This window comes from Saimiri boliviensis, chromosome 2, assembly GCF_048565385.1.
Source record: "Saimiri boliviensis isolate mSaiBol1 chromosome 2, mSaiBol1.pri, whole genome shotgun sequence".
NCBI lineage: Eukaryota > Metazoa > Chordata > Mammalia > Primates > Cebidae > Saimiri > Saimiri boliviensis.
In genome coordinates this window covers 113529910-113601254 of record NC_133450.1, presented here as the reverse complement: position 1 = coordinate 113601254, position 71345 = coordinate 113529910, and the positions used below count along the sequence as shown (strand labels likewise).

Sequence of the window (71345 nt, the reverse complement as noted above, 5' to 3'; positions counted from 1 at the left end):
TGGCCAAAGTTTCTAGATGACTTGCTAGGTGAAAATCTTGGAAAGATGGCTTAACACCCACATTGTCATGTGTCATATTATTATGTGCAAATTTATGTAAAATGTGAAAGGGTAAACATGAACAATGACCCCTCACTTCTTTATATTCCCCATAGTGCCTGGCAGTGCCTTACCACAGCAGGCGCTTGCTAGATGTGTATTGATTTTTGGTGGTTTTAAGTGGATCCAGTTTGTTATGATTGTGCCTTACCTGAGTCTTCTGTTCTAAAATATTTAAGTTTTACATATATTATAGGCATCAGTCCTCTTCATAGATACTTCTTTCTTTGATGTGAAATGAATGCATTCTATTAAAATGTCCTTAGGCCAGGCATCGTGGATCACGCCTGTAATCCCAGCACTTTGGGATGCTGAAGTGGGTGGACCACCTGAGATCAGGAGTTTGAGACCAGCTTTGCTAACATGGTGAAACCTCATCTCTGAAAAAAAAAAAAAAGTCCTCTAAATTGAGGTATCCCCATGTCTTTAGTTCTGAATCTGCTGTACAGCTCTGAATCTGGTTATTGACTAAGGAATTAAATTTGTTTTTTATGTAAATTAGAACATGATAAAGAAAAGTATCTTTTTAAAATCTGAATATGGACATTTGTTTAAAAAGGCAGTCAGAGCTGGGTATGGTGGGTCTTGCCTGTAATCCCACACTTTGGGGGGCTGAGGCAGGCAGATTGCTTTGGGCTCAGGAGTTCGAGACCATCCTTGGCAATATGGTAAAACCCCATCTATACAAAAAACACAAAAAAGTTAGCCAGGCGTGCTGGCATATGCCTGTAGTCCCAGCTACTCCAACTACTTGGGAAGCTGAGGCAGGAGGATCACCTGAACCTGGGAAGATCAAGGCTGCATTGAGACGTGATTGTTCCACTGCACTGCAGCCTGGATGACAGAGTAACACCCTGTCTCAAAAAAAGTCACCTTGGGGCCAGGCACAGTGGCTTATACCTGTAATGAGGCCAAGGCAGACGGATCACCTGAGGTCAGGAGTTTGAAACCAGCCTGGCCAACATGGCGAAACCCTGTCTCTACTAAAAATAAAAAAACTAACCGGGCATGGTGGTAGGCACCTGTAATCCCAGCTACTCGGGAGGCTAAGGCAGAAGAATCACTTGAACCAGGGAGGCAGAGGTTGCAGTAAGCCGAGATTGCACCATTGCACTCTAGCCTGGGTGACAGAGCGAGACACCGTAAAAAAAAAAAGTCCCCTTGGATCATATTATCGTATCATATGCTTATTTATCATATGTAATAATGTAGGGCAGGAGTAGGGATCAACATTATGCAATAAATACTTCGTTTTATGTAGTCTTAAACAAATATAATATGTTGGCCAGGAGTGGTGGCTCATGTCTGTAATCCCACCACTTTGGGAGGCTGAGGCAGGCAGATAACCTGAGGTCAGGAATTCAAAACCACCCTGGCCAACATGGCAAAACCCCGTTTATACTAAAAAAAAAATACTAGCCAGGTGTGGTGGCGGGCGCCTGTAGTCCCAGCTACTCGGGAGGCTGAGGCAGGAGAATTGGTTGAACCCGGGAGGTGGAGGTTGCAGTGAGCCGAGATCATGGCACTGCACTCCAGCCTGGGTGATAGAGTGAGACTCTATCTCAAATATATATATATATATATATATATATATATATATATATATATATATATATATAATCTGTTGTTTTAACAAACTCCTCCCTTAAAACGGGAGACCTTTCTATCTATGACTAAACTCCAGCAGCCACAGAAAGAAAGAAAAAAGAAAGCTGGACATATTTAACGCACTAAAAAGAAAAACTTCCCTGCATGGAAAGAATACTATAAGCAAAGTCAAAAGACAATGTAATATTTGTGGAAATATTTGCAACTTGTATCACAAAAACTTAATTTCTCTGTTACATGGGAATTCTTAGAAATAAACAAAAACTGGAAACTAGTAACCCAGTAAAAAATGAGTAAAGTGTTTAAGAGTCTGTACACAGGGGGAAAAAAATACAATGAGCTTTAAATATATGAAAAGATGTACGGCCTCATTCATAAGATATATATAAATTAAAACTACACTGAAAAGCTTCATGAAAAGTTCAGCAAACATCCAAACCTTTGATAATATAGTCTGTAGGTGCGGGCCTAGGAGGGCGATGTGAGACAGCCTCTGCAGAGGGCAATTTGACAGTATCTCTCAAAACTGAAAATATACTTCTTTCCACCCAGCAAACTCTGTTTTAGAAATTTACCATAGATGCCGGGCACGGTGGCTCAAGCCTGTAATCCCAGCACTTTGGGAGGCCGAGGTGGGTGGATCACGAGGTCAAGAGATCGAGACCATCCTGGTCAACATGGTGAAACCCTGTCTCTACTAAAAATACAAAAAATTAGCTGGGCATGGTGGCGCATGGCTGTAATCCCAGCTACTCAGGAGACTGAGGCAGAAGAATTGCCTGAACCCAGGAGGCGGAGGTTGTGGTGAGCCGAGATCGCGCCATTGCACTCCAGCCTGGGTAACAAGAGTGAAACTGTCTCAAAAAAAAAAAAGAAAGAAATTTACCATAGAGATAAATTTATGTGCAAAATGACATGTTATAATAGGTTATTCACTGCTTTATTGTTTGTAATGGCAAAACATTGGAAACAACCTAAATGCCCACAGATAAAAGGACTGGATGATAAAAGGACTGGATAATTATGGTACATTCATACAGTAAGATACTATCATATTATGAGAAAATTATTTTTTAGTGAGACAGCTCTCTAAGCTGACATGAAGATTTTCATCTGGGCGAAGTGGCTAACCCCCTATAATCTCAGCACTTTGGGAGGCTGAGGTGAGAGGACTGCTTGAAGCCAGAAGTTTGAGACCAGCCTGGGCAACAAAATGAGCCCCATCTCTACAAATAAAATAGCTGGGCCTGGTGGCGCATTCGTGTAGTCCCAGCTACTCGAGAGGCTGAGGTGAGGATCCCTGGAGTCCAGGAGTTTAAGGTTACAGTGAGCTATGTCACCGCACTCCAGCCTGGGCAATAGGTGAGACCTTGTCTCTAAATAAATACATTTTTAAAATAAATGAGCCAGGCATGGTGGCTTATACCTGTAATCCACGCACTTTGGGAGGCCGAGGTGGGTGGATCACCTGAGGTTGGGAGTTTGAGATGAGACTGACCAACATGGAGAAACTCTGTCTCTAGTAAAATACAAAAAATTAGCTGGGCATGGTGGCACATGCCTATAATCCCAGCTATTCAGGAGGGTGAGGCAGGACAATTGCTTGAACCTGAGGAGGCGGCGGTTGCGGTGAGCCGAGATCCCCCCCATTGCATTCTAGCCTGGGCAACAAGAGCGAAACTCTGTCTCATAAAAAATAAATAAATAAATAAATAAATAAATCGATCTTCAAAATATATTAAGGGGAAAAAGCAAGATATAGAGCAGTGTGAAGAGTGTGCTATATTTTGTGTTAAAAGGAGGTAGATTGTTCCTATGTGTGTGTTGGTACATAAAGCAACTCGGATCAGATTAATAAAGTAGAAGGAAAACAGATGGGAAGGGTGGCTAAGAGATGCCATAGGAGGGAGACTTTTGTGAACATGTTTTAAATATCTCCTGACTGTTGAATCTTGTTAACAGATTGCCTATGCAAAAAGTTAAATGTAAAAAATTCACATGATTTCAGTGAATTTTTTTTTTTTGAGACGGAGTCTTGCTCTGTCACCATGCTAGAGTGCAGTGGCACGATCTCGGCTCACTGCAGCCTCTGCCTCCTGGATTCAAGCGATTCTCCTGCCTCAACCTCCCAAGTAGCTGGAATTATAGGCATGAGCCACCATACCCAGATAATTTTTGTATTTTTAGTAGAGATGGGGTTTCACCATGTTAGTCAGAATGGTCTTGATCTCCTGACCTCGTGATCCACCTGCCTCAGCCTCCCAAAGTGCTGGGATTACAGGCTTGAGCCACTGCACCTGGCCTTCAGTGAACTTTTAATTCTCCTTTGGTAGGATGATGGTGGTGTTAGGAAAATAAGAATCTTCATGACTAGTGACATAATTACATGATACCAGACCATCGTGTATAGCTAATTGCTTCTTGTGCCTAAGTCTTATCTCTCAGTGAAATCAATCACCAGCCCTCCTCACCTCTTTTGGAACCTTTGTGGTGTTTAACATGGGAAACCAGTGAACGTCTGAGGACAACTGGTTGGTTGATTAGGGTTCCCAAAACTTTCATCCCATTTCATCATGAGCACTTCTCATACATTTACAACTTTTCTTTTCAAGTAAATCAAAATATTAACACACAAGGACAAGTCATGCAGAAAGGCACATAGTTGCCAGGTAAATTGGGCCTTCTCAGAATGTATCTTCTGGGGGAAAAAAAAAGACAGTTTCCATCTTTTTTTTTCTTTTTTTTATCTTTTTTCTTTTTTTTCTTTGTATTGTTCCCCCACAATGTAGGCAGTTTACATCTTGTTGACGAAAATGTGTTTGTTTTCTAGTTAATTACCTATTGTTTGTTAGATGGTATTTCTTGGCTCCAATGGCTGTCTGTATAAAATGCCAGCATTTAAAAATCTATTTCCTCCACTCCTGTTTTAATGTCAACAACTCTGTTGTTAGAATCTGCAAGTTGGTGTCTCTGGAACCAAAGGATAATTCAGCTGAGATTTTTGATTTTACGATTCGATGTGATCTCACTTCTTCATGTGAGCAGCTTCCAACAAAATCACTTCCTGGAGAAAAGAGAAAAAGATGCAGCAATCCAGCACGCTGTGCAGACCGCGGGGGGCTGTGTCGGGAGCCCGTGTCTGGAACACTCCCGCCAAGGCCAGAGGGGCTCACCGCCTCCCCTTCAAGTAGTGGAAACGCGCCCTCTGCCAGCCTCTGGTGGTGGGAGTGGCTCCCCCTGCGGGTTCTGCAGAGACGCCTCCTGAGCTTTCCATTTGTGCCTTGCGTTTCCCTGGTGCCTCGGGTTGAAGGCAGCTTAGCTTAGCGTTGTGCCCTTCTGCTCACTGCTTCCTACTGGGGGAGTTTGGGTGAGCAACGGCAAGCCAGGAGGCCCGAGAAGCTGGCAAGGAGTGATGTTGTCGGCCAACCCCTAGGCAGGACCCCAGAGCTCAGCCAGGACAGCCCTGCCCCTGCCTACACCCGCAGCTCCTCCCCCAGCACACAGAGAGGACAGTTCAAGGCCAGCTCTCCCAGGTTAGCATCTCGTCCCTCCCACCTCTCAATCTTTTCCCAGCGCCAGCTTTCCTGCTTTCCCATCTAGAGAAACTCGAGAACACATATGCTTGGGCGAATTATTCTGGGGCAATTAACGTGGCTGGGTCTCAGTTTTGTTTTAGAAAACTATTTGGTAGTGTCTTATAAAGGTAGGCTGGGGGTGATGGCTCACACCTGTAATCCCAGCACTTTGGGAGGCTGAGGCAGGAGAATCGCTTGAGTCCAGGAGTTGGAGACCAGTCTGGGCAACAAAGAAAAAAAGGATTAGCAGAGTGAGGTGGCACACACCTGTAATCCCGGCTACTCCAGAGGCTGAGGTGGGAGGATCGTTTGAATCTGGGAAGTTGAGACTGCAGTAAGCTGTGATTGCACCACTACACCCAGCCTGGGTGACAGAGTGAGACCCTGTCTCAAAAATACAATAGTAAAATATAAAAAAAGAAGTAAAATAGTTAAACAATATGCTTTACTGTATGCTTGGCAATTCAACTCTTAAATATTTACCTAAGATAAATTAAAATCTATGTCCACCAAATCACTTGCCCACAAATGTTCATAGCAGGTTTATTTATAATAGCCAAAGACTATAAACAACCAGATATCCATAAACAAGTAAAGTCATAATACATCGTGATGTAGTCATATGATGGAATCAGCAGTAACTCAGCAATAAGAGGCACAAACTATTGATACGTACTATAGCATGAATGAATCTCAAAAACGTTGGATTAAATCAACCACTCTATAAATCCATATAACGGTCTGAAAACATTAAGCTGGCCGGGCACGGTGGCTCACACTTGTAATTCCAGCACTATGGGAGGCCGAGGCAGGCAGATCACAAGGTCCAGAGATCGAGACCATCCTGGCCAACATGGTGAAACCCCATCTTTACTAAAAATACAAAAATTAGCTGGGCGTGGTGGCTCGTACTTGTAATCCTAGGTACTTGGGAGGTTGAGGCAGGAGAATCACTTGAACGTGGGAGGCGGAGGTTGCAGTGAGCTGAGGTCGCACCACTGCATTCCAGCCTGACTACAGGGTGAGACGTCATCTCAAGAAAGAAAGACACTAAGCTACTCTGTCATATTAGAAATCGTAACAGTGGCTTCTTTGTATAGTACAGACTGAGAAGGGCACAGGGAACTTTCTGGAGTGATGGAAATGTTCTATATCTTGACTGAGGTGACGGGTATATGAGTATATACATTTGTCAAAACTCAGAATTATACTTTAAATTTTTTGTATGTAAATTAAGCCTCAAAAATAAAGCCAAGACTGTGCCTTAAATAAAGGTACTTTAAATTTGAGGCTTAATTTACATACAGTGAAATGTATGTTAAAGTACCTTTACTTATTTTAAAGTACTTTTATTTATTTGAGGCAGAGTCTTGCTCTGTTGCCCAGGCAGGAGTGCAGTGGTGCAGTCATGGCTTACTGCAGCCTCTACTTCCTAGATTCAAGCAGTCCTCCTGCGTCAGCCTCCTGATTAGCTTGGACTACAGGTATGTGCCACCACACCCAGCTAATTTTTTCATTTTTTTTGTGGAGATGAGGTCTTGCTTAAAATGCCTTTATAAGCCAGGCATAAAATGATAGACTTTGCATGTTCTCATTTGTGGGAGCCAAAAATTAAAACAATTGAACAACTCATGGACCTAGAGAGTAGAGCCATGGTATGAGAGGCTAGGAAGGGGAGTGGGGAGGGTAGTAGAGTTAATGGGTGTAACAATACACTTAAAATGAGTAAGGTCTAGCATTTGATAGTTCAACGGGGTGACTGTAGTCAGCAATAATTTATTGTACATTTAAAAATAACTAAAAGAGACCCGGCCCAGTGGCTCATGCCTGTAATCCCAGCATTGTTGGAGGCTGAGGGGGGCAGATCACCTGAGGTCAGGAGTTCGAGACCAGCCTGGCCAACATGGTGAGACTCCATCTCTACTAAAAATACAAAAATTAGCCAGGTGTGGGGGCACATGCCTGTAATTCCAGCTACTTGGGAAGCTGAGGCAGGAGAATTGCTTGAACCTGGGAGATGAAGGTTGCGTGAGCCAAAATCATGCCACCGCACTTCAGCCTGGGCAACAGCGAGGCTCCACTTAAAAAAAAAAATAGCTAAAAGAGAATTGGAATGTTTGTAACACAATGAAATGATGAACACTTAAGGTAGTAGATAACTCACCCTGATGTGATTATTATGGATTATATGCCTGTATCAAAATATCTCATGTACCCCTAAATAGATATACCTATTATGAAGACATAAAAGTTAAAAAATAATTTTAAAATATCTTTCAAAAAATTAATAGTTTCTACTTCATAGGGTTGTTGTAGTTATTCGATTAGTTACTATGGAAAGTATTTAGAGCAGTACCTGGCATATAGATGTTACAATATAAATATTCACATAGAATTTATAGTGTGTGTGTATATATAGTATTTACATAGCATTTATATATAGTATTTATAATTAGTCTGAAATCTGTGACATTGTGGGGAAGATTTACCTTTTGAAGTACTATTTGTTCAGAATTTTCTGTAAAGGAAATTCACACTGTGGAAGGAGGAATCACTTTACCACTGTTTCAATCTCATAAGGGGTTGTGAGGCTCAAATGAGGCCATATACCTCAGCTACGCTGGTATTTGATTAATAGAAGAAAATACAAGTGTAGATAGTTGTCATCAGCTTAACTTGCCAACATAATTTCTGTATCTGAGAAATACTGCTTCAAGTCCAAACACCAAAGAAGCATAAAATGATGCGAGAAGATCACACATTCTCATGACCTGCACACCACGTATGCAACAATTCGATGAATGCTCATAGATGCACCAGAAGATATCACCCAGATATGGTTTTTTATTTATTTATTTATTTATTTATTTATTTTTATTTTTTGAGACGGAGTTTCGCTCTTGTTACCCAGGCTGGAGTGCAATGGCGCGATCTCGGCTCACCGCAACCTCCGCCTCCTGGGCTCAGGCAATTCTCCTGTCTCGGCCTCCTGAGTAGCTGGGATTACAGGCACGCGCCACCATGCCCAGCTAATTTTTTGTATTTTTTTTTAGTAGAGACGGGGTTTCACTATGTTGACCAGGATGGTCTCGATCTCTTGACCTCGTGATCCACCCGCCTCGGCCTCCCAAAGTGCTGGGATTACAGGCTTGAGCCACCGCGCCCGGCCAGATAGGTTTTTTAAACTGCTGCTCCGTAAGACTCCTTGGGGAGGGTAAAGAACTTGACTGCCTGGGTTTGAATGCTGCTTCTGTCACTTATTTTTTTTTTTTTTTTTTTTTTTTTTGAGATGGAGTTTCGCTCTTGTTGCCCAGGCTGGAGTGCAATGGCGCGATCTCGGCTCACCGCAACCTCCGCCTCCTGGGTTCAGGCAATTCTCCTGCCTCAGCCTCCTGAGTAGCTGGGATTACAGGCACACGACACCACGCCCAGCTAATTTTTTGTATTTTTAGTAGAGGCGGGGTTTCACCATGTTGACCAGGATGGTCTCGATCTCTTGACCTCGTGATCCACCTGTCTCGGCCTCCCAAAGTGCTGGGATTACAGGCTTGAGCCACCGCACCCGGCCGCTTCTGTCACTTATTACATGTGATACTGGGGAAGTTACTTAATCTCCCTAGGCTTCTGTTTCCTCATCTGTAAAATGGGAATGATATCTACCTCCTGGATTTCTGGACAAGTTGGATGAGAGAAGCTATGTGTTTCAGAAATAAAAACTGTTACTGGCTGGGCGCAGTAGCATGTGCTGGTAGTCCCAGCTACTCTGGAGGCTGAGGTGGGAGGATCGCTTGAGTCCAGAAGTTCTGGGCTGTAGTGCACTATATGCCAGGTACTGCTCTAAACACTTTTCCATAGTAACTAGTTGAATAACTACAACAACCCTATGAAGTAGAAACTTAATTTTTTGAAAGATTTTTTAAATTATTTTTTAATTTTTATGTCTGCATAATAGGCATATCTATTTAGGGGTATATGAGATATTTTGATCAGGTGTGCACACTAAGTTTGGCCTCAATATGGTGACCTCCCAGGAACGGGGGACCACCAGGTTGCCTCAGGAGGGGTGAACTGGCCCAGGTCAGAAACGGAGCAGGTCAAAACTCCCATGCTGATAAGTAGTGCAGTCGCGCCTGTGAATAGCCACTGCGCTCCAGCCTGGGCAACATAGCGAGACCCCTTCTCTAGTTACAAGGAAAAAAAAAAAAAATGTTGCTGACCTCTGCAGAGACCGTGGATGCTGGCAATGCAAGTCCTCATTGAGCAGGCTGTCAGATGTGGGTGAGAGTATGTGTTCCCACTAGCAGTCTTGGAAAGGCAGGACTCGAATGATCTTAGGGAAAGGGGAGACTTGGAGAGTCCAGAGGAAGATTATGGAAGGAGCACTTGGGCCTGGGCAAGATTCAGAGACTGCTCAGAGAAGTATGAGCAGTGTTTCCTTGAGAAATAGCCAAAAAGGAAAACAAGGGAAGAGGTATGTAGTGGAAAGAAATGCTTCACCCTGTTGCTGTAGGTATGTAAAATCTCCTCTTCCCTTGGCTTCACCCTGTTGCTGTAGGTATGTAAAATCTCCTCTTCCCTTGGTCTCCTGTATAAGCCTTCAATAAAATCCACTTGTATGAATGGATTATTTTGGAAGGGGTGAGATAATTGTTAAACCCTGCTTGCAGGTTACCATAGGAAGGAAAGGTAGGTTGCAAAACACTCACATCTGAGTTACTTCTGTAATGTGCCTGGCACAGTCCTAGGTTCAGAGTATGTGCATAATAAGTGACGGACGTTTTACGTCGTGTTACATGTGTGCACACATTCTGGTAAAACCTTGCCTCAGTCCATGCCACAGGCTCATGTCAGCTGCCCAGCAAGAGTGTTTCTATGACAACCATGTTGTCTCTGAGCCTTCAAGGTGGGAGTTTGTGGATGGGGATGTGGGTATAGTGGGTTCCAGTTCCGTGTCTCTAGTAGATCAGCAAATCCTCCCTGTTTTGGAGGTAAATTATTCCCTTCCACGCGACACTTAGCTTCAGGCTGGTCGTAGGCTCTGGGCAGTGAGCTACATCTCCGCTCTCCAGTACCGTAGTGGCTGCGCAGGTCCAGGGCCTCCTCGAGGGAATCTGGCCACGGTGGCTCCTAACCTGGCCGGTGACAGGCCCTTATGTGCTCCGCTTGACCCCGGCGTGGCTCCGAGAAGGGCTGGGGGCGTTCTTACTGTGCTCCCTCTGCTCATGGCTCTGACCTCAAGCTGCCAGCCGCTGCGTGAGAGCCGGAGTGCGCAGGGGCAGGCTCCCCGGCCAGACGCTCCCTCCCCAGGGCCCCGGCCTGGGTCAAGGACTCGAATCTGCCAGCCCGCAGCGCCGCCCCCTGGCGCGGAGCCCGCGGGAACGTGCGGGCCGCCCCAGCGCCGACCTTGGGCAGCCGGTTCCGCCGCGGCTGCCAGGGCGGAGACTGGCCGCCCACTTGGACCTGGCAGGGTGGAACGGAGGCCGCGGGCTGGGCAGCAGCGTGTTGTGGTCTATATGTGCCTCACCGCCACGGTCCGTGGGGCCTGCGCTCTGCCTGATCGGACGGAAGGGAAAGTTTTAGGTTGGAATTTTAAGACGACCCTCCTGACGCCTCTTGGATTGGGTACAGGCATGTGTAAAAACAGGGTCACAGACTCAGTGTACTCAGTGGTGATGCAACTGTGACTGAGCGCCAAGCCCTCCGACAGGCCTCCAAAACCACAGAAGAGCGCGACCCCTCCCCATGTCTGGCCCCCACCAGCCTCTGCCCTCCTCTCTGCTCCCCAAACCTCTACTTTGGAGATAAGTGTGAACTCTCCTGGCTCTGCCGTCCCCACCTGGTGAAAGTCTATCTCCAAGGACCTGGGGTTGCCCTACATGTTTTTGGGCCCTCTTTTTTCGGGCCTCTGGCTTTAGCCGTGGACCTTGGTGTTTGTCCTCTTCCTCCTCCGTCTCCCTATCACCCTGTTTTCCCTGTGACCCAATCTCCCCCCAACGCCCCCGTCTCTTCATCACCCCCACTCCTGATGCCTGAGCAACTTCATTAAAAATAACTACCATGGGGAGAAATGCCAGATAGGTGATGGGGAAGACGGCAGCAAATCACACTGCCACGAGTATATCTGTTCAACAATCTTGCATGTTCTTCACATGTACCCCAAAACCTAAAATGCAAAAAAAAAAAAAAGTAACTAACATCCACCATCAGCCCAGTATCACTCAGCTCCTTCAGCTGTAACCCTAGATTCAACTCTCACAGCCATCCTCGCCTTGGTTTCTTAGACTTGACAATTTTGTGATTATTTCTGGCTCTCTATTCCCCATCTTCACTAATCTCCATCCTTAACATGCCCCCACACTCTGCCCTCCAACTTTTTGTCTTCATGGTCCCTGACTCAGACCTTCCTTCCTGAGTGGGGCCCCCACCTCCCTTGAATCTGAGATCATTGGCCCAGCCCAGCACAGTATCTTCTCCTGATTTTGGCCTGATGGAGTTTGTGTGTCCTGTTGGTGTCCTCACGGTGAGACTCAGTTGCTGCCCTGCTCTAAGCCCCAGCCCCAGCCTGCATCCTCCCAGACCTGTCAGTGGAGTCCAGAGGCTTGGCCGGACCCTATTCTGTCCAGCAGGCCTGCTACAGTCCACAGAACAGATTCCAGTTCCTGCTGCTTCTGCTGAAGGAATTGGAATCCCATTTCTTTTTTTTTTTTTTTTTCTTTCTTTCTTTTTTTTTTTTTGAGACAGTCTTGCCTTGCTCAGGCTGGAGTGCAGTGATGCATTCTCAGCTCAATGCCACTTCTGCCTGCTCGGTTCAAGCAATTTTCATGCCTCAGCCTCCGAGTAGCTGGAATTACAGGTGGGCACTACCACATCTGGCTAATTTTGTTTTCTGTATTTTTAGTAGCGACAAGGTTTTACCATGTTGGCCAGGCTGGTCCCAAATTCCTGGCCTCAAGTGAACCACCTGCCTCAGCCCCCCAAAGCACTAGGATTATAGCACTTTGTGTGTGAACCACTGTGCCTGACTGGAACCCCATTTCTTTTTTTTTTTTTTTTTTTTTTTTGAGACGGAGTTTTGTTCTTGTCACCCAGGCTGGAGTGCAATGGCGCGATCTCGGCTCACCGCAACCTCCGCCTCCTAGGTTCAGGCAGTTCTCCTGCCTCAGCCTCTTGAGTAGCTGGGATTACAGGCACGCGCCACCATGCCCAGCTAATTTTTTGTATTTTTAGTAGAGACGGGGTTTCACCATGTTGACCAGGTTGGTCTCGATCTCTCGACCTTGTGATCCACCCGCCTCGGCCTCCCAAAGTGCTGGGATTACAGGCTTGAGCCACCGCGCCCGGCGGAACCCCATTTCTTAATCTCACCTGTCATTGAGAGTCCTGCATCCTCCTGGGTCAGAGGTTATACTAGCCTTCATGGTGAAGGAGGAGCAGCGAGTGCTTTGCCTCATCCTTCCTCCCAGCACACCCAGGGATGCTATTGGGTCAGCCAAACATTCTCAACCATGAATTGGTAAAGGAAACAAAGGCTGGTTTGATCTTCAGAGTCTTGGCTGCCCTGGTTTTCTAAAATTGATAGTGGCTACATCGTCACTCTCCGAGTACCTACTGAGTATAGTGAGGGACTCGCAGAAGGGGAAATCATTGTGCTATCCCCTGGCTTAACTAAATCCTATTCCTTCCATTAAGGTCCAAGTCCTGCACAGCTGAGGGCTTAATTAGAGCCTGCCTTTATCACTTGCCATGATCTTCTCTGTCATTGCTGTTTCTAGAAAGAGACAGTGGTGTCAACTCTGTCTCTCTGGTCAGCTCTGGAGCACCTGCCGCATCTTAAGCTGGACAGCCAATCACATGCCAAGGGAGGCTGGACTCCCCTTTCTAGGGGCTCTCAGGGTGTGTGCTATGGACATGAGCCCAAGAAGGTCTGTGCTCATGGGTCTCTCCTATCCCAAGAAGCTCTTTGGAGTTGTTCTTGGCCCATCGCTGAGGACACACTGTGTCCTCCCTCTGGATTCTGGCCAGAGAGCAGTAGTCCATCGGAGATTCATGCTAAAATACTGCCTCCCACATTTGAGGATTTCTTGCACCATGAAAGACTTTGTGGGAGGGGTCATCAGGGGAGGCTAACTTACTTTGCCAAGCAAGTTCATTCAAAATAATTATTACTGGCTGGGTGCAGTGACTCATGTCTATAATCCCAGCACTTTGGGAGGTCAAGGTGGGCAGATCACTTGAGGTCAGGAGTTCAAAACCAGCCTGTGAAACATGGAGAAACCCCCTCTCTACTAAATATACAAAAATTAGCTGAACTTGGGGGCACATGCCTGAAATCCTAGCTACTCAGGAGGCTAGCACACAAAAAAAATCATTTGATGGCCGGGCGCGGTGGCTCAAGCCTGTAATTCCAGCACTTTGGGAGGCTAAGGTGGGTGGATCACGAGGCCAAGAGATTGAGACCATCCTGGTCAACGTGGTGAAACCCCGTCTCTACTAAAAATATAAAAAATTAGCTGGGCATGGTGGCACGTGCCTGTGATCCCAGTTACTCAGGAGGCTGAGGTTGAATCCAGGAGGCGGAGGTTGTGGTGAGCCGAGATCACGCCATTGCACTCCAGCCTGGGTAACAAGAGTGAAATTTCGTCTCAAAAAAAAAAAAAAAGTCGTTTGAACTGGGGAGGCAAAGGTTGTAGTGAGCCAAGATCCTGGCAGTACACTCCAGCCTGGGTGACAGAGCAAGATTCCATCTCAAAAAAAAAATAAACAAAACACCATCTATTGTCCCATCAGTTCATAGATAAAAGACTTTCTTTTCTTTTTCTTTTTTTTTTTTTCTTTTCTTTTCTTTTTTTTTTGAGGTGGACTCTTGCTCAGCTGCCCAGGCTGGATTACAGTGGCGTGATCTTGGCTCACTGCAGCCACTGTCTCCTGGGTTCAAGCAATTCTCCATCTCAACCTCCCGAGTAGCTGGGATTATAGGCATGTGCCATCATGCCTAGCTAATTTTTGTATTTTAGTAGAGACAGGGTTTCACCATGTTCATCAGACTGGTCTTGAACTCCTGACTGCAGGTGGTCTGCCTGCCTCAGCCTCCCAAAGTGCTAAGGATTACAGGTATGAGCCACTGCACCCAGCCCTGAACAGACTTTCTAATTCCAAAAATATGGAAATGACATCATTTTCAAATTAATAACAATTTTTTAACTTTTTATTTTGGAATAATTTCACACATAAAATTTGCTGCAGTAGTACAATGAACTTCTATATATTTTTCACCGAGATTTACCATATTTTACTATATTTGGTATATGATTTTCTCTTTTTAAAAAAGTTTTTTGTGAGACAGAGTCTCACTCTGTCACCCAGGCTGGAGTGCAGTGGTGCGCTCTCAGCTCACTCCAACCTCCGTCTCCCAGGTTCAAGCAATTATCCTGCTTTAGTCTCCCAAGTAGCTGGGATTACAAGCTTGTACTACCATGTCCATCTAATTTTTGTCTTTTGAGTAGAGACAGGGTTTCACCTTGTTGACCAAGCTGGTCTGGAACTCCTGACTTCGAATGATCCACCACCTCGGCCTCCCCAAGTGTTGAGATTACAGGTGTGAGCCACTGTGTTCGACCTTGGTTTATGATTCTCCTTGTCTGTACATTCCCATACACAGAGAAAGAGAACAGGTGCACAATACAGAATGCTCTCTGTATATATAAATTTCTTTAATTCTTTTTTTTTTTTTTTTTTTGAAGACGGAATCTCACTCTATCACCCAGCCTGAAGTACAGTGGTGCAATCGTGGCTCACTACAACTTCTACCTCCCGGGTTCAAGTGATTCTCCTGCCTTAGCCTCCCAAGTGGCTGGGATTACAGGCATGCACCATCACACCTGGGTAATATTTGTATTTTTAGTAGAGACAGGGTTTCACCATGTTGGTCAAGCTGGTCTCAAACTCCTGACCTCATGATCCACCCTCCCAGGCCTCCCAAAGTGCTGGGATTACAGGCATGAACCACCAAGCCTGGCCCTTACTGAATCATTTGAGAGTAAATTAGAGACATTGTACTTCTTTACCCTGAAATACTTACGTACTATCAGCAAAACCAGGAAACTTAATATCATTAATACAATATTATAATCTACATACCTTATTAAAATTTTGCCAATTATCCTAATAATGTCCCCCCTCCCTCCCCCTGCTGCTACTGTTCTCTCTTCCCCTCTTCTCCCCCTCCACACCTTCCTTTTCTTCCTCTTTCTCTTCACCTTCTTCCCCTCTTTCCTCCTCTTTTTCTTTTTTTCTTCCTCTTGTAGGCATTGATCTCTCTGTTCCAGAATCCATTCTAGGGTCACATGTTGCTTTTGGTTGTCATGTCTCTTCAGTTTTCTTCGATCTGTGACCGTTTCCTCAGTCTTTCTTTTGTCTTTTATGACATTGACATTTGTGTGGATGAAAAGTACAGGCCTGTTACTGAGTAGAAGGTCCCTCAGTTGGAGTTTGTCTGATGTTTGCTCATGGTTATACTCAGGCAGTGCATTTTTGCCAAAATACCACAGGCATATGACATTGGTTTGTCCTATTTAAGAGATGTTAACTTTGATCTCTTAGTTAAAAACGTGGCCACTATATTTCTCCACTGTCAAATTACTATTTACCTCTTTATAATTAGTAAATAATTTAAGTGGATTAATAAGTCTTTTTAAAGGAAATAAAATCTTCATTTTAAGTCTTCCTAAATAAATCTTTTAAAGGAAAAAAAGCTTTTTGAAAAATTCATAACATAGTCCTTATTTTGGACTGACTCTTTTTTTTTTTTTTTTTTTTTTTTTTAATTGCATTTTAGGTTTTGGGGTACATGTGATGAACATGCAAGATTGTTGCATAGGTACACACATGGCAGTGTGCTTTGCTGCCTTCCGTCCCCTCACCTGTATCTGTCATTTCTCCCCATGCTATCTCTTCCCACCTCCCCACCCCCCGCCCCTCCCCCATTTCCCCCCAACAGACCCCAGTGTGTAGTGCTCCCCTCCCTGTGTCCATGTGTTCTCATTGTTCAACACCCGCCTATGAGCGAGAATATACGGTGTTTGATTTTCTGCTCTTGTGTCAGTTTGGACTGACTCTTAAAAACTCTGGCACAAGGATGCAAGCAAATTACTCATTTATCTTTCAAGTCCTTGAATACTGCACATGCCAGGTACTGCTCCAGACCCTGCCTTCTCCATTTAATTCCCTCTTTAGTCATCCTGGACAGACTGGCCCCAGGCTTGGGTCCCCAACGCTGTTTCTTGAGCTGCTTGGGAGGAGGAACTGATACAGAGACACAGTAGGTAGTGGTTCTGGAATCTAGGGAACCCAGAAAGTAGCAAGGAGACCTCCCCTCAAGTCTATGGATACAGCAAGGCTTTTCTGTGATGAAAGAAATAATGTTGCCGACATATGTGTTTATGTTTTAATTAGCTTTCCCTGAGTTGTACTTTAGTAACAACCCAAATATCTCAGTGGCTTACAATAAGAAAGGTTTATTTGTTATACACATGTTATGTCAGCTCTGGTCATTGGTGGTTCTACTCTGTGTTGTCGTCTGCATTCTGGGATCTGGGCAGAAGACGTTGCCTCTGTTTGGAATGTGTCATCTTCATGGCAGAGGGAAAAGGAAAGTGATAGAAGTCTGCCATAGTTCTTTTTTTTTTTTGAGACGGAGTTTCACTCTTGTTACCCAGGCTCGAGTGCAATGGCGCGATCTCGGCTCACCGCAACCTCCGCCTCCTGGGTTCAGGCAATTCTCCTGCCACAGCCTCCTGAGTAGCTGGGATTATAGGTACGCGCCACCATGCCCAGCTAATTTTTTGTATTTTTAGTAGAGAGGGAGTTTCACTATGTTGACCAGGATGGTCTCGATCTCTTGACCTCATGATCCACCCACCTCGGCCTCCCAAAGTGCTGGGATTACAGGCTTGAGCCACCGCGCCCGGCCTGCCATAGTTCTTAAGCCTTCTGCAGGGAAGAGCATAGTCATTTCCACTTACATTTATTGGCCAAAGCAAGTCGTGTGGCCCTGCCTGCCATTAATAGGGCAGTGAAGTGTATTCCTCCTAAAAAGAAGTGCTGCAATTCACATAGCAAAAGGAGAGGATGTATAATCACCTCACAGGAAAGGACAGAATAAATCAGAACCGATAGTGCAAGCAACTATGGTAGAATTCTCTTTTTTTTTTTAAATTGAGGCAGAACTTCACTCTTGTTTTGCAGGGTGGAATATGATGGCATGGTCTCAGCTCACTGCAACCTCCACCTCCTGGGTTCAAGTGATTCCCCTGCCTCAGCCTCCCGAGTAAGTGGGATTACAGGCGTCTACCACCACACCCGGCTCATTTTTTAGTAGAGACAGGGTTTCAAAACGTTGGCCAGACTGGTCTGGCCTGCCTCAAGTGATTCACCCCTCTCAGCCTCCCAAAATGCTGGGATTACAGATGTGAGCCACCGGATCCAGCCGTTAGAATTCTTCTATACAGGTTCTCTAGACCAACCTTAACAATTCACACAAAACAGAGAGGGACAGAGGAACAAGTTAACACAAGGAAGAAATAATCACTCAATCCAAAATGTGGAACATTCTGTAAGAAAGCTGGCTTGGAGCCCTTCAAAAAGACAATGTTATAGAAAAAGAAAGAAGAGACTTCCAGCTTAAAGGAGACAACAATTCATAAACTTGGATTGAATCTGATTTTTTAAAATCTATAATTAGGGACAATTGGGTAAAATGTTATATAAACTAAATATTAGATGATATTAGATAATTATTGTTAATTTTTTAGGGGTGATAATGATTTTGTAGTTATGTAAGGGAATGCCCTTCTTTTAGGAGATGCATGCAAATATATTCAGAGGTGAAGTGACGGAACATTTGCAATTTACTTTCAAAAGGTTAAGCAAAAAAAGTATTCATATATGTATATTAAGAGAGCGAACAAAGTTGTATAATGCTTAAAATGATGAAGGTTGGTGGAGGGGTGTTAATACAATTCTTTCAAATTTGCTGTTTTAGAAATTTATAAAAATGAAAAGAAAAGAAAAATTTATAAAAATTAAAAAATAGGAAAAGTATATAGGTGTAGTTGTAACTGGTAAAAATAAAGCTCACTTTTAAAACGTTTCTGGCCAGGCGCGGTGGCTCACGCTTGTAATCCCAGCACTTTGGAAGGCCGAGGCAGGTGGATTACGAGGTCAAGAGATCGAGACCATCCTGCTCAACATGGTGAAACCCCATCTCTACTAAAAATACAAAAAATTAGCTGGGCATGGTGGCACGTGCCTGTGATCCCAGCTACTCAGGAGGCTGAGGCAGGAGAACTGCCTGAACCTAGGAGGCAGAGGTTGCGGTGAGCCAAGACCACACCATTGCACTCCAGCCTGGGTAACAAGAGCGAAACTCCGCCTCCGCCTCAAAAAAAAAAAGTTTCTGATGCCAAGCAAGTGGCTCACGCCTATAATCCCAACACTTTGGGTGGTGGAAGCTGGTGGATTGCCTGAAGTCAGGAGTTTGAGACCAGCTTGGCCAACATAGTGAAACCCCATCTCTACTAAAAATGAAAAAAATTGGCTGGGTATGGTGGTGGGCACTTGTAATTCCAGCTACTTGGGAGGGTGAGGCAGGAGAATTGCTTGAACCCAGGAGGCATAGGTTGCAGTGAGCTGAGATCATACCAATACACTCCAGTCTGGGCAATAAGAGCGAAACTCTGTCTCAAAAAAAAAAAAAGATTCAGCAACAAGGAAGTTCATCTCAGCATTATTTACTTCAGTGGAAAAAAAATAGGTATAATTTAAATATTCCAACAATAGTTGGTTAAATAAACTATGGTCCAGGCACCCAAAGAGAGGAATACAGCACGGCCATCAAAAATGATGTCGTGGGCCGGGAGTGGTGGCTCACTCCTGTAAACCCAGCATTTTGGGAGGCTGAGGCAGGTGGATCACTTGAGGCCAGGAGTTTGAGACCAGCTTGAGCAACATGACAAAACCCCATCTCTACAAAAACTACAAAAATTAACTGGGTATAGTGGTGCCTGCCTATAATCCCAGCTAACTTAGGAGGCTGAGGTGGGGGGATCGCTTGAGCCCAGGAGGCTAAAGCTGCAGTGAGCAGAGATTGCACCACTGCACTCCAGCCTGGGTAACAGAGCGAGACCATTTCTCAAAATAATAAAATAAAAGGTACTGCAGAACAACAGGTGAAAGATACTCATTCAGTATATTTTAAAAGTGAAGAGATACTTGTTCAATATATGTAGTTTATAAAACAACAGTATGTACTGTATAATCCTGTTTTTGTTGAAAAAGAAAACTTAGAAAAAAGACCAGAAGAATATACACCAAGTGCCTAAACTTGGTTATCTCTGGAGGTTGGATTTACAGATAATTTTATTATTTTATTTTTCCTTATACATACTTAACAAACTTTATAAAGTGAACATGAATTACTTTTAAATTAAGAAGAAATGTAAAAATGATATTTGAAGGAATGCTACTGAATTGCCAGATGTTTTCTTCTGAAGAACATGAAAGAGCCCCCTTGAGGGCCACTGGGGCCTTAATCAGAGGTGAGACCAACCCGAGCCGCAAGGTGGCAGTGCTGCTCAGTGAGGCTGCCCTCCAGCTGACACTCTTGGGCCACACCCCCAAGAGTGGCCCCTCCTCCAGCTTCCCTTTTGCTCCAGCACACATGGGCACCCCCTGAAAGAAGAGATAACCTGTTGTGCACAGCTGCTCCGCCCTGTCTCACCGAAGTCGAGGGTGACAGGGAAGTGGAGATGACAAATCGAGAAATATCCTTTCCTTGGAGGAAACTGGTAGGCTTCCCCCAACAACTGTTATCTTTAGATGTGGCTCCCGTTGCCAGAGAGAGAGAGAGAGAGAGAGAGAGAGAGAGAGAGAGAGAGAGAGATTCCAGCTGCCAGATTTTGTGTGCGTGTATTCTGTATGTTTTGCTTATTATATCGTTTTTCTTGGATGTTCTGTATTTGTTTAAATGTTTAGAACCTGTTCTTTTATTTCAGGACAATATGAACAGAACATAATGTTGAAGAAAATACATTTACTTTGTATCCAATTCTGTGCATATTTTCTTCTGCTTTTCAGTCCACACATTGTTCATATTGGAAATCCTTTCTATACCTGCTTTGAAGCAGGATTAATGAACTATACTGATATAATTTCAGCAAATAACCACTGACATGAATGCATAAATGGCATCATTTTGCACTCTGCTCTGTAGAGTTATAATAAAAGTACTTTGTCTACAAAGCAGTAATGCAACTATATAAAATCATTTTCTAATTAAGAAAATGTTCAATAATTTATAAAAGTGGACATTTGCACAATCTTTTTTTATAGTTCATGAAATTGTTTGAAGTGTAAAATTGAATGTTTTTTAGTATATTCACAGAGTTCTGCACCATCACCACAATCAATTTTAGAATACAGTTGAGCTTTGAACAACGTGGAAGTTAGGGGTACCAGCCTCCCTGCAGCTAAAAATCTGTGTATAATTTTTAACTCCCCCAGACCTTAACTACAAATAGCCTAATGTTGACCAGAAGTTTTACCGATAACATAAACAGTTGATTAATACATATTTTGTATGCTGTGTGTATTATACTCTTACAATAAAGTAAGCTAGAGAAAAGAAATGCTGTCGGGAAAATCATAAGAAAAAGTATGTGTACTATTCATTAAGTGGAAGTGGATCATCATAAAGATCTTCATCCTTGTCATCTTTGTATTGAGTAGGCAGAGGAGGAGGAAGAGGAGGAAAAGGGTTTGGTCTTGCTGTCTCGGGGCAGCACAGTCAGAAGAAACTTCATGTATCGGTGGGCCAGTGCAGTTCACACCTGTGTTGTGGGGTCAGCTGTATTTTCATCACCCCCAAAAAGAAACCCTATATCCATTAGCAGTCACTCCTGATTTCCCCCTATACATTTGGCTATTCTAGACATTGCATAAAGATGGAATTATTCAATGTGTGGTCTTTTGTAACTAGCTTTTCTCACTCAGCTTGCTTCCAAGGTTCATCCATGTTGTAGCATGTATCAGTACTTTATTCCTTATACTGCCAAATCATATTCCATTGTATGGAATTTTATGTATCCATCCATCAGTGGATGGATATTTGGGTTATTTCCACTTTGGGCTACTATCAATAGCACTGCTATGTATATTCATATACAAGTTTTTGTGTGGGATATATCTAGGAGTGAAATTGCTGTATCATATGACTCTTTTCCAAAGTGTATGCACTATTGTACATTCTCACTAACAATGTATGAGGGTTCTGGTTTCTCCACATCCTGGCAGACTCTTGTTATTGTCTGTCCTTTTGATAATAGCTATCCTAATGAATGTTAAGTGATATCTCATTGTAGTTTTGATTTGCATTTCCATGATGGCTAATGGCCATTTCCTTATCTTCTTTGAAGTAATGTCTATTTAGATCCTGTGCCTATTTTTTTTTTTTTGGAAGACAGTTTTGCTCTGTCGCCTTGGCTGGAGTGTAGCGGCACTGTCTCAGCTTACTGCAACCTTCGCCTCCTGAGTTCAAACAATTCCCTGCCTGACACCCCTTGTTTCTCCTTTAAGCTTTGAGTGCAGAGACCCAGGACATTCAGGATTCAGCCACAGGTGCCCAGGGAGTACTGGGTGGCTCTGGCCTGGGTTCTCTAAGTCTTAGAAGCCACTCGCTCACAATGTCTGGCGCATCCAAAGCCCAGGCTCTTGGCAGCTCATACTTTGGTGTCTCTCATTGGGTATAAATAAAGCAGTGTCAGGCGGGGCAGGGTGGCTCATGCCTGTAATCGCCGCACTTTGGGAGGCTGAGATGGCTGGGTCACCTGAGGTGAGGAGTTCGAGACCAGCCTGGCCCACATGGTGACACCCCATCTCTATTTTTTAAAAAAATATACAATAAATAGATAAAACAGTGTCAATAATTACGTATCTTATCTTTGGCTTCCTTTTTCTCCATGACCCTGCAAGTCACCCTGGATGGTGGCTGGGGTAGTTGGGCTTTACTGTTCTTTCCCACTGAGAGAGGGGACGAAAGACCCCTGCGAGCTGCCTGGTTCTATGTGGGCTACCCACTGTGGCCTCACCTCACACAACATGGGCTGTGCAGACCAGAGCCAGAGAAAGCTAAAGCTGCTCATAACCTAGGGATAAACACAGTTGACAGTGGTCGCTATCTTTCCAGAACTTTTATTTCATGAAAATACGTGGACTTATTTATAAGTGTGTGTTGAGGGTGTCATTTGTTTTCAACAGGCTAGGCTCATGCTCTTTCAGCTCAACAAATATTTATTTAGCTACTTTATGCCAGGCACTGTTTTATGTATCTGAAAATAATACTGTAACTTCCTGTTTTTTGCTTAAAAACATAAAATCTTTCCACATCAGTACATATGATCTCCATCATTATTATTGACAGTCATGTGGTATTCCATAGCATGGCAGTATCACAGCTCCAGAATTTCTTTAACTAATTTTAGACATTCACATTGTCTCCATTTACTTTTTCATTATAAATAATGCCGCAGTGAATGCCTTTGTCATATAACCTTGTGCACATTTGTAAATATTTCTAATAGACTCCTAGGCTTCCAGCTTAGGAGCAAATGTACTGGCTGGGCCTGGTGGCTAACGCCTGTAATTCCAGCACGTTGGGAGGCTGAGATGGGAGGATCGCCTAAGGTCAGAAGATCAAGACCAGCCTGGCCAACATGGCGAAACCCCATCTCTACTAAAAATACAAAAATTAGCTGGACGTGGTATGTGTCTGCAGTCCCAGCTCCTCGGGAGGCTGAGGCAGGAGAATCACTTGAACCTGGGAGGGGGAGGTTGCAGTGAGCGCCCCTGCACTCTAGCCTGGAGGACAAAGCGAGACTCTGACTCAAATAATAATAACGTAAAATAGAGTGAATATACTGAATGTTCTTTTTTTTTTTTTTTTTTTGAGACAGAGTCTTGCTTTGTCACCCAGATGGCAATCCAGTGATGTGATCTCAGCTCACGGCAACCTCTGCCTCCCAGGTTCCAGTGATCCTCCCATTTCAGTCTCTCAAGTAGCTGCGATTACAGGTGCAGGTCACCATGCCCAGCTAATTTTTGTGTTTTTAGTAGAGAGAGAGTTTCACTGTGTTGCTTAGGCTGGTCTGGAACTGCCTTTTTTTTTTTTTTTTCTGACATAGTCTCATTCTATCACTGAGGCTAGAGTGCAGTGGCATGATCTAAGCTCTCTGCAAACTCCCGTCTCCCAAGTTCAAGGGTTTCTCCTGCCTCAGCCTCCCAAATAGCTGGGATTACAGATGTGGGCCACCACGCCCAGCTAATTTTGTATTTTTAGTGGAGACAGGGTTTCACCATGTTGCCCAGGTTGATCGTAAACCCCTGATCTCAAGTGATCCATCCATCTCAGCCTCCAAAAGTGCTGGGATTACAGGCGAGAGCCACCACACACCACTGAATATCCTTGTTGTACATAGGTGCTATGGTTTGAATATTTGTACCTCCAACTTAATCCCCAGTGTGGCAGTATTGGGAAGTGGGACCTTTAAGAGGTGACTGGATAATGAGGGAATGAGGGCTCTTCTCTCACAAATGGGTTCTTCCATTCATAAATTAATGGATTAATGGGTTATTGCAGGAGGGGAGCTGGTGGGTTTATATGAAGAGGAAGAAAAACCTGAGCTAGCGCATTAGCACGCTCAGCCCCTCACCATGTGGTGCTGTGCAGTGCCTTGGGACGCTGCAGAGTTCCCACCAGCAAGAGGGCTCTCACCATGTACAGCCCCTTGACCTTGGACTTCTCAGCTTCCATAAGTGTAAGAAATACACTTATTTTCTTTATAAATTGCTCAGTTTTAGATATTCTAAGCAGCAGAAAACAAGTCTAAGATACCAGGTATCAAGATTGTACCCATTCATTCTGCTGCTACTAGTGTACGAGAGGACCCTTTCCCCTACTCCCTGTGGCCTGTCTTAGTAATTTTGTCAGTTTGATGGATGAAAATGGACAATCATCTTTTCATCAGAAATCAGCCTCAGCAGTTGATACTGACTGAGCAGTTTACATATAGCCTTCAGCACAGGGCACTTCTAGAGTGTAAACTGAGAGAGGCAAAGCTCTAGCCACTCTCATGAGGAAGATTCAGATTTGGCTAACAGTTGAGCGGTCAGTCATGTACTTTCACACAGTTGGTCTTCTTTCTCCCTCACCACCACACTCTAAGGTAAATATCATTATCTAATTTTTTTTTTTTTTTTTGTGAGACAGAGTTTCGCTCTTGTTACCCAGGCTGGAGTGCAATGGTGCGATCTCGGCTCACCGCAACCTCCGCCTCCTGGGTTCAGGCAATTCTCCTGCCTCAGCCTCCTGAGTAGCTGGGATTAAGGCACACGCCACCATGCCCAGCTAACTTTTTGTATTTTTAGTAGAGATGGAGTTTCACTGTGTTGACCAGGATGGTCTTGATCTCTTGACCTCATGATCCACCCACCTCGGCCTCCCAAAGTGCTGGGATTACAGGCTTGAGCCACCGCGCCAGGCCATTATCTAATTTTTACAGATGAGGAAACAGTCATGAGACTGACTTCTCCAAATCAAAAAGTTAAGAAGTAACAGCCTGTGGGGAGGGGTCTGAGAGTAAAGGGAAGAGTAGCAGAGGCAAGGCCATCATTAACCCTGGAGCTTGTGTGGAGCCAGGGCTAAGTCTCAAGGCCAGGCCAGACCAAGGGAGGAGTGGAGGAGAGGAGGATACGAAATTCTTTGCCTTGGGCTACAGGCTGTGAAATCTGTTTTGCCTGTGCTCAGGGCTTGTCCTGGTGGGGCATAATGTAGAGGCTGCAAAGAGTCCAGGGCCCTCAAATCCAGGGAGTGGAAGGCCCCAGGTCTGGTAATGCAGAGGGGAGAATGCGCAGGGACGTTAACCTGGTGATGGCGGAGGTGTATAGGAGTTTATTATATCGGCTCAGGCCTTGTCCACAAGCTAATGGGAAACTTCTATCCTCCAAGCTGGCCTGCCCAAAGCCCTTAGCACAGATCCCATTTCTCAAAAACCTAAATTAAAAAAAAATAAAGTACAAGAAAACCCCTGAATAGTACTCTTTGCATAATGGTGGCTCTGAGCCTGGGAGTTCCAAGGATAGACTAGTGTCTAACTACCTCTGGCTTTAGCATGTGCTGACTGGTCCTCAGCGCTTGGCATTCTGAAGAAATATTTTCAGCAGTTTCTGGGTGGGGAAGACAGTAGGCAGCTAAGTGCCTTTCTCTGGAGATTCTGTTCCCCAGCAAAGGTCACCTCAAGCGACAGGCTTCCAGGGTCACAGAAACCTCTGTGGACCTACATATACAAGAGGAGCAGCCGCTCTGCAGGGGTGGCTTCATTTCAGCCCCTTTTCCCACATAACTTGGTGCACAATATGCTACTCTCCTCTGCCAGGGGTCTTAAGGGGAAGCTTAACATCATGGCAGCATCACTGGACTGGTGGTTTGCCAGTGTTTTCAGATGACAGAGGTCCAAAGAATACAGAAAAGGGCCTTGCATCCTGAAACTGGTGAAATTGTGGCCCAGGATCACAGGAAAAGAACACACATTTTTTATTTGTAAAAATAGTACAAATAATAGAAACTCTATTCTTTTGTTGGTTATGTGTTTATTCTTAGGAAATGCATATATAGGCAGAGAGAGAAAGCAGAGGGAGAAAGAGCGCAAACACGTGCAAATGTAGTAACATCAGTAAATCAAGGGAAAAGGTATTTGGAAATTCCTTATACATTCAACTTTTCTGAAGTTTGAAATTGTATCAAAATGAAAAGCAAGTAGTCTCTTCTGCAGCGCATATACTGAAGTTGGAACATACAGAGATTAGCATGGCCCCTGTGCAAGGATGATCAGATGGTTTGGATATTTTGTCCCTTCCAAATCTCACATTAAAATGTGACCTCAGGCTGGGTGCTGTGGCCCATGCCTGTAATCCCAGCACTTTGGGAGGCCAAGGCAGGTGGGATCAGGAGTTTGAGACCAGTCTGGCCAACACGATGAAACCCCATCTGTACTAAAAATACAAAAAATGAGCCAGCCGTGGTGGCACATGCCTGTAATCCTAGCTACTCAGGAGACTGAGGCAAGAGAATCCCTTGAACCTGGGAGATGGAGATTGCAATGAGGGAGATGATGCCGTTACACTCCAGCCTGGGAAACGAGCAAAACTCCATCTCCCCCACCCCCCAAAAAAGGCCAGGCACAGTGGCTCACGCCTGTAATCCTAACACTTTGAGAGGCCAAGGCAGCTGGATCACAAGGTCAAGAGATCGAGACCATCCTGGCTAACATGGTGAAACCCTGTCTCTACTAAAAATGCAAAAAATTAGCCGGGCGTGGTGGCACAGGCCTGTATTCCCAGCTGCTCAGGAGGCTGAGGCAAGAGAATCACTTGAGCCTGGGAGCTGGAGGTTGTAGTAAGCTGAGAGTGTGCCATTGCACTTCAGCCTGGGTGACAGAGCAAGACTCCATCTGGAAAAAAAAAAAAAAATGACCTGCAATGTTGGAGGTGGGCCTAATGGGAAATGTTTGGGTTATGGAAGCGGATGCCTCATGAATGGCTTGGTGCTGTCCTCAACAGTAGTCATTGAGCTCTGATTCTGAGTTCACGTGAGATCTGCTTGTTTAAAAGAGCCTGGCTCGCTCTCTCTCGCTCTCTCTCTCGCTCTCTCTCTCGCACTCTCACTCTCTCTGTCTGTCTCTCTCTCTCTCTGTCCGTCTCTTGCCATATGACACACTAGGACCACTTTGCCTTCCACCATGATTGTAAGCTTCCTGAGGCCTTGCCAGCAGCAGATGCTGGTGCCATGCTTCTCATACAGCCTGCAGGACCATAAGCCAAATAAACTGCTTTTCTTTATAAATTACCCAGTCTGAGGAATTCCTTTTTTTAATTTTTTTATTTTTTTGAGACAGGGACTTACTCTCACCCAGGCTGGAGTGCAGTGGCACCGTCTTGGATCACTGTAACCTCTGACTCCTGGGCTCAAGTGATTCTCCTACCTCAGCCTCTTGCGTAGCTGGGATTACAGGTGTGTGCCACCATGCCTGGCTAACTGTTGTTATTTTTTGTAGAGACAGCATTTCACAATGTTCCCCAAACTGGTCTTGAACTCCTGAGCTCAAGCAATCCACCCGCCTCAGCCTTCAAAAGTGCTGAGTTTACAGGTGTGAGCCACCTCATACCTGGCCATATACTCCTTTAGAGCAACGCAAAGTGGACTAATACAGATGACATGCAAATCTGTGAAGTGTTCCATATTTTTTACTGCATGTTCTCATTTGTAAGTAGGAGTTAAATAATGTGTACACATGAACATAGTAGGCTGTTCATGAAGGCTCGGGAGCATAGGAGGGTGAGAAGACATTGGAGGCTTTGGAGGATAGGAGGGTGGGAAGTGGATGAAGGATGTGAAATCAGGGGGTACAATGTGCATTATTTAGATGATGGCTACACTAAAAGCCTAGACTTCACCACTGTGCAATATATCTATGTAACAAAACTCCACCTGTACCCCTTAAATTTATATATACACACACACACACACACACATACACACACACACACACACACACACACACACACACATATATATATATTTCTTTTTTTTTTTTTTTTTTTTTTTTGAGATGGAGTCTCACTCTGTTGTCCAGGCTGGAGTGCAGTGGTGGGATCTTGGCTCACTGCAACCTCTGCCTCCTGGGCCCAAGTGATTCTCCTGCTTCGGCCTTCTGAGTAGCTGGGATTACAGGTGTGTGCCACCACACCCAGCTAATTTTTGTATTTTTGTAGAGACAGGGTTTCACCATGTTGGCCAGGATGGTCTTGAACTCCTGACCTTGTGATCCTCTTGCCTCAGCCTCCCAGAGTGCTGGGATTACAGGCGTGAGCCACTGCACCTGGGCTAATTTATATTTTTAAAAAGTAACAAAAAGAATTACAAAAACCAAAGAAGCATTTTTAGGTAAGTTAATCTTCATTCCCACCAGACTAGCCCAAGCATGGGTTTAAATTTTGCATAGATTTTGATTTTTGTTGTCGTTGTTAGAGATAGGGCCTTGTCACTTTGGAGGCCAAGGCGGGCGGATTACCTGAGGTCGGGAGTTCAAGACCAGCTTGACCAACATGGTGAAACGCCGTCTTTAAAGAGAAAAAAAAAAAGAGAAAGATAGGGCCTTGCTTTGTCACCAAGGCTGGAATGCAAAGGCATGATCACTGCTCACTGCAGACTCAACTTCTTGAGCTCAAGCAATCCTCCTACCTCAGCCTCCAAAGTGGCTCGGACCATAGGCACATGCACCACACTTGGCTAATACTTTTTAGAGATGGGGTCTCACTAGGTTGCCCAGGATACTCTCAAACTCCTGGCTCAAGCAATCCACCCACCTCAGCCTCCTAAAGATTTTTTGGAGTTTTTTTTTAATATGAAAAGACTTTTTTTATTATTAGTACATACACCAGATTGCACTTTCTCCAATGGCAAATGAGGCACAGGGTAATATTTCTCTTTAATTCCCTGAGAACTTCAATATCATCTGTCTTCTGAAGGATCCAGTTTCTTCTGACATCTGTGATACTGTCTACAAGGATAGCAACAATACTTAGTAGTAGAGAACATTTTGCAGAAAATTTTTTAAAAAAAGAAAAGAAAAAATATATTGGATGCTGATTCAGAGAAGAAAATGAAAAGAAAAAAGAAAAAAGAACATTTTGCTAAGTTGTTCTATTATGGGTTCTTGCTCAAGGTGTTCACTTTTTTCTTCTCTAGTTTTCAGCACTTGACCATGTGTTTCTTCATTATTATATACAGGATCAGGTCATGGGATAGGTTTTGTGCGTTCATATGGAATGTCTATAAAAGGATGGAAACATACTATTCTCCTGCCATCAGATGTCAAAGCAAAGTCTACTTTTTAATTATAATCATCTGAAAAGAAGAGTATGTAGATTTATGACAAACATAATATAAGATTCCATTTTGGATTGAAGATAAATGATTTCCAGATAGTTCTCTTTGATATCACCCATCTTACTGCTGCTGCTGCCATGTAGCAAGATGCTTATCAGGTGGTATGAAAAAAGATGCTTCAGAGAGAATCTGCTTTTAATATCTGCATCTGGGCACATCAATTTTCATCCCTGCTTAACAGCTCCTCAACATGAGCCTATCATCTTGTCTCCTTATTTTTGTATAGATCTTGAATTATTTTTACCCAGTTGTAATCATGGACACATTTGTAGTCTGCTTTTTTTAACTTAACATTAGTTATAAACTGTTTTCCGTACTGCTGCACGTTCTTTGTAATTATCATTTTTATTATATATATATATATATATATTTTTTTTTTTTTGAGACAGTCTCTTTTTCACCAGGCGCCGGGCTGGAATGCAGTGGCACAATCTCGTCTCGCTGCAGCCTCTGCCTCACGCTTCAAGCATTCTCCTGCCCCAGCCTCCTGAGTAGCTGGGACTACAGGCACGCCCCATCATGCCCAGCTAATTTTTGTATTTTAGTATAGATGGAGTTTCACTATGTTGGCCAGGATGGTCTTGATCTCTTGACCTCGTGAGGGAGGTCCACCTTGGCCTCCCACAGTGCTGGGATTACAGGCATGAGCCACCACGCCTGGCCATTTAATTCTTTTAGTTGAATTTTTTTTTTTTTTTTTTTTTTTTTTTTTTTTTTTTTTTGAGACAGAGTCTCACTCTGTCATCCAGGTTGGAATGCAATGGCATGATCACAGCTCACTGTAGCCTTGACCTCCTGGGTTCAAGTGATCCACCCACCTCAGCCTGGCATGTGCCACCAGACCTGGCTATTTTTTTTTCTTTTTTTTTTTAATTGCATTTTAGGTTTTGGGGTATATTTGAAGAACATGCAAGATAGTTGCATAGGTACACACATGGCAGTGTGATTTCCTGCCTTCCTCCCCTTCACCTATATCTGGCATTTCTCCCCATGCTATCTCTCCCCAACTCCCCACCCCTCACTGTCCCTCCCCCGTTTCCCCCAAGTAGACCCCAGTGTATAGTGCTCCCCTCCCTGTGTCCATGTGTTCTCATTGTTCAACACCCACCTATGAGTGAGAACATGTGGTGTTTTTCTGCTCTTGTGTCAGTTTGCTGAGAATGATGGTTTCCAGGTTCATCCATGTCCCTACAAAGGACACGAACTCATCATTTTTGATGGCTGCGTAATATTCCATGGTGTATATGTGCCACATTTTCCCTGTCCAGTCTATCATCGATGGGCATTTGGGTTGGTTCCAGGTCTTTACCTTTGTAAACAGTGCTGCAGTGAACATTCATGTGCATGTGTCCTTATAGTAGAACGATTTATAATCCTTTGGATATATACCCAGTAATGGGATTGCCAAATGGAATTTCTGTTTCTAGGTCCTGAAGGAATCGCCACACTGTCTTCCTCAGCGGTTGAACTAATTTACACTCCCACCAACAGTGTAAAAGTGTTCCTGTTTCTCCATATCCTCTCCAGCATCTGTTGTCTCTAGATTTTTTAATGATCACCATTCTAACTGGTGTGAGATGGTATCTCAATGTAGTTTTGATTTGCATTTCTCTAATGACCAGTGATGATGAACATTTTTTCATAGGTTTGTTGGCCTCATGTATATCTTCTTTTGTAACATGTCTGTTCATATCCTTCGCCCACTTTTGAATGGTCTTGTTTTTTTCTTGTAAATCTGTTTTAGTTCTTTGTAAATTCTGGCTATCAGCCCTTTGTCAGATGGGTAGACTGCAAAAATTTTTTCCCGTTCTGTTGGTTGCTGATTCACTCTAATGACTGTTTCTTTTGTTGTGCAGAAGCTGTGGAGTTTGATTAGGTCCCATTTGTCTATTTTGGCTTTTGTTGCCAATGCTTTTGGTGTTTTGGTCATGAAGTTCTTGCCTACACCTATGTCCTGAATGGTTTTGCCTAGGTTTTCTTCTAGGGTTTTTATGGTGTTAGGTCTTACGTTTAAGTCTTTAATCCATCTGGAGTTAATTTTAGTGTAAGGTGTCAGGAAGGAATCAGTTTCTGCTTTCTGCACATGGCTAGCCAGTTTTCCCAACACCATTTATTAAACAGGGAGTCCTTTACCCATTGCTTGTTTTTGTCAGGTTTGTCAAAGATCAGATGGTTGTAGATATGTTGTGTTGCCTCCAAGGCCTCTGTTCTGTTCCATTGGTCTATATCTCTGTTTTGGTACCAGTACCATGCTGCTTTGATTACTGTAGTCTTGTAGTATAGTTTGAAGTCCGGTAGTATGATGCTTCCTGCTTTGTTCTTTTTGCTTAGAATTGACTTGGCTATGCGGGCTCTCTTTTGGTTCCATGTGAAGTTTAAGGTGTTTTTTTCCAGTTCTGTGAAGAAGGTCATTGGTAGAGGCCTGGCTATTTTTTTGTATTTTTTGTGCAGAGGGGGTTTCACTGTGTTGCCCAGGCTGGTCTCAAACTCCTTTGCTCAAGTAATCCTCCTGCCTCAGCCTCTCAACGTATTGGGATTACATGCATGAGCCATCATGCCTGGCCAATTTATAATACTATATGTCATAATTCATATTCTCTTGTCGGTGGACATGTAAGAGGAAGAAGACACTGGTTACTGTACCGGGTGCTGCCCACGACAGGCTATGTACAGGCATTATCTTGTTTGACCCTCACTATCCTGCTTAGCCTCAGGAACACATCAGCAAATTAAATAGATAAACTGGAGCTTACATTCTAGTCAGGGTCAGGGTCGGGGGGAGATGTACAATTAAAAGTATGTATAATGCTGAAGAATTAAATGTTGAAGGAGTTTAAATTTTGAAAGTGTTTGCTATATATACTTGTCCTGCATTATTATAAAGAGTTTTCAGCACGTTTTTAAAACAAGGATATACATAATAAATAAGAAAAATATGTGTTACATTATAAGATGCCAAATAATATGGAAAAACAGCAGAATAAGGAGAGTAATAGGTACCGGAGAAGGGAGTGTTTTCATTTTAAGTAGAGTAGTTGGGGTAAATCACACCGAGAAGTTAACCTTTGAAGAAAGACTTGATGAGAGCAATCCCTGAATAACAAATGAACAAATATGCCGGGCGCGGTGGCTCAAGCCTGTAATCCCAGCACTTTGGGAGGCTGAGGCGGGTGGATCACGAGGTCGAGAGATCGAGACCATCCTGGTCAACATGGTGAAACCCCGTCTCTACTAAAAATACCAAAAAAAAACTAGCTGGGCATGGTGGCGCGTGCCTGTAATCCCAGCTACTCAGGAGGCTGAGGCAGGAGAATTGCCTGAGCCCAGGAGGCGGAGGTTGCGGTGAGCCGAGATCGCGCCATTGCACTCCAGCCTGGGTAACAAGAGGAAAACTCCGTCTCATTAAAAAGAAAAAAGAACAAATAATGACTTTTATGATACATTTTAACTATGCCATTAGGAGCCAGGCATTAGAAGGACTAAGATCCCAAGAGGGGCTGGTGAAACCTGTATATATTTATATCATTGCCTAAAACATAAATCAGCCCAGTTCCTTCCTTCCTTCCTTCCTTCTTTCTTTTCTTTTCTTTTCTTTTCTTTCTTTCTTTCTTTCTTTCTTTCTCTCTTTCTTTCCTTTCTTTCTTCTTTTTATAAAGACGGGGTTTCACCATGTTGGTCAGGCTGGTCTTGAACTTCCACCTCAGGTGATCTGCTCGTTTTGGCCACTTACACAGCTGTGAGCCACCACGCCCAGCCAATCAGCCCAGTTCTTTTGTGAAGCATTATGTCAATTCACACAGCCATTTAAAATATTAATGTCTTTTTTTTTTGAGACGGAGTTTCGCTCTTGTTACCAGGCTGGAGTGCAATGGCGCGATCTCGGCTCACCGCAACCTCCGCCTCCTGGGTTCAGGCAATTCTCCTGCCTCAGCCTCCTGAGTAGCTGGGATTACAGGCACGCGCCGCCATGCCCAGCTAATTTTTTTGTATTTTTAGTAGAGACGGGGTTTCACCATGTTGACCAGGTTGGTCTTGATCTCTTGACCTTGTGATCCACCCACCTCGGCCTCCCAAAGTGCTGGGATTACAGGCTTGAGCCACCGCGCCCGGCCCTATTAATGTTTTTTGACCTGGTAATCCCACTCCTGGGAATTTGTCCTAAGGAAATCTTTGCAAAGAAGAGAAAAAGCTCTGTGTGGAAAGATGGCTGCAGCAGTATCCTTTTGTCTTAGTAGGTCTAACCTTAGTCAGGTTTATTTCTCACAGTTCTGAGATTGGAGTCTGAGATTTGGGAGACAGCAGGGTTTGGTTCTGGGAGAAAGCCCTCTTCTGGGTTAGTCCATTCTAACACTGCTATAAGAACATAGTGGAGACTGGGTAATTTATAAAGGAAAAAGGTTTAATTGGCTCACAGTTCAGCATGGCTTCGGAGGCCTCAGGAAACTTACAATCATGGCAGGAGGGGAAGCAAACATGTTCTTCACAGGGCAGCAGGAAGGAGAAGAATGGAAGCCGATTGAAGAGGGAAGCCCCTTATAAAACCATGAGAACTTACTATCACAAGAATAGCATGGGGGAAACTGCCCCTGTGATTCAGTTACCTCCCATTGGGTCCTTCCCACCACACATGGGGATTATGGGAACTACAATTCAAGATGAGACTTGGGTTGGGACACAGCCAAACCGTATCACCAACTGTCCACTTCTCATTGTATCCTCACATGGCAGAAGAAAACTAGCTAGATCTCTGGCCCCCCTTTTTTTAAATTGAGATGGAGTTTCGCTCTGTCGCCAGGCTGGAGGGCAGTGGCACAATCTTGGCTCACTGCAACCTCTGCCTCCCGGTTTCAAGCAATTCTCCTGCCTCACCTTCCTGAGTAGCTGAGTACAGGCATGTGCCACCACACCCAGCTAATTTTTGTGTTTTTAGTAGAGACGTGTTTCACCATGTTGACCTGGATGGTCTCCATCTCTTGACCTTGTCATCTGCCCGCCTTGGCCTCTCAAAGTGCTGGGATTACAGATGTGAGCCACCACACCCAGCCTCTGGCCTCTTTTTGTAAGGGCACTAGTCCCATTGATAAAGGCTCCACTCTCATGACCTAGTTACCTCCCCAAAGTTCTACCTTCATATGTCATCACATCAGGATTAGTGTTTCAACATATACGTTTTAAAGGGATACAAACACACAGTACATTGCACCATCAAAGTAAGAAAGTGGTGGGTCAAAATGGCCTTGGAGTCAGGTGTCAGGGTCTGAAGGTTTGGCTCTATGATCTGCCACAGGGTATCTGTGTCATCTTGGGTTTAGTGACTTGATCTTTCTGAGCCCATGCTGGCTGTGATCGAAGGAGAGAAGTCAGGTTGGGAAAGTTATGGGGGACCAGACTGTGGAGGGTCTTGACTGCTAAGCCAGTGACTCCAGGCTCTGTGCAGTCAGCAAGAGAAACATTACAGGTATTTGGTCAGAGCTGTGCATCAGGAAGAAGAATGTGATGGTAGCATAGAAGATGAATGGAAGAGGGGAGAATGCAGAGGCGGGGAGGCCACTTAGGAGGCTTCTGTAGTAGTCTACCTGAGAGGCAATGACTAATTAAATGAAACAGCCCAAACTGTGTGAGCACCTTGTGGGTAATGAGCCATTATCATAAATCTCCAGTCTTCCCATAGCATCTTTTTAAAAGGCTGCACTGAACAGAAATATTACAGAATAATGCTTTATATTTCTAAAGCCTGATGCAGTTCAAAAAGTGCTTTTATGAGCATTATCTCATTTGATCTACGGTGTTTACAAATTGATATTTTGAAAGAGTTTTTCCAGATACTGAAATTGGGCCTATAGATTTATAGTTTTCAGGGCCTACCCTTTTCTCTTCCTCCACTCAGCTTCCTTATGTTCAGTCTTCAGGCACTTACCGGTTCTTCATTCCTTTTCACAACCAAAATAAAAACAGTGCATGCTGAACAATATACCAGGCTCCTTGCTAAGTCCCTCCAAAAGCAGGGAAGTCATCAGTGTGCTGGCGTTGAGCACATTTGGTTTATTTAATCATTTGTTCATCTTTCTCTGATTGCAGTGGAGTTTCACATGTTCCACCATATGCTGTCCCTGAAATGCTCTGCACACACCAATGAGAGCCCACAAGGGGGACTAGGCTTCACCTTTCCTCCTTGTCTGACAGAATTAAAGCAGGAAATCAGGTTGGGAAAGTCCTGTGGGACTAGATTGTGGAGGAGCTTGACTGCTAAGCCAAGGACTCCAGGCTCTATGCTGTCAGCAAGAGAAACATTATAGGGATTTGATCAGAGCTGTGCATGAAGGTTAATCCAGCAGTGACTCCCTCCAGCTTCCCAGTCTCAGGGGCAGGGGGGAATGTCTTTTGCTAGAGTCCCCCAAATACCCCCAAGTCACACAGACACAATTCAGCAGACACAGGACTAGCAATCACCCAGGAGGCCTGCAGCCTGGGTCTCCACTGTGACTGAGGCTTCCTAACTCTGGCTTCTTGGGCTGCGAGAGGCACTAATGAGCAGGGCTGAGCAGTAATTAAGACTGTGCTCTGTTGCACATCATGCAGCACAGCTGCAGCTGCTAGGAGGAAGGGGAAGGAGAAAAGACTGTTTTCCTGCTCTGAGCCCACTTGCTCTCCAGGCTTTCCAGTGCAGCAAGGTAAAGCCGTGGGTTGAGGGAACAGCTACAGGAGATGGCTGCCCAGGGCTGGGGAAATAGTGTTCAGACGCCAGCCAGCTGTTGCTACTCCATCCTGCATCCCAGGTGGGGTGCCAATGGGCCAAGCCATGGTTTTCTCAGAGGTGAAGAGCCCCTGCCTTCCAACCAGCCTGGCACTACAGGCCCTGCAGCAGGGAGAAGCTGTGATCTGGCCGGGGAAAGCTGGTAGAGGGCAAATATGACACACGAAGGTATGCCCATTGTCTCCAAGGAGTCTGGGACCTTCTCTGGCTCACATCCCAGAACAGGGGCCTCTCTCGGTGAGGGCCAACTGCAAGAACAAATACTCAGTGAACAACATGGGGCCAAGCTCTAGAGGTTCACAGGTCACACTATAAGCCAGTTCATCCATGGAACACACTCTGCAGTGGAGAGGTGGAGGTCAAAACAGAATCACGACTGCTACAGTGATGATGAGAAAAAGTTCCATGGGGCCACAGCGTCGCCTAGGGTAGACTGAGGACAGCTTCACTAGTATTCTGGCATTTGAGCTGAACCTTGAAGCAGAAGAGGGATTCACCAGAAAATACAGTTTTGGCAAAGGGAGTAGAGAACAAAGGCAGGTGGCATGAGGTAGTTGGCAGCCAGACATGGTGGGCCTGGCCCAGAGCATGAGTGGAATGAGAAGCGAAGGATTCTAGACAAAGGAACCTAGAGAATCGAGAATTCTAAAGGAACACCAGGGGTTCCAGGCCTGGCAGGAGTACCTGACAGGATGACCCACCTTCCCCAGCTTATACCACCTCAGGCATTGAGCAGATGCTCTGTGACTTCATCAGGATCCCTGGGGAGCAGTGCCAGCCCCAGGTGCTGAGCTGGGGAAGGGATCACAGAAGAGTCAAGGGACTCACAGAGGGAAGGCAGCTGGAGGGAAGGGGCTTGGCCCTGGACCCTCATCCACTCCTGAAGCCCACGCAGGGAAACAGTGAATGACGCAGTACCTGTGTCCCAAGGTCCCGGCCTCATGTGAGGCCCTCAGAGTGCCAGCAGCCTCTGTCGCCTGCCCACTGCTCTGGGGGCCAGAGGTACCTGCACGTTTCCAGAATCCAAGGAAGAGGCCAGAGGTTCAGTAATAGCTCTGTAGGGGCTGAACTAGAGAATGATGACCAACTCCCAAAATACATAACCTGTATTTTGTCAGAGAAGAAAGGTTTGAGTCTCAGAAAAGCTGGACCTTGGCTGGAGGTGGTGGCTCACACCTGTAATCCCTGCACTCTGGGAAACCAAGGCGAGCGGATCACTTGAGGTCAGGAGTTTGAGACCAGCCTGGCCAACATAGTAAAACCCCATCTGTACTTAAAATACAAAAATTAGGCATGACAGTGGGCACCTGTAATCTCAGCTACTGGGGAGGCTAAGGCAGGAGAATTGCTTGACCTGGGAGGTAGAGGTTGCAGTGAGCCAAGATGGTACCACTGTACTCCAGCCTGGGCAACAGAGTGAGAATACATCTAAAAAAAAAAAAAAAAAAAAAAGGCCGGGCGCAGTGGCTCAAGCCTGTAATCCCAGCACTTTGGGAGGCCAAGGCGGGTGGATCACAAGGTCAAGAGATCGAGACCATCTTGGTCAACAAGGTGAAACCCCGTCTCTACTAAAAATACAAAAAAAAAAAAAAAATTAGCTGGGCATGGTGGCACCTGCCTGTAATCCCAGCTACTCAGGAAGCTGAGACAGGAGAATTGCCTGAACCCAGGAGGCGGAGGTTGCGGTGAGCCCTGATCGTGCCATTGCACTCCAGCCTGGGTAACAAGAGCGAAACTCCGTCTCAAAAAAAAAAAAAAAAAAAAAAATGCTGGAGCTTCAGTAATGCTGACCACTTTCTTTTTTTTTTTTGAGACGGAGTTTCGCTCTTGTTACCCAGGCTGGAGTGCAATGGCACGGTCTCGGCTCACCGCAACCTCCGCCTCCTGGGCTCAGGCAATTCTCCTGCCTCAGCCTCCTAAGTAGCTGGGATTATAGGCATGTGCCACCACGCCCAGCTAGTTTTTGTATTTTTTAGTAGAGACAGGGTTTCACCATGTTGACCAGGATGGTCTCAATCTCTCGACCTCGTGATCCACCCGCCTCGGCCTCCCAAAGTGCTGGGATTACAGGCTTGAGCCACCGCGCCCGGCCAACCACTTTCAAATATATGTAATCAGCACTCATTTTAAATAGTTTTTTTTTTTTTTAGACGGGGTTTCACCATGTTGATCAGGCTGGTCTTGAACTCTCAATCTCAGGTGATCTGCCTGCCTTGGCCTCCAAAGTGCTTGGATTACAGGCGTGAGCCACCATGCCCAGCCATTTCAAATAGTGTTTTTAGCAGCATGCTAACTTACGATTACAAGGTCTGTGGTCCCCTGTCCTGCCAAGTGTCCCCTTTCCTTGTCTGAGTGCCTGTGCCGGAGGCAGTTCTTCAACGGGACTTGGGGTTGTACTCCTGTATGAAAGAAAGCCTGTGATGCTGCTGTGTTAAGTCACCCACCTGATGGCTGGTGAGCGCCCCCTTCATGTCTTTGCTGAAGGTGGATTTTCAGTAAATAAGAAGACTATATTTTTTATTCTGAGGCTGTGGTCTTGTTTTCCATAGCAGTGTGTCCCAGAAAGCTTGAAATCTTTTGCATGGCCATGATTTGAAAGTCTGGAAATGGGATCCACCTGTAAGCTCTGTTCTCCATGGAGCTTACCTGAGGCTGCCCTGCACTCCTCGCATCTCCCTCTAGGGGTCTCAGCGTGCCTATGGGCACTTGTAGGGCTGAGGGCCCCACAGGGTCATGGGGTGAGCCTTATGCTGTGCTGAGGCGTAGGTTCCGAGAAGTAAAGAGGACACAGAAGTACAAAGAAAATGCAGCTGTGCTCGGGGGGGGCCACATCACCTATAAGCAGAGTCAGGTGAGGCCCCAAATGTCCAGAAGCATGAGTATTTATTGTGTATAGGTTAGGGGGCAGGGCAGTGAGTGAAATCATCTTTAAGGATAGCGATAGGGTCATGAGCAATAAAACATGGGGTCCACCCCCATTAGGTCACCTAGGCCACCCCCATTAGGTCACCTAGGCCAATTTTCAAATTGCAGGTAGACAGTGTGCAGCAAGGGGCCCATTCCCATGAAGGCAAGGGCCATGTGCAGTAAGGGGTCCACCCCCATTAGGTCACCGAGGCTTGAAGGTGGGCCGTGCTCAGTAAAGAGGGTGCAGTATGCAATACTTCTATCTATGGGCAAACTACTTCTAAGATTTATAGGAGGATGCTTTAAGTCACACAGCAGTGACAGAGCCGTCAAGGTTACCACCACCTTTTGGCAGCTTCCAGTGGGTTCTATGGGAAGATGCTTTTCAAGTAGCACAATAGCAAGAGCTGATAAAGTTCACAGTCACCAAGGTGGATTGCTGTTCCGAGGGCAGCCTTCCACAAGAATTGGAGCAAGGTCCTGCAACTCCTTTATCAGGAGGAGTGGCTCTTGCTCCAAGCCTGTCATACAGTCAGTATCTTTACGATACTGAAGGCTGCTGCCTGGGCCCTGGATTCTTGTCCTGGTATAACTGTTTTTCCCTTAAATCATGCTCTGCACTGTGTCTGTCCTGGTATAACTGTTTTTCCCTTAAATCATGCTCTGCACTGTGTCTGCTCTAGGCATTCCTCTGATTATCAGCTACTTATCCCTTAATTCATGCTCTGTACTGTGTCCACTCTAGGCATTCCTCCGGTTATGAACTAAGATATAATTATAGGTATATATGTAGGGAAATATTCTTTAGGCACTCATACTATCAACTATTATATGATTATATAGAGAGGATTATATAAAGGGAGCTCTATTTCTATAAACTAATACATGATTATGTAAAGGATTATATAAAAGGAAATAGCTGAGTAGTAACACTATAAAGTAAGATATTCCTCAAGCCTTAACTGTGCCAGGGTTCTGCTTAGATCTCATTCCTTGGTGCCTATATGGGGGGTTACCCACAGGCACCTCTTCCTGTTGCCTGTACGTCCACCCCAATAGGAGAAAGAGAGGGCATGGAAGGAAATGAGTCTCCTTCACTCGTTCAAATTAGGGAGAAACCTGTCAGTCCAAGTCCCTTCACATTCAGGCAATGACTGATCTGGCTTCCCTTCCTGTGTCTTTGTCAGAGAAGTGTGGGCCCAGGACTGTCCCTCCAACCTGGCAGTCATGGGAGGCAACTGTAGAGGAATTTTTTTTTTCTTTTTTTTATTTTTAAGACGGGGTTTCACCATGTTGGCCAGGCTGTTCTCGAACTCCTGACCTCAAGTGATCCACCCACCTTGGCCTCCCAAAGTGCTGGGATTACAGGCGTGAGCCACCATGCCCGGCACTGTGGAGGAATTTTAGAGCCGGAAGAAGCAGAGGGAGGATTGGAATACCTTTTAGTTTTTTTTAAGTTTTCCATTTATAATATTTCTCTTTTTAAAAGAATCATTTGGCTCTTTTTAATTTAGTATATTTTCCTTAGAGCAATAAAGGCTTTTGCAATATGGAAAAAGTGACATTTGATCTGAGGGAGTCTGGAGGAGCTCTGAGTATAGGGAACTGACCTTTAATACCTGCCCATGAGCGCTGCCACCTGGGGGCCTAATGTCTAATGCTTGCCACTGGTCGGCTCACCACAGGAGCCTGCTGGTGACCACCCTGTCTCTCTTCCCATGGGTTCTCTAGCTGGCTCTGACTAAAGCTCTGTCTCTCTCATCGCTCTCTCGCCAACTATCCCAACTTCTCAGCTTTCCCCTTTTGCCAATCAGCCCAGCCCAGAAGTGCTGAGGGGTAGGCCAGAGGGAAGTAGTCCCTGCCATTTTTCCCCAGCTCCCGCTCAAACCTGACACCCACAGAAAGGTCAAGCCCACGTGGTTCTGCACATCCCCTGCCTGGCCCGCCCTGGCTGTTACCATGACGACTGCTGGGCTGGAAATGTCCTTCACTACCTCTATTCAGCACATTGGTGGCTGTCCCACGCTCCATGCTTAGAAAAGCCACTCCTGCCGGGGGTTCTGGAGTTACAAGGCCTTTGGGAATAAGGCAGACAGAGACCAGGAAAACAGATAAAGTCAAAGGCACACACACTAACAGAGCCAAACAGACAGGCCTACATAGGGGCATGGAGAGTGTGAAGGTGCGAGGAAGTGAGATGGCAACACAGCCTCAGCCATGCAGGACTGCAGGACAAATAAAGCAAAGCAGAGCCTGAGACAGAGACAAAGGGAGGCACGGGGGACACGGGGGCCCATGGTGCTACAGTGAGAGAAGCTAGGCAGAGGAAGAGAGGAAAAGCAGAGACCAGGGCACTCAGCTCTCCACTGCCCCTGCTCCGATCCCAGGAAATGTCCTTGCCCAATAGGTCTGTCTTGGTCTCATCCTCTCTCATGTCAGGCAGGGTCTGTCTGAGTTGATTTGCTGGCCAGGCTGTTTTTCTGGCTGGACAACATTTGCCGCCGTAAGAGGGGCCCTCGCCTAATAACAGGGATGAAATTGTTGCCACCCTGACATACACGCACACACACACAGACACACACCCACTCTGCTCCTTACCCTTGATTCCATGTCACCCCAAACTTACTATAAATATCTACTCAGCCTCACTTCACCTAGGTGATGAAATGGGCACTAGCATACTGAGCTGGGTTGATTTTCAAATTGCAGCAAAATAGTGTGAACCTCAGAGATGAGGAAGCCCCTGGAAGTAGTGAATGGGCAAGAGGGTGGAAAAGACAGTCTCAACAGCGAGTACCAGACAGGAATGTGGGGGCAAGAAAGTGGGAGAAGGGATCAGGGAAGAGAGAGATGGGATCCGACCTCTGACCGGGGTAAACCAGAGGCGTGGTAACAGGAGTGCTGGGCCAACTGGCTTGGCCTTCAGGGCCTGGCAGGGAGACCTGCCTCCAACATCAGTGCCATGATTTCCCATCTTTGAGGGAGTTTTTGAAGGTCTCTGAATTTTTAGGCTTTCTTCTTAGCATTTTTTTTCTTTTTTTCTTTTTTTTTTTCAGATGGAGTCTTGCTCTGTTGCCCAGGCTGGAGTGCAATGGCACAATCTTGGCTCACTGCAGCCTCTGCCTCATGGCTTCAAGCATTCTCCTGCCTCAGCCTCCTGAGTAGCTGGGATTACAGGTGGCTGCCACCACACCAGGCTAATTTTCTTGTATTTTTAGTAGAGATGGGGTTTCACCATCCTGGCCAGTATGGTCTCAAAACTTCTGACCTCAGGCGATCTTCCTGCCTTGGCCTTCCAAAGTGCTGGGATTACAGGTGTGAGCCACTGTGCCCAGCCCAGCATTTTTTTTCTTAGAAAATGATTAGGCTGTCAGCACAGGAAACTCTGGGGTCTGGCCAGTCTCTCACCTGTCCTAATTTTGACCACAGTGTGGAAGGACAGTAGAGTCAGTGCCCCTAATGTCACCATGTTCCAAGGTCACATATGAATATTGAACAGGTACCAGCCTGGAGCACCCATTACCCTGGTGCCCTTAGTCCAGAGAGCCCAGTGAGGAAACTGGGCTGAGAAGGAAGACATGAACCCAAGAGAGCTGTGTGTGGACATTCAGACAAGGCTGGGCTGAACTCACCAACCGGAGAGAACCACTCCCCACACTGGGCCACAGAGGCCGAAATGTCAAAACCAAGAGTCCCACACTGCCCTGGAAGGTGGATCCTGGCCTGGGTGGGAAAGGATCTATGCCAGATGCTGACACATTGCCCCACATCCCTCCAGCCTATCTCTGACCAGCTGCAGCTGTGGCAGATGCTTCTGGTACATGTTCGGTTTCTCACTTCTCTTCTTCTCTGCATGAGGTTTTTCTCAGCCCCTGCAGGGCTACCTGAAAGTGGCAGGGGCTTAATACCTCCAAAAAGCAAACCTCAGCCAGTGAAGGATGGACATTGGTGGAACTATAACCCAGACGGCCCCCATCAGTCAGTGGCAAAATTCTGAGCCGTGATCTTTTTTTGAGATGAAGTCTCGCTCTGTCACCCAGGCTGGAGTGCAGTGGCACCATCTTGGCTCACTGTAACCTCTGCCTCCTTGGTTCAAGCAATTCTCCTGTCTCAGCTTCCCAAGTAGCTGGGACTACAGGCGCACAGCACCACACCTGGATAATTTTTGTATTTTTAGTAGAGACAGGGTTTCGCCATGAAAACCATGTTGGCCAGGCTGGTCTCGAACTCCTGACCTCAGGTGATACATCTGCCTCAGCCTCCCAAAGCGCTGGCATTACAGGCAAGAGCCATCACGCCCAACCTGAGCCATGATCTTTGGTCTTCTCAGAGTGATCCCAGGGCGACAGCCCTGACTACCCATAGTGGACCTATTCAGCTCAAGGAGCTGTCTCATTTTCCTCACTCCCTCACTCCTGCTCACCCCGTCAGCCACCTGCACACAGGTCCTTGTCTGATGGTACACATTCAGAGAACATAAAACAGCACAAGAGCAACCTTTTTGTGATCTTCCATCTCAAGAGTCTGTCCCTCAGGGTTGAACTAAAATAACTGTTGGAGGGCTCTGCCTCTGACCACTGGTTGATAGGTGATCAAGTGTTTGTCATTATTATCTAGGGAAGTAAAAGAAGAACTTACCAGCTCTCCCTCCTAAATACTGAGGAGACCAGGGCTGACTTATTAGCAGCAAGCCCCTATAGATCTCCAGTGGCCAACAACAGATTTTCATAACTGGGAAGGACCTTAGAGGTAACCTGATCCAGCACTCTACCCGATGCAGGAATCCCCTTTACAACCCCTCTGACGTCTGCTTACACACCTCCAGTGACAGGGAACTCACTATCTTCTACAAGGCCACCCTGTGGTTGAACAGCTATTAGAAAGTTCTCCTTAACACTGAATGGTAATTGGTCTTCCTGCAACTCCCCAACACTGGTCCTAGTGTGTCCTTGGTACTTCAGTGTCTCAGCTTTCTACCCAATACTCCAAATATTTTAAAGCCAACCAGATCTCTCTTAAATCTCTTTTCAAGGGAAAACAATCTTATTTCCTTGTCCTGTCTTCAGATGACTCGATCTTCTGAGCCTGTTCACCCTGGACCCCTCCTCTAGGGAGCATTACAGTTTGTCAGTGCTCCTCTGCAGGAAAAGAGCCTGTCACATGGCAAGAGTGGCACCTTCTTGAAGCAAGACTACCATAATGACTGATGTTTGACTCCTACATACCAAAGTATTCCTGTGGCAAGGTCAAGAAACAATGCCTGGGCCAGGCACAGTGGCTCATGCCTATAATCCCAGCAGTTTGGGAGGCCGAGGCAGGTGGATTATCTGAGGTCAAGAGTTCAAGAACAGCCTGGCCAATGTGGTGAAACCCCGTCTGTACTAAAAATACAAAAATGAGCTGGGTGTGGTGGTAGGTGCCTATAATCCCAGCTACTTGGGAGGCTGAGGCAGGAGAATCACTTGAACCCAAGAGGTGGAGGTTGCGGTGAGCCAAGATCATGCCATTGCACTCCAGCCTGGGTGACACAGCAAGACTCCATCTCAAAAAATAAAAATAAAAAAACTAGCCAGGCTTGTAGTCCCAGCAAACTCAGGAGGCTGAGGAGGGAGGATAGCTTGAGCCTAGAAGGTTGAGGCTGTACTAGGCTGTGATAGTGCGACTACACTGTAACCTGGGTGACAGAGCCAGACTGTCTAAAAAGAAAAAGAAAAAAAAATGTAAAAGAGAGAGAAAAAAAGAAGCAATACCTGTAGCATAATTAACCCCTCACAAAGATGCTTATCTAAGCTCCCCAGTGATCATGAAACTTGGAAGAAAGTCTGAGGTATGACCAGCTGCACATGTGTTCCCCTAAAAACTTGCTATACAAAGGATACTTTCTGGAGGCCGGGCACAGAAATTCACCATCTCATGACCACCGAAGATATGACTTCTATGCATAAGTTCCTATTAAACAGTTCTTCCTAAGAAACTAGATTTCTCAGCCTCTTTCTCTGGCCCCTCAGCTCTCTTGGTGTTTAGGGGTAGGTTTGCATAGACCTGCTCGCTGCAGAGCATCCTCCTACAATGTGGTGCCCAGACGATGCTTTCAGAGAGGTATGACCATTGCAGAATGTACTTTTATACTCTGTCCCAAGCACATTTCCACTATTGATTCCCAGAATGGTAACTTTTTTTGCAGCACGTAACACTGCTGACTCCATTGAACTGTTAAGACCCTGAACACCTGTTGTTTGGGGTTTTCCATACCACTTTCCCCTTTCTTCAGGTAACAGCAGTCGCCTTCCACTTCCTAATTCTTATATGGTTCTGGTGGGACTGTTAACCACAGTATCCTGTACCCCTAACCATAGGTCTTACCCTGGTCATAGTCATTGCTCCAACCATGAATGAGCATGTGACCCAGGTCAAGCCAATCAGAGTCCTTCCCCTGTAATTTATTTATTTAGACAGGGTCTTGCTCTGTCACCCAGGATAGAGTGCAGTAGAGAAATCATGGCTCACTGCAGCCTCAACCTCCTGGGCTCAAGCAATCCTCCCACCTCAGCATCCTGAGTAGCTGGGACTACATGCATGCATTACCATGCCAGGCTAATTTTTAAAATTTTTGTAGAGACGGGGTCTTGTTGTGCTGCCCAGGGCTGGTCTCAAACTCCTGGGCTCAAATGATCCTCCAATCTTGGCCTCCAAAAGTGCTGGGATTATTAAGCCTAAACCACTGTGCCAAGCCCCCTGGGATTTGTTGTATGGGGTTGGAAAGCATTGTCTTTCCTCTGGAGTTCCTAAACTGGAATGATGTCAGCCCAGAGCTCCCTGTGCTACCAACACACAGAGTAGAGTCAACAGTGGGAGGAAGAGGAGGCTGAAGATACTGCTGGAATCCTTGGATCCAGCTAACTGAGGCCAGCTCTGTATGTCTTAGGCTAGAATTAAGTCTGGCTTGGATTTTTTTTTTTTTCAATAGCCTTGGAAAACTTGCCAGAGTCTGGCTTCTTGGCTTCTGTCAATAGAACAAACTAATAAATACTCTGTTCTTCTCTGTCCTCTAGTTGTGTAATTTTTGATCCCAAATGAAAGATTTCACATTTCTCTGTATTATGTTTCATATTTGTCCCATTACTCCAGTCTAGAAAAATTTTAGAACTGTCTCCTTTCCTGTGCACACATACACAATTCCTCTCACCCACCCCCACCTTTGCTTCCTCCTTCCCTACTTACCTGCTAAAGAACCAATTTTAAAAGTGGATTAGGTCAACATGAAGGGAAAAGAGAGTCCGTTTGGGAAAAAACCTTTACTTTAGGGCAATGTGTGACACAACACTTGGGACAGAGGAGGTAGAGAGAATGGAGGAAGATGCATCTCTCTGCCACATGTTGACTAATTGGAACAATACATTGAGGGCTTACGAAAGCCTGGGGCTGGAGGCTAGGGAATCCAGGAGCAGAGCCTCACTACTGCTCCACTCTGCCCTGTAGGAGGTGGTGTAGGGTAGCAGCAGAGAGCACAGGCGCTGGAGAACTAGCCTTGGCTCTCCATCCTGGCACTACAGGTACTACCTGCTGAGAGCCTGCAGCTCCCAAGACAGACACTCAGGTGACACACTTCCCTCCACTCAATGACCAAGCCCCAGTGGTTCTCCTTGCAAATGCCCCCATATCCACTTCTCTCTAGCCTTGCCCCCGGGACACCTCATTCTAAGAGATAGTTATTTAAGAGATAAATATTATCTCTTTTTTTTTATTTTTTATTTAAGACCTTTATTAACAGGTGCTTGCAGTTTGTTGACTTTTTTGAAAAAATCAAGTTGTAAACTTTTATTACAAATTAAAAATGAAGTTCTTAAAAATCTCAACTTGACCAGATATGAAACAACTTAAACACCTTTAAAGGCGTACTGAGAAAAACCAGGCTTTTTTAAAAAACATGTTTGTTATTACCAAAAAGAGACATCTTTAGGTAAAAATAATAAAAACCCCATGCTGCATAGATAATGCAGATAGTTCAGCGGGCAAAAGCAAGCACTTAAGGTCTTCAGCTCCAATCTTTTGTTCATTTCTTGTTGCTGGAATTTCTTATTTCTTCTTGTTGGATGACTAAACCTGATGATGGTAGAGATGTTAAGCCCGCATTTACTCAGCCCCGCCCTGCTCAGCCTCGGGAGCGGACGAATTCTCAGCTGGTGGATCGGCTGCTTTTGTCTCTTTGCCATCTTGTGGTTGAGGGTTTTCTGGGCATCTGCGTCTGTGATTGAAGTCGCGGCGGTCCCGACGTTGAGGTGGCTGCTGACCTTGGGTCTCATCTCCTTGAATTTCTTTCTCCTCTTCACCGCCGTCCTCCCTAGGCTGTCTTTGGCGAGGAGGGCCCCTGCGGAATCGTGGTCTATATCCCCGATACATACGCTGCCTCACTGGTCTCCCTTGTTCTGCACCCTGGTTGTCAGCACCCTCCATCACTTCTCCCTGCACAGGAGGGTTGGAATATTGTGGTCGACGCCCACAGGGTCTCCGCCTGTAGTCAGGTGGGAACCTTCGCCTGCGGCAGGGCCGGCGTTGTTGGGCCTGGCCTTCGGGAGCGCTCTCTGATCTCTCGTTCTTTTCCCACTCTCACTATTCTGGTAATTTTGCTGGTAATTGTGTGGAGGACCCCTACGACGTGGATAGCGTCTGTAATGGTTACGGTCTGCTGCATATTTACTGCCTTGAACTGGAGCCACCAGGACCTGTAACATTTGCTGCCTCCGCACCCTTTTCTCCTTCAACAACATCAAACTCCACAGTCTCTCCCTCCTACACTGCGAAGGTACTTCCTGGGGTTATTCCTCTTTATGGCAGTCTGGTGTACAAATACATCTTCCTTGGTGTCATTCCTGTTGATGAAACCATATCCGTTCCTTACATTGAACCATTTTACTGTTCCCAAAACCTTCGTTGCGATGACCTTGTCCCCGCTGGCAGGCGCCGCCGATGGGAGGCCGCCCGGGCCACCGCTCCCTGCGCCACTGCCCGTAGTGCCGGGCTTGGTGTCGGCGGCGCTGAGGGCGGGGGCGGCGGGCGGCTGCTGGGTCTCGGCCTCGCTGCTCATGGTTGCGGTGATGGTGACTGGGGCCGGCTGCGGCAGCTACGGCTCCTCCTGGGATGTGATGGTAACTAGGCCAGCGGCGGCGGTGGGGCTGCTCAGGGCTCTCTGGGGTCCGCTCTCGAACTCTATCTCTTAAAGATTTATTTTGCCCCATTCTCTCTCTCCTCACCTTCTGAGACTGGCATCACGTGTATATTAGACTGTTACTGTCCCATAGCTCTTACAGGTTTTGCTTTGTTGTTTTGCTTTTACCCCATCCCATTTTCTCTTTGTGTTTTAGTTCAGAGGACTTTTACTGACATGTTGAAGTTCACTGGTTCTTCACCTACGCCTACCTACCGAAAGCCTTTGGAATCAGTTCATCTCTGATACCATGTTTTTTATTTCTAGCATTTCCGTTAGAGTTTTTCTTTTTCTTTCTTTTTTTTTTTTTCTGAGACAGGGTCTCACCCTGTTGCCCAGGCTGGAGGACAGTGGTGTGATCTTATCTTGGCTCACTGCAACCTCCGCCTCCTGGGTTCAAGCAATTCTCTTGCCTCAGCCTCCCAAGTAGCTGGGCCCACAGGCATGAGCCACCATGCCTGGCTAATTTCTGTCTTTTTTGGTGAGATGGGGTCCCATGTTGCCCAAACTGGTCTCAAACTCCTGTGCTCATGCACTCCTCCTGCCTTGGCCTCCCAAAGTGCTGGTATTACAGGCATGAGCCACCATGCCCAGCCTCATTTTACTTTCTCTTAGTTTCCATGTCTTGGCCAAAATTCCCATCTGTTTGTGTAAGTTGCTCACCTTTCCCCACTATACTTCATAGTATATTCTAATTCTCTGATAGTTCCAATATCTGTGTCATCTGAGTCTGGTTCTGCTGATTCATCTTTTGAGAATGGATTGGTTTTTTTTTTTCCTTGCCTTTTTGTGTTTTGCAAAAAAAAAAAAAAAAATGTTTTTGAGACAGAGTCTTGCTCTGTTGCCCAGGCTGGAGTGCAGTAGGGCCATCTCCGCTTATTGCAACCACAGCCTCCCAGGTTCAAGCGATTCTCCTGCCTCAGCCTCCAGAGTAGCTGGGATTACAGGCACATACCACCACACCTAGGTAATTTTTGTATTTTTAGTAGAAACAGGGTTTCACCATGTTGACCAGGCTGGTCTTGAACTCCTGACCTCAAGTTATCCACCTGCCTCAGCCTGCCAAACTGTTGGGATTATAGGCATGAGCCACAGGGCCCGACCTGTATTTTGCAATTTTTTTTTTTTTTTTTTTTTTTGAGACAGAGTTTCTCTCTTGTTACCCAGGCTAGAGTGCAATGGTGCGATCTTGGCTCATTGCAACCTCCACCTCCTGGGTTCAGGCAATTCTCCTGCCTCAGCCTCCTGAGTAGCTGGGATTACAGGCATGCGCCACCATGCCCAGCTAATTTTTTTTGTATTTTTAGTAGAGACGGGGTTTCACCATGTTGACCAGGATGGTCTCGATCTCTTGACATCATGATCCACTCGCCTCGGCCTCCCAAAGTGCTGGGATTACAGGCTTGAGCCACCGCGCCCGGCCATTTTGCAATTTTTAAACTAAATGCCCATGATGTATTGAGCAGCAGAGACTGAGGTAAATAGTATCTGTGTCTGGGAGTGGGCCTGCCTTTTCTGTCAGCCCGTTGATCTGAGGGGTTGAATTAGCCTTGTTAGGAGTTGGGCAGGGTTTGGGTTTGGTTGTGCCCTCATTAACTTCAGTGTACCCCAGATTTTAAATTCCTTTAGTGTTGGGCTGCTTAGAGTGAGGATTGGGGTGTTAGGGCTTCCTTTTTTTTTTTTTTTTTTTTTGAGACGGAGTTTCGCTCCTGTTACCCAGGCTGGAGTGCAATGGTGCGATCTTGGCTCATTGCAACCTCCACCTCCTGGGTTCAGGCAATTCTGCCTCAGCCTCCTAAGTAGCTGGGATTACAGGCATGCACCACCACGCCCAGCTAGTTTTTTTTTGTATTTTTAGTAGAGACGGGGTTTCACCATGTTGACCAGGATGGTCTCGATCTTTCGACCTCGTGATCCACCCGCCTCGGCCTCCCAAAGTGCTGGGATTACAGGCTTGAGCCACCGCGCCCGGCCTGACTCGGCAGGGCTTCCTTAATGTTGCTGTCCCACCCTCAGCTTTTCAGCCAAAAGGAGATTTCTGTTGCTTATGATCTGGTGCCAGGCTCAGGCAGGGCAGAGCAGGGTTGATTCTGTTACCCTGGCCCAGCATCAGTCTTAAACAGGTCCGAGGCAACTGAAATTCAGCAGTGGGTTTTCGCCATGTTTCTGCTCCTCTTCCCCTGGGCAGCCGAACTCTGCCTTACGCCTATGGTTCATCTGGGATTGACCAGAGTTCTCGTCCTCCCCACGAGTGGACCTTTGCTTGAATCCTCAGGCCAGGACAGTTTCCTGCTTCTGCCCCTGGGTAGGGGGTTTCTGCTTCTAGTCCCAGGACCAATGGGTCTTTGCATGTGTTCAAGAAGGGCAAGGTTTTGACACCTCACCAGAAGCAGGTAAGTTTTGCTTTTATTCCCCTGACTGAAGCAGTAGTTTGTTACCCCTCCCCCAGCAGATTAAGGCTTTGCTTAAAGGAGAGGATTGTGGAAGTTGAGGCTTTTTGCTTTCCACCAGCAGCCACACGCATGCGTCACCAAGGAAGAACATCGCCTCCTTGCCTCCTGTGCTCCCACTTTTCCCATGAACCCCAGGGGAAGCCTGTAGAAGAAAAGTTGCCTTTATGTGCAGACTCCTCTCTGTTTTGTTTTTTTTTTTGAGACGGAGTTTCGCTCTTGTTACCCAGGCTGGAGTGCAATGGCGTGATCTCGGCTCACCGCAACCTCCGCCTCCTGGGTTCAGGCAATTCTCCTGCCTCAGCCTCCTGAGTAGCTGGGATTACAGGCACGTGCCACCATGCCCAGCTAATTTTTTTGTATTTTTAGTAGAGACGGGGTTTCACCATGTTGACCAGCATGGTCTTGATCTCTTGACCTCGTGATCCACCCGCCTCGGCCTCCCAAAGTGCTGGGATTACAGGCTTGAGCCACCGCGCCCGGCCTGACTCCTATTTGTTAACATTTTTATAGTTTTTTTCTTACCGACTTGTAATGACAGCCACATCTTTGCCAAAGTTGAAACAGTTTATCTGTCCCTATCTCTCCTTGGAGGACTTTATTTGGTTGCTTTGTGACCTTGGCTTTCTGATGGGCTCAAGAAAAGTTATGATTTTGTACCTGGCTTTTTCACATTGTTAGGATGCGAGGGACATTTTCTTGCAGTATCTACATCCTAAGTGGGAAAAGTTCTCAAGTACTGTTACCTTTTTCTTAGACAATTGCAGCCACCTCACAACTGGTCTCCTGTGTCCAGTTTTGCCCTCTCCATACTGTAGCCAGTGTATTAAATTCTGCAACCATCACAAACTAGAGGGGGCTGCAAAATAAAATACTTAAAACTTAGCTACTTAAAACCTGACACTTAGTGGGCCAGGCACGGTGGCTCAAGCCTGTAATCCCAGCACTTTGGGAGGCCGAGGTGGGTGGATCACGAGGTCAAGAGATCAAGACCATCGTGGTCAACATGGTGAAACCCCGTCTCTACTAAAAATACAAAAAATTACCTGGGCATGGTGGCGCGTGCCTGTAATCCCAGCTACTCAGGAGGCTAAGGCAGGAGAATTGCCTGAACCCAGGAGGCAGAGGTTGCGGTGAGCCGAGATTGCGCCATTGCACTCCAGCCTGGGTAACAAGAGTGAAACTCCGTCTCAAAAAAAAACAAAAACAAAAACAAAAAAACCTGACACTTAGCTTATGGTGCACTGGTTATCTATTGCTGAATAACAAATCAACCCAAAACTTACTGGCATAAACCATGGTATTTATTTTGTTCATGAATCTGTAGGTCTTTGCAGGAATAGCATGTCTCTGTACCAGCTGGTGTCAGCTGGGACAGCTTAAAAGCTGGGGGATTAAATCATTTGAATCACTTACTTATATGTCTGATGCCTGGGGTAGGAAGACTCAGGCAGCTGGGACTCCCTGGTCTTCTCTTGCTCTCTGTGGCGGACTTCTTACATGCTGGCTCCGAATTATCAAGGAGCATGGTGAGAGATAGAGACCCTGGGTGGAGTGCTTTTATGACCTTGCCTCAGAAGTCCCATTATTTGTGCTGTACTCTATTAGCAAGGTAGTTACATAGGTCTTCCCAGGTTCAAAGGGAGGGAATATTGACCCAACATTTCAGTGAAGGAGTGTCCGCACCACACTGGAACATGAATGTGTGGGATGGGATACACTGATTTGGCCATCTTTGGAAAATACAATCTGCCATACATGATTCTACTTGTTCTGCAGCAGTGAAAAAATAACAAAAATTGAAGTAGAAAATAAAAAGAAAAACCATTTCACGTAGACATGTATCACTGCCAAGTGTGAATAACTTGTCTACCCTCAATCACTTTAATTATGGCAAATCCCTGGTAGCCATAACCTTCTAGATGTAAATCTTATCTTGTCACTGCCCCTCTTAAAAGCAGCCATTAGCTCCCTGTTCTCCCACAATAAACTCCTAACTCCTTAATATGGTCTATAAAACCCTTCGCACCTGGCCTTGTTTATTAATTTCCACCCTCACCTCTTGTCTCTCCCTCTTTTGTTCTTTATGCTCCAGCTACACTGAACTACCTTCCATCCTCTCAAGTTTTCTTTTGCCTTTAGGCCTTTGTACATGCTGTTTTCCTTCTGGGACTCCCCTTGGTCCCCACGCTCTTACTCTTCTGTTTCCTCTCATTCCTATTCATTTCTATGGATTCAGCTCCCTAACACAGCCTCTTTCCTACCCCACCCCAACTAGTCTAGGGCTCTCATATCTCCTTCCCACATGCTCTCAAAGCACCTCTGCTTACACCTTCCACAGAATTAATGAGGTTGGCTCTATTCCCCCTCCATCATTCTATGTGGGAAGATGCTGTTCTGCTTTATTTAACACCTTGCATAGTGCCTGGAGCCTGGCAGGGTCTCAACCAATATTGTTTAGATGAATGAATCTCTACCCTAAACAACCTATTCCTGGGTTCCAGTAAACAGCCCTTGAACAAACCTAAGATGGCAATGGCAGTATTCTATCTTGAGTCTTTTTTTTTTTTTTTTTTTTTTTTGAGACAAAGTCTTGCTCTTGCACCCAAGCTGGAGTGCAGTGGTGCAGTCTAGGCTCACTACAACCTCCATCTCTCAGGTTCAACCAATTCTCCTGCCTCAGCCTCCCAAGTAGCTGGGATTACAGGTGCCTGACACCATGCCTGGCTATTGTTTTTATATTTTTAGTAGAGATGGGGTTTCACCATGTTGGTCAGGCTGTTCTCGAACTTCTGACTCAGGTAATCTGCCTGCCTTGGCCTCCCAAAGTGCTGGGATTACAGGTGGTGAGCCACTGCACCTGGCCTATCTTAAGTCTTATAACTGAAGTAGGGCCAAAGCTGGTTGGGATAATTTAGAATTTATGCTTCATGTGGTGGGGCTGTTCTCAGCCTTGGAGGACTCCTTCCAAAGCAGGGCCAGGGAGTGGTCTTTCAGCAATGGTCCTGGTGGGCAGATCTGCCTGGGAGGGTGCATCTCAGCCACAGCTGGCAGGACGTTTGTTTACTGGCTGCGCCTACAGCCAGGGACTATTTCTGGATCAGACATTGGATTCATGCCTGTGTCACTCCAGCTCTGATCTCCTGGCGCTGGGTGATGAGCACGTGTATGTGCCGGGAGAGAATAGTGGTAGTCACTTAGGTTATCTGCCTGGCTCCAGCTCAGCCTTCTCTGGGTGTACCAAGTCATTACAGCTTGGCTCCTGTTGATTACCCTCCCCAGGCTCTAAGGCTTAGCACTAAATATTGCTCCATTTGCTCTAACTTGCTGCCTGTTTCACTAAGGAGGAGGAAGGAAGAAAGCTAGGGGTGATAAGTAAGACTCTACCAACTTATAAATCTTACCGAGTTGAGGAAGCCCTCATTGGAGTTCTGTAGTTTTCAGGGTCAGAAGAAACAGATCAGCATTTTGGGCCCAAACTATTTTTTCCTATGGTTAATCCAATCACTAAAAAGGAACTGGAACATGAAGAGGTCACTTGACTTATTTATGACCATTCAGGAAGCCACAAGACAGATAAAGACGGCACCCAAGATTCTCAGTTTCAAATTTAGTGCCACTTTACTCGCATAAGATAAATCTATATTAACAAGTTAGCTTTGGGATCCAAGGTCAAATATGGTTTTGATAAAGGGAGCTTCACCTTCTTTTAGAGCCATTGTTTAAACGGTCACCTCTAAACCAATTAAGAAACTACAGTTACATGGGGTACAGTGGCTCACACCTATAATCCCAGCACTTTGGGAGGCTGAGGAAGGTGGATCACCAGGTCAGGAGATCGAGACCATCCTGGCTAAAATGGTGAAACACTGTCTACTGAAAATACACAAAATTCGCTGGGGGTGATGGCACGCGCCTCTAGTCCTACCTACTCAGGAGGCGGGGGCAGGAGAATTACTTGAACCCGGGAGGTGGAGGTTGCAGTGAGCCGAGATCACGCCACTGCAATCCAGTGCCTGGGCTACAGAGCGAGACTCCATCTCTTTAAAAAAAAAAACTATAGTTACAATTCACTGGGTTCCGTGGAGTGGTGCCTGTATTGCAGAGCTCCTCTCACACCTTACGCAGGTTTACACATAGGCTAGAAACTGCTCAGTCTTATAACTCCATTTCAGTTCCTCTAAAGCAATTCTCCACCCTCTCATATTCCAGTTTCTGTTTCTGAGGTAGAAAATGGGAAGTAGGGCGGGGCGCAGTGGCTCACACCTATAATCCCAGCACTTTGGGAGGCTGAGGCAGGCAAATCACCTGAGGTCAGGAGTTCAAGACCAGCCTGACCAATATGGTAAAACCCCGTCTTTAAAAAAAAGAAAAGAAAATGGGAAGTAAGGAAAAGGCAAAGCTAGGATTTTGCTTGAATGACAGAAACTCTTGTCTTCGGGTACAGAAACATTCTCTTACCCATGATCTGCACTTCGGGAGAGTGTTTTGGGACTTCACTGCTTTTTTTTTTCCCCCCTTAAATTGTTGTTTCTGAGGAAGAATAATTTTTGTGTGTTTATCATGTAGGGAGAATAAAAATTTTAGTTTTTCTTTCTTTAAAAAATCTATCCTGGGCTGGGTGCAGTGGTTCACGCCTGTAATCCCAGCACTTTGGGAGGCTAAGGCAGCTGGATCACCTGAGGTCAGGAGTTCAAGGACAGCCTGACCAACATGGTGAAACCCTGTCTCTACTAAAACCACAAAATATTAGCCAGGTGTGGCGGTGCAGCTACTTGGGAGTCTGAGGCAGGAGAATCACTTGAACCCAGGAGGTAGAGGTTGCAGTGAGCCGAGATTATGCTATTGCACTCCAGCCTGGGCAACGAGAACAAAACTAAGTCTTGCACACACAAAAAATCTATCCTGAAAGCCATCAGATGGCCCTGGAGAGGAGTGAGGCCTGGCATCTGAACTCCAGGTGGAAATGGCAGCCTGCAAGCCTGGACCAGGGCTGGATGACCAACATTACTCTGGCTCCCTCTATGTGCCCAGGGGCTACAGAGAGCCAGTCTCTGTGTCACATGTACCCTACCAATAAAAAGCAGTAGGAGGCTGGGGGCTGTGGCTCACACCTGTAATCCCAGCACTTTGGGAGGCCAAGGTGGGTGGATCACAAGGTCAGGATATCAAGACCATCCTGGCCAACGTGGTGAAACCCTGTCTCTACTAAAATGCACAAAAATTAGCTGGGCATGGTGGCACACACCTGTAGTCCCAGCTATTTGGAAGGCTGAAGCAGGATAATTGCCTGAACCCAGGAGTTAAGAGATTTCAGTGAGCCAAGATCGCGCCACTGCAATATAGCCTGGGTGACAGTGTGAAACTCCGTTTAAAAAAAAAAAGCAAGGCTGGGCGCGGTGGCTCACGCCTGTAATCCCAGCACTTTGGGAGGCCGAGGCGGGTAGATCACGAAGGTCGAGAGATCGAGACCATCCTGGTCAACACGGTGAAACCCCGTCTCTACTAAAAATACAAAAAATTAGCTGGGCATGGTGGCACATGCCTGTAATCCCAGCTACTCAGGAGGCTGAGGCAGGAGAATTGCCTGAACCCAGGAGGCGGAGGTTGCGGTGAGCTGAGATCACGCCATTGCACTCCAGCCTGTGTAACGAGAGCGAAACTCCGTCTCAAAAAAAAAAAAAAAAAAAAAAAAAAAAAAAAAAAAAGCAGTAGGAATAAGGCTACTAAATCTACTAATAATGAGAGGCCAGGGCAACATGGTGAAATCTCATCTCTACAAAAAATATAAAAAATTAGCCAGGCATGGTGGTGTGCACCTGTAGTCTCCCAGATACGCATCAGCCTGAGGTAGGATCACTTGAGCCCAGGAGGTCAAGACTGTGGTGAGCTGAGACAATGCCACTGCCCTCCAACCTGTTCAATAGAGTGAGACCCTGTCTCAAAAAAAAAAGTTAACCATTAGTCAATGAAAAGAGAGGAAAGAGCCAGGCATGGTGGCTTGAACCTTCAATCCCAGCACTTTGGGAGGTCACGGTGGGAGGACAGCTTGAGCCCAGAGGTTCGAGACTAACCTGGACAAAATAATGGGGCCCTGTCTCTACAAAAAAAAATTTTTTTAATTAACCAGGCATGGTGGCACACGCCTATAGTTGTACCTACTCAGGAGTAGCTGAGGCAGGATGGATTCAGCCTGGGAGGTTGAGGCTGTAGTGAGCCATGATTGTCACTGCACTCCAACTTGGGTGACACAGTGAGGAGACCTTTGTCTCAAAAAAAAAAGGAAAGTGTATCTGAATATTACAATTAAAATATTCATATCACTAAGCAAGTATATGGAACCACCTACTTGGTTCCTGTCCTTTTGGGCAAGGAAAATACTTGATTTACAAATGAGCAAACAGTCGTGGGGTGTGGTGGCTTGCACCTGTAATTCCAACTGCCTGGGGGAGGCTGAGGCAGGAGGATCACCTGAGCTCAGGAGTTTGAGGTTACAGTGCACCACTGCACTCTAGCCTGGCAACAAAGTGAAACCCTGCCTCCAAAAAAAAAAAAAAAAAAAAAAAAAGCAAATGTTCTCAGAAGATTTATTTATTTATTTTTTCTTTTAGCTCCTCTCTGGATCAGATTTTTATAGCCACCCTACTGATCATTAGGGATTTGTAAACTGTTACCCGGAAAGAAGGTCCATGGAGCTAAGGCCTCAGACCCCTACCCTCAGAACACCAAAGTCTGGACTGTCAAAGGGCACATGCTAGTAACAGGAGGCTGGCAAAGGTAGCCAGCTCCCGTGCCTTGACATGCATGTGTTTTTACCTCCTGCTGCGTGGCAGCATCCCTCTGGGAGGAGTCGTGTTAAGATCACCACAGACACTGCTATTCCATGGAGAAAAGTTTTACGTGGACAACACATACTGAACATGAACACAATAAACAGGGAGGGAAGCTCGAGCTCAGCCAGGAAAGCTGCCACAAGGAAGACATTTGGAACTGTCCGGGGTAGTGTCAAACACTAACACCATATTTACAAGTCTAATTTGGAACCTGGCCCTTTTTTTTTTTTTTTTTTTTGAGACAGAGTCTTGCTCTGTTGCCAGGCGCCAGACTGGAGTGCAGCGGCGCAATCTCGGCTAACTGCAACCTCCGCCTCCTGGGTTCAAGCAATTCTCCTGCCTCAGCCTCCCGAGTAGCTACGACTATAGGCACGCGCCACCACGCCCAGCTAATTTTTGTATTTTTTAGTAGAGACAGGGTTTCACCACATTGGCCAGGATAGTCTTCATCTCTTAACTTCGTGATCCACCCACCTCGGCCTCCCAAAGCACTGGGATTACAGGTGTGAGCCACTGTGCCCAGCCAGTACCTGGCCCTTTTTTTTTTGTTTTTTTGTTTTTTTGTTTTTTTTTTTTGAGACGGAGTTTTTGCTCTTGTTACCCAGGCTGGAGTGCAATGGCGCGATCTCGGCTCACCGCAACCTCCGCCTCCTGGGTTCAGGCAATTCTCCTGCCTCAGCCTCCCGAGTAGCTGGGATTACAGGCACGTGCCACCATGCCCAGCTAACTTTTTGTATTTTTAGTAGAGACGGGGTTTCATCATGTTGACCAGGACGGTCTTGATCTCTTGACCTCGTGATCCACCCGCCTCGGCCTCTCAAAGTGCTGGGATTACAGGCTTGAGCCACCGCGCCCGGCATACCTGGCCCTTATTAAGTGCAGGAGGAAATTGGAAGAGAAGCCATGCATGAAATAAAAATATATATATACACAGACATAAACACCCACATTTTCACACTTCTATTGCTTGTTTTCTCCATAAGGAACAAATGAGAGAAAGAAGCCCAGCCTCTCTCCCTGGAGTCCCTATACTTACTACACATTTGTTACAGAAGCCCCAGATGGGGCTTGGATTCAAGAAGCAGACTTCACTCTTCCTGGCCCCACTCACCCCTGACAATTCACCAAGGAATGCTTGGGACACAAGCAGTAATGTCCAGAAGAGGCAAGAAAAAATATGGCTCACTTAACTTACACATTACACATGAGGGGCCTTAGTTTCTCCAAGTACTTTCACATTCAATCCTTAGCAAGCTTCTAACCTGCAGTGACAGAGCTCAGCCAAGCTGTGAGACACGGAGGAAAGCAGCATTTTGATCCAGCGCACACTGGGTCAGTCACTTCATCCAAGACAGTCACACATGCCAGCCCCAAGTAAATCCCCAGGGGCTTGCAGCTATTTTCTTTATGGAGTGGAAACTTGGGTATTTTTCCCTCAGTGGATGTCTCCCTGTTTCTGCTGCCGAGCTCCATGCTGCTCCCTCTGGACCTGAAACAGCTGCTCGGCATGGGGGGGTGTGTGTGTCATTTACTGTTCTGCTGCTGCTGGCTTGTCCGCAGCTGCTGGCTCGTTCTCAGCCACTGGCTTCTCAACCTGTGACTCTGGAGGAATCAGATACTGGACCTCTTCTGTGCTGATGGCTACTTTATCTGGCTGGAGCCACCTCTTGAAATGTTCCAAGGTGCTGAAAGAGCAGAAGAAAAGGGTGGTAGTGTCAGACCTCAATGATTAATTACTTAGTGATTATCTCAGTTACTCAAACACTACCTTCCCACCAACTACCAATTTCTTTCTACAGTGGTTTTTTACTGCTAACTTGGGGAGAAGAAGGAAACTCCTCTGGCAGCTGTGCATCCTGGCAGCTCTGCATATAATTTACCCCATACTGGGCACTTTGGCTACAGGCAGCACCCCTTAAAATGCAAAGCCTCTGAAGGCTTGATGAGAACAGTTAAAGAGTTTATGCGTCAGTCCTAAAGACCTAAAGATAGGTCTTTTTTCATTCAAAACAGGAGAGGAGAGAAATTGTCAAGGAAAAGAAACACTCAGAAAAATACCAAATTATGGCCGGGCACAGTGGCTCATGCCTATAATCCCAACACTTTGGGAGGGCGAGGCAGGCAGATCACCTGAGGTCAGGAGTTTGAGACCAACCTGACCAACATGGTGAAACCCCGTCTCTACTGAAGAAAAAACGAGCTGGGTGTAGTGGTGTGCGCCTGTAATCCCAGCTACTCAGGAGGCTAAGCAGGAAAATTGCTTGAACCCAGGAGGTGGAGGTTGCAGGAAGCTGAGATCACCCCATTGCACTGCAGCCTGGGTGACAAAGCAAGATTCTGTTGCATAAATAAATAAATACCAAATGATTACTGAGGTAGAAATCTGAGCATCTTTTGCCTCTTATAGCTGAGGCAATCTGGGACTCCATTATACCACTTTTTTGTGCGTTTGTTTTGTTTATTTCATCCTATAGCGAGTCCCTAAGATAAAAACATCTGAGCAGCAAATATCTCCCACAATGACTACTATGCCAGAGGCCCCTCGTTTTGTCTGGATCTGTAGGGAGAGGGGAGATGGAATTGTCAAGCTCAAGGTCCCCCACCCGCCTTCCTTACAGGACCCTATACCCTAAAGCTATTAGTCACAGTAAAATATAAGTGAGTAGAAATAATGTAAACCTTATTCTATGTTCCTCAATAAAACAAAGTCTTAAGAAAGAATACCATAACAGCAGATTTTAGACATCTCTGGGTGTATAAGGGAATCATGTTTTGGACAGTTGGATTTCCCAGCCCATTACTCCCTTGCCAAAAGCACACCACAAGGAGGGTCATGTACCTGGCCCTCACATATGTGAAGACCTGTACAACCCCATTGCAAAATGGCCTCTGCTTAAAAGATAAATTTTTAAGTTTGAAAACACATGTACAGCTAGTGTTTCCTGGTGTTTATTCTGAACAATGATAGAAACATTCCCACAGATGTAGGCTCTGGGGAAAAATCCAAATGGGAGAGGGCAACGAGAATAGCTGATTGACTCTAGTGCTCACAGCTCAGGGGAATCAGGTGTGACACAGCATTTAATCTTCATTTACCGTGGTTTTCATAGAATAAATTGTTCAAATTATTTCCATAGAGAAGGGAAAAACCACATTATTTTACATATTGATAAATCCACAGGAACATGCTGATCTGATTTCAGAGAAAGAGGATTTCTACTTGAGAATGACACAGGAGAAGTTTTGTCTTTTTTTTTTTTTTTTTTTTTTTTTGAGACGGAGTTTCGCTTTTGTTACCCAGGCTGGAGTGCAATGGCGCGATCTCGGCTCACCGCAACCTCCGCCTCCTGGGCTCAGGCAATTCTCCTGCCTCAGCCTCCTGAGTAGCTGGGATTACAGGCACGTGCCACCATGCCCAGCTAATTTTTTTGTATTTTTAGTAGAGACGGGGTTTCACCATGTTGACCAGGATGGTCTCGATCTCTCGACCTTGTGATCCACCCGCCTCGGCCTCCCAAAGTGCTGGGATTACAGGCTTGAGCCACCGCACCCGGCCAGTTTTGTCTTTTATTCTCAGAGCTGTAGAGGAGGGAATTATTCAGGGGGAGAGATAATATAAGTAAATACCAAATTATCAGTGGGTCAGGAGTCTGCATCTTCAAATCTCCTATGTTTGGAGCAATTTAAGACTTAATTAGGTTGGACCTTTAAAGATAGAAAAGAGCAAAATGGATATGATTTCCTGAACCCCCAGAGGGTAGTTGGCCTGACCTTAGATGCTACGCTGATTTCTGAAGCAGCTATAGGCATGCTGATTCAGCATTTGAGATAATGTAAGTGAAAGTATTTTGTAAATTTGTAAGTAAATGTGCCTATGAAGTTTTATTCACATACTGTCCTGATTTCCACAGCATTACTTCCTCTGACATGATGGGACTCTCATCACCAATCTACCAATCTCCATATGTTACAAACTCAAGTTAAATCACATTTCCTCAAGACCTTTTGTTAACATTCAATTTTTTACTCCCCCGTTGATTTTTATTTTGAATAATTTCTTTCAAAACTCTAAAATTCTGTTAGGAAGAATAATGTTATTAACAGCCAACACTTCCATAGTGCTTACCATGTGCTAGGCATTATTCCCTTTACAAATAGTAACTCATTTAACCTTCATAACAACTTATGAGGTAAGAGCTGATTGCTCCCATTTCACAGATCAGGAAACTGAGGCACACACAGGTTACTTACCCAAGAACATACAACCAGTAAGTGGCTGAGCCGATTTCCTGAGTGTCAAGCCCCATTCCTGTTCACTGTGGCAGCAGGCTCTCTCTGTCCTTCTGCATCTAAACCACCTGCAGATACTGTTCAAGTCCTGCCTCCCTCTATGGCAAAACACCAAAGCCAGGAGGGAGCTCAGTGGTCTTTAAATTCCCAAAGCACGTTCTGTCACTTCTCAACTGGCCTTCTCTTATTGCTGCCTGGTATTGTTAGGTATCTCTTCATATATATTTGTCAACTGCCCGCAAGTAGTTCTGAGGACAAAACCAAATGGGTCTAAAACTTCCTTATACCATTCCCTCCCTGATGCCAAGCACAGTGCTATCACACAGTGGATGTTTCATAAATTCATTCATTTAGTCTACATAAATTCATTGAGTGGCTACAATTTGGCAACAATTCTGTAACCACGCTGGGCACAATGGCCCACACCTGAAATCCCAGCACTTTGGGAGGGCAAGGTGGGTGGATCACCTGAGGTCAGAAGTTCGAGACCAACCTGGCCAACATGGTAAAACCCCATCTCTTTTAAAAATACAAAAAGTAGCTGGATGTGGTGGCATACTCCTGTAGTCCCAGCTACTCGGGAGGCTGAGGCACAAAAATCACTGGAACCCAGAAGGCAAAGATTGCAGTCAGCCGAGATCGTGCCACTGCAGTCCAGCCTGGACAACAGAGTGAGATTCCATCTCAAAAAAAAAAAAAAAAAAAAATCTGTAAGGCGGTGGAAATTCAGAGGTAAGAAGAGAGAAAGAAATAGTTCTAGCAAATAATCTGAGGAGTAAATGGTTTTTTCTTTTGTTACAGTAACATGGTTTCCAAACCTCATGAGAAAGAATTCAAGAAAATAAGAGAGAATGATTACTACTTTCTCAAGTGCATCGAATACTTAAAAATGAACACAATGGTTTATCCTTAACTCTATTCAATCTGTGACCAACATGTAGCTGCAGCATTTGCCTTTTGGCAAAAAAAGTCCGTTCTTAAAAATCTGCTGGGCTAAAAACAAATAGAGCAACTAAAGTATGATTTCAGCTGGAACTAGCGTGGGAGTCTATTACCTCTCATCAGAATCAAGTCCATCCACAAAGAACTCTGAGGCTAACTTCTCCTGGAGGAACCGATCCCAGCATTCCTTCTTGGCTTGGGCCAGGGTTCGAAGCATGTCCTTAGAAGTCACTTCCTGATTTAAACCTTTGATTCTTCTTAGCTTTTTCTCTAGAGAGAGAAGTAGAGCTTAATAAGGAAAGTGAGTATGAGATGAAATTTTAACTAAATCTAAAACTCAAAATGCCAACTTAAAAATTCTCTCACTGATTAGGACATCCACATTCCCTGCAAAAGAGGTCATTTTTTAAGAACATTCTTCTTCTTCCCTTTACAAAGTCCTCACCTTGCATTGTATCAAATAATGTTTAACCCCAGAAAAGGTAAAAGCCATAGGTTCTCATAAATAAATCAATGACATGTTTTCTTTGAAATCACATAAGCCCAGCAGGTATCTCTCTGAGGAATGCTTGCTTTGACATATGTATACTACTGTCTTTTTCAACTCCTTGAAAATAATCTCTCTGAGGAGTAAGTGGTTTTTCTTTTTGTTACAGTAACATGGTTTCCAAATGTAATGAGAAAGAATTAGAGAAAATGATGAAAGATCCATGGCTCATTAGATATTAAAATTGACTTAAGGAGAACTCAGTAATAAGAGACCTTTAAAACCTCTGTGTGATTAAATTCTTGTTAAAAGAAAAGAATCTCCCAGCCTGGTACGGTAGCTCATGCCTGTAATCCCAGCATTTTGGGAGGCCAAGGTGGGCGGATCATGAGGTCAGGGGATTGAGACCATCATGGCTAACACGGTGAAACCCCGTCTCTATTAAAAATACAAAAAATTAGCCGGGTGTGGTAGCATGCGCCTGTAGTCCCCGTACTCAGGAGGCTGAGTCAAGAGAATTGCTTGAACCTGGGAGGCAGAGGTTGCAGTGAGCCAAGATTTCACCACTGCACTCCAGCCTGGACGACACAGTGAGACTGTCCCCCAAAAAAGAAAAAGGATATCCCAACGTTTTTTTTTTTGTTTTTTTTTTTTGTTTTTTGTTTTTGAGACGGAGTTTCGCTCTTGTTACCCAGGCTGGAGTGCAATGGCGCGATCTCGGCTCACCGCAACCTCCGCCTCCTGGGTTCAGGCAATTCTCCTGCCTCAGCCTCCTAAGTAGCTGGGATTACAGGCACGTGCCACCACGCCCAGCTAGTTTTTTTGTATTTTTAGTAGAGACGGGGTTTCACATGTTGACCAGGATGGTCTCGATCTCTCGACCTCGTGATCCACCCGCCTCGGCCTCCCAAAGTGCTGGGATTACAGGCTTGAGCCACCGCGCCCGGCCACAAATACCTTTTGTTCCTGTTATTACCACCGAGAGCTCACCCATGTAAAAAAAACCTACAACTGATATACATTAAATATTTGCGGGGTTTGTCGTCTCCTTGAGGATATAAAAAGGGTTATGGATAGCATACATTTAACTCAGATTTTAATTACTGGTCTTATCAGGGGATTCTCTTTGATGTAGGTTATTTAGCAACAAAAACTTCGTATTGTCTGGCCTCAGTTGTCAAGTTGGAAAGTACTCTTTTGGGCTGGAAAAGATCTTCTCCTCTCTAAGGATGCTGAGTCCCTGGTCAGGTGTGATTTCAATAGGGCAAGCAGATATGGGCGTTAACACGTACCTGTCTGCCACTGTCTCCTAGTCCATGTCATAGGCAACAGAAATGACTCTTATTTTCTTCAAGATGAAAACTTCTTAACTGACTTTAGCAAAGATCAGTTAACTTTCCAAGCCAGTCTTCACTAATGAAAATCATCACTGTCTTCATTAAATTTTTCTTTCTTCTTTCTTTTCTTTTCCTTTTTTTGAGACAGAGTCTCACTCTGTGTCACAAGCTGGGGTGCAGTGACACGATCTCGGCTCACTGCAACCTCCGCCTCCTGGGTTCAAGCAATTCTCCTGCCTCAGCCTCCCAAGTAGCTTGGATTACAGGTGCACACCACCACACCTGGCTAATTTTTGTATTTTTAGTAGTGACGGTTTTGCCATGTTGGCTAGGATGATCTTGAACTCCTGACCTCATGTGATCTGTCTACCTTGGCCTTCCAAAGTGCTCTCTCTCTCTTTTTCCTTCTCTTCCTCTCTCTCTCTCTCTTTTTTTTTTTTTTTTTTGAGATGGAATCTTGCATTGTCACCTGGGCTGGAGTGCAATGGCAGGATCTCGGCTCACTGTAACCTCTGCCTCCCAGGTTCAAGTGATTCTCTTTGCCTCAGCTTCCTAAGTAGCTGGGATTACAGGCACCCATCACCATACCTGGCTAATTTTATTTTATTTTTTTTGTATTTTACTATAGACGGGGTTTCACCATATTGGCCATGCTGGTCTCAAACTCCTGACCTTGTGATCCGCCTGCCTCAGCCTCCCAAAGTGCTGGGATTACAGGTGTGAGCCACCACGCCTGGCTTCTCTCTCTCTGTCAACATGGTCTTGCTCTGTCACCCAAGCTGGAGTGCAATGGCACGATTACAGCTAACTGTAACCTCAAACAACTGCTGGGCTCAAGCAGTCTTTCCACCTCAGCCCCCTGAGTAGCTGGGATTACAGGCATCCACCACTTCAGGCTAATTTAAAAAAATATTTTTGTAAAGACAGTCTCGCTATGTTGCCCAGGCTGGTCTCAAACTCTTGGCCTACATGTGATCCTCCCACGTCAGCCTCTCAGAGTGATGCGATTATAGGTGTGAGCCACCATGCCTGACTTTCATGAACGTTTCTTAGAAGCCCTGGGCATAGAAAACCAACAAGCCACGGGATCTGGTTGTTCAGCTTTCTCAGACTGTTGCTTCTTCTCCTTATCATCATTAAAGAGATGATCTTGCTACCACATACAGAATTTTCATCCCCTAGCCCATGGCTGCAAGCATTACTATCCTATCTTTGGTGGCTTCCTGGCAAATTTCACATTACTTCCTATCTTTCTATCATTCCACCTATGTTTATGTCATATCTTTCTCCTCCAGTACATCATTAACAAAATCCCTTTTGTTTTCCCAAGATATTTCTTAGCTATCATGCAAGCCCTCTTCTGACTCGTCTTTCTGTCTTCCCTCAGAAGTTCCTTCTACCTGAATTGCCTTTCCTTCCTCAAATAATTCTTCCCAGGTTTGCAGCTGATCTTTGACAAAGCATACAACAACATAAATTGGGGAAAGGACACCCTATTTAACAAATGGTTTTGGTCAACCAGAACCATTGGGAAAATTGGCCAGCCACATGTAGAAGAATAAAACTTGATCCCTATCTCTCATACAAAAATCAACTCAAGATGGATATAAAACTTGAAATCTTCAAAATTATAAAAGAAACTCTTCCAGACATTGGCGTAGGCAAAGAATTTATGACAAAGATCCCAAAAGTAAATGCAACAAAAACAAAAATAAATAAATGGGACCTATTAAACTAAAAAGCTTCTGCACAGCAAAAGAAATAATCATCAGAGCAAACAGACAACCCACAGAATGGGAGAAAGTATTTGCAAACTATGTATCTAACAAAGGACTAATACCCAGAATACAAGGAGCTCAAACAAATCAGAAAGAAAAAAACAAATAATCCCAACAAAAAGTGGGCAAATGACATGAATAGACGCTTCTCAATGGGATTTGAGAAGATATACAAATGGCTAACAAACCTATTAAAAAATGTTCAAGGCCGGGCACGGTGGCTCACGCCTCTAATCCCAGCACTTTGGGAGGCCGAGGGGGGCAGATCACGAGGTCAAGAGATCGAAACCATTCTGGTCAACATGGTGAAACCCCATCTCTACTAAAAATACAAAAAATTAGCTGGGCGTGGTGGCCCGTGCCTGTAATCCCAGGTACTCAGGAGGCTGAGGCAGGAGAATTGCCTGAACCCAGGAGGCGGAGGTTGCGGTGAGCCGAGATCATGCCATTGCACTCCAGCCTGGGTAAACAAGAGAAACTCCATCTCAAAAAAAAAATTCAGGATCACTAATCATCAGGGAAATGCAAGCCAAAACCACAAGATACCATGTTAACCAGAATGGCCACTATCAAAAAGTCAAAAAACAATAGATGTTGGCATGGATGTGGTAAAAAGATAATGCTCATACACTGCTGATGGGAATTTAAATCAGTACAACCTCTATGGAAAACGTAGGGAGATTTCTCAAAGAACTAAGAGTAGATCTACCATTTGATCCACTAATGTTTATCCAAAGGAAAAGGTGTTTTACCCAAAGGAAAAGAAGTGTTTACCCAAAGGAAAAGAAGTCATTATATCGGCCGGGCGCGGTGGCTCAAGCTTGTAATCCCAGCACTTTGGGAGGCCGAGGCGGGTGGATCACGAGGTCAAGAGATCGAGACCATCCTGGTCAACATGGTGAAACCCCGTCTCTACTAAAAATACAAAAAATTAGCTGGGCATGGTGGTGCGTGCCTGTAATCCCAGCTACTCAGGAGGCTGAGGCAGGAGAATTGCCTGAACCCAGGAGGCGGAGGTTGCGGTGAGCCGAGATCGCGCCATTGCACTCCAGCCTGGGTAACAAGAGCGAAACACCGTCTCAAAAAAAAAAAAAAAAAAGAAGTCATTATATCAAAAAGACACCTGCATGCATGTTTCACAATTCACAATTGCGAAATAGAGAACAAACCTAAATGCCCATCAAGCAATGAGTGTTTAAAGAAAATGTGGAATACTGTATATACTCAATGGAATACTACTCAGCCATAAGAATAAAATAATGTCTTTTGAAGCAACTTAGATGGAGCTGGAGGTCATTATGCTCTAAGTGAAGTAACTCAGGAATGGAAAACCAAATGCCGTATGTTTTCACTTATAAGTGGGAGCTAAGCTATAGGTACATACACAAAGGTATACAAACTGGTATAATGGACTTTGGAGATTCAGAGTGGGGAGGTTCTGAAGTGGGAAGGAAACCAAGTTTGATGTAACAGAACTTCAATATGCTTCCCTAGAGCCATCAAACTTACCTAGAGATGCTAAATACACTTCTGAATCCTGCAAGGGAGCCCAAGGCTTTACAGCTGTCTGGACAGCAAAGTCGGCCACCTCCCTCTGGCATTCACCTTCAGGGCAAGAATCCACAAAGGAGTCAGAGAAGGCATTGTTGGCACCATCTTCTTGGTCAGGATTTGGCAGACAGGAACAAATTTCAGCCCAGAGATCCTGGCCAGATCTTGTGGCTGCAGAGTCAGCACTTTCAAACATTTTCATTTGGAATCTAAGCTATAAAACAGAAATTCAGGTGAGTAAGAACTGGCTTTAAGAATACAGCATAAAAAATAAAAATAAAAATAATAATAATAATAAGGCCGGGCGCGGTGGCTCAAGCCTGTAATCCCAGCACTTTGGGAGGCCGAGACTGGTGGATCACGAGGTCAAGAGATCGAGACCAGCCTGGTCAACATGGTGAAACCCTGTCTCTACTAAAAATACAAAAAATTAGCTGGGCATGGTGGCGTGTGCCTGTAATCCCAGCTACTCAGGAGGCTGAGGCAGGAGAATTGCCTGAACCCAGGAGGCGGAGGTTGCGGTGAGCCGAGATCGTGCCATTGCACTCCAGCCTGGGTTAACAAGAGCGAAACTCCATCTCAAAAAAAAAAAAAAAAAAAAAAATGCCGGGCACGGTGGCTCAAGCCTGTAATCCCAGCACTTTGGGAGGCCGAGGCGGGTGGATCACGAGGTCAAGAGATCGAGACCATCCTGGTCAACATGATGAAACCCCATCTCTACTAAAAACACAAAAAATTAGCTGGGCATGGTGGCGCGTGCCTGTAATCCCAGCTACTCAGGAGGCTGAGGCAGGAGAATTGCCTGAACCCAGGAGGCGGAGGTTGCGGTGAGCCGAGATCGCGTCATTGCACTCCAGCCTGGGTAACAAGAGTGAAACTCCATCTCAAAAAAAAAAAAAAAAAAAAGAATACAGCATAGGCCAGGCGCGGTGGCTCACGCCTCTAATCACAGCACTTTGGGAGGCCAAGGTGGGCGGATCACGAGGTCAAGAGATCGAGACCATCCTGGCCAACATGGTAAAACCCCGTCTCTACTAAAACAAAAATTAGCCGGGCGTAGTGGCACGCGCCTGTGGTCCCAGCTTCTCAGGAGGCTGAGGCGGAAGAATCGCTTGAACCCAGGAGGCAGAAGTTGCAGTGAGCCAAGATTGCACCACTGTACTCCAGCCTGGCGACAGACCAAGACTCTGTTCAAAAAAAAAAAAAAAAAAAAGAATACAGCATAAAACAGGGAGAGGCGAGTGTAAAAAATAAAAAATAATACAGCATAAGGTTGGGCACGGTGTAATCTCAGCCCGTAATCCCAGCACAGCACTTTGGGAAGCCAAGGTGGGCAGATCACTTGAGGCCAGTTGTTGGAGACCACTCTGGGAAACATTGCAAAATCCCAACTCTACTAAAAATACAAAAATTAGGCTGGGTACAGTGGCTCACTCCTGTAATCCCAGCACTTTGGGAGGTCAAGGCAGGCGGATCACGAGGACAGGAATTCAAGACCAGCCTAGCCAACATAGTGAAGCCCCCCTCTCTACTAAAAATACAAAAATTAGCTGGGTGTGGTGGCACGCGCCTGTAGTCCCAGCTACTCAGGTGGCTGAGGCAGGAGAATTGCTTGACCCCAAAAGGGGGAGGTTGCAGTGAGTCGAGACCATGCAACTGCACTCCAGGCTGGATGACAGAGACTTCATCTCAAAATAAAATAAAAATAAAAATACAAAAATTAGGTGTGGTGGTGCATGCCTGTAGTCCCAGCTACTCCAAAGGCTGAGGTGGGAGGATCACCTGAGCCCAGGAGATAGAGGCTGCAGTGACTGATCACACCACTGCACTCCAGGGTGACACAATGAGACTCTGTCTCATAAATGAAAAACAACAACCAAAAAAATGGAATTCCTACACACCACACACAAAAGGCAGATACTGTGATTCCACTTATGTAAGGCACCTAAGTAGTCAAATTCATAGATACAGAAAGGATGGTGGGAGCTGGGAGGTAGAAAGAATGGAGAGTTACTGTTGAATGAGTACAGGGTTTCAGTTTGGGAAAATGAAGAAGTTCTGGAGACCGATGGTGGTTATGGTTGTACAACAATGTGAACACCACTGAATCATACACACAAAAATAGTTAAAACGGTCAATTTTATGCTACATACATTTTACCACAGACACACACACACACACACACACACACACACACACACACACACACACAAATCTCTAAGGCATTTCCAGTGTGGACAACCAGCCTCCACTTTGCTCCAAAAATCTCGAAAATGCAACAGTTATATCCCCAATCAATTAAATTCTGTTTTCAACAGAACACAAACTAAAGGTCTTTCACAGTTCCGCATACATGAATATCCTGCTTGGCAAAAAGTGTCACAGAGTACTGTCACAATGCAAGGGCTATGTGCTCAGCGCATGCAGTTCAGCCATATGCCTCATGTTCTTATTTTAATACAAACACGGAAAGATACGTATTTTCACCATGTTACAGATGCATATTACTGATACGTGGGGAATTGTTGACTGGAACCAGATCTGTGCCGCTCCAGAATCCATGTGTTTTTTTTTTTTTTGTTCTGTTTTGTTTTGTTTTATTATATTGTATCAGCAACTACATCTGCATAGAATCCATGTTTTTATCAAATACCATCCTGCCTGTTTGGAAAACAAAGAAAGCAGCCCAAGCAAAGGCAGGTAGGAAAACCTACGCAAAGAGCTTGGAGGCTTTTGAGGGGACTTAGAGATCTGGAAGGCTGCCTGAGGCAAGGTCTGAATAAGGCCAAGAGACAGAGCCCAGCCAGCCTAAAGGCCCGGAAGTAAAAGGGCCAGATGTGCCACGGCGGTCCTGGGTGAACGATGTCAAGGGCGCCAGTGAACCCCCACCCAAAGTCGTCTCAAGCCACCCAAAACCGAGACTTTGCTAACACCAGAGCCCCACATGCCCCCTTACCCCAGCGCAGAGCGTCCAGACCCGCGCAGGAAATTCCGGCGTTCAGACCCCAGGCCTCAGTCGCTCAGATCTCTAGGGCTGTCTGGATGGGATGAATCAGGTCCCAAGGCTTCTATGTGGTATTTCGGGGCCGGGCCAGAGTAGGAGATCCAAAACCCTAGGCACCCCAGCCCCAACTCACTCACCGCAACAGCTGCCCAGCAAACGCTTGGCTCAGCTCTGTCGCCCGCAGTTCAGAGGAAATCGGGAGGGGCGGAGTCTCCGAGTGACGGAGTCCAGGAGTCCTCCAACTACCTTCCTACCCGACGATGTTCTGTGCCTTGATTGGTCGAGAGGAGCTCTGCGGGTGAAGAAATGCGGAGCCGCGAGCGGTGGGCGGGGCTCTGGTTGCCGGGAAACGGATTGCCCCTCCCGACGGCCGAGTTGATTCCTTGCAGATCCAAGGTTCCAGCCCCTGCTTGGATAGGGAAGCCTAATTTCCAAGCTTTTTGACTTCGTGGTCTCGGGAGCCAGTTCA

At 45.6% G+C, this 71345-nt stretch overlaps 1 protein-coding gene and 3 pseudogenes across 3 annotated transcripts; 1 reads left to right on the top strand and 3 right to left on the bottom strand.

Moving 5' to 3' along the window:
• Window positions 1-26149: 26149 nt before the first annotated feature.
• LOC120361440 (U6 spliceosomal RNA) lies at window positions 26150-26238 on the top strand (annotated as a pseudogene).
• Window positions 26239-28899: 2661 nt separating this feature from the next.
• On the bottom strand, window positions 28900-29416 carry LOC101050368 (large ribosomal subunit protein mL42-like; annotated as a pseudogene).
• Window positions 29417-46243: 16827 nt separating this feature from the next.
• Window positions 46244-48862, bottom strand: LOC101050034 (Y-box-binding protein 1 pseudogene; annotated as a pseudogene).
• Window positions 48863-48952: 90 nt separating this feature from the next.
• On the bottom strand, window positions 48953-71091 carry CCDC32 (coiled-coil domain containing 32). 3 transcript variants are annotated; one of them, XM_039462922.2, is made up of 4 exons: window positions 70829-71091; window positions 67830-68085; window positions 62832-62988; window positions 48953-59171 (listed from the first exon to the last, which is right to left on the bottom strand). In XM_039462922.2, exons 2-4 carry the CDS (start codon window positions 68071-68073, stop codon window positions 59015-59017), a joined length of 558 nt encoding a protein of 185 aa, XP_039318856.1. In that variant the 5' UTR covers window positions 68074-68085; window positions 70829-71091; the 3' UTR covers window positions 48953-59014. The 3 variants fall into 3 exon arrangements, with proteins under 3 accessions (XP_039318856.1, XP_039318852.1, XP_074250192.1); XM_039462918.2 differs by having other exon boundaries at window positions 71014-71091; XM_074394091.1 differs by lacking the exon at window positions 48953-59171 and having other exon boundaries at window positions 62828-62988.
• Between the last annotated feature and the right edge of the window lie 254 nt (window positions 71092-71345).

What these genes read in the sequence shown, in the direction of transcription:
- CCDC32 (XM_039462922.2), bottom strand. Translation starts at nt 68,073, where the DNA reads ATGAAAATGTTTGAAAGTGCTGACTCTGCAGCCACAAGATCTGGCCAG. An exon ending in AGTGTATTTAGCATCTCTAG is followed by an intron (nt 62,989 to 67,829) that starts GTAAGTTTGATG and finishes TTCTCTCTCTAG; the next exon opens with AGAAAAAGCTAAGAAGAATC. An exon ending in GGACTTGATTCTGATGAGAG is followed by an intron (nt 59,172 to 62,831) that starts GTAATAGACTCC and finishes CTGCTCTTTCAG; the next exon opens with CACCTTGGAACATTTCAAGA.